The sequence below is a fragment of the Chiloscyllium plagiosum genome, unplaced genomic scaffold (genome assembly GCF_037043375.1).
Source record: "Chiloscyllium plagiosum isolate Xiang-an unplaced genomic scaffold, Cpla_swu_hap1 HiC_scaffold_27, whole genome shotgun sequence".
Taxonomy (NCBI): domain Eukaryota; kingdom Metazoa; phylum Chordata; class Chondrichthyes; order Orectolobiformes; family Hemiscylliidae; genus Chiloscyllium; species Chiloscyllium plagiosum.
The window spans coordinates 43403045-43475133 of NW_028270165.1; the positions used below are offsets into that span (position 1 = coordinate 43403045).

General features: G+C 46.0%; 1 protein-coding gene across 1 annotated transcript; it reads left to right on the forward strand.

Moving 5' to 3' along the window:
- The first annotated feature begins 7125 nt into the window (after positions 1–7125).
- Positions 7126–26040, forward strand: LOC148143808 (uncharacterized). The gene is made up of 3 exons (XM_087975268.1): positions 7126–8184; positions 13338–13437; positions 25906–26040. Exons 1-3 carry the CDS (start codon positions 7460–7462, stop codon positions 26038–26040), a joined length of 960 nt encoding a protein of 319 aa, XP_087831394.1. The 5' UTR covers positions 7126–7459.
- Positions 26041–72089: the final 46049 nt, after the last annotated feature.

Consider the following 72089-nt stretch of genomic DNA (forward strand, 5'->3'; position numbering starts at 1 on the left):
TGCCAGACGATATGGCACAGAGCCCAACACAGCAGACCACTCAGACCACCGCCATCTTGGATCTCCAAGAAAATGGTTTTCAGACCAGTAGAGAACAGCTACAGGATCATACAGCACAGAAACAGACTCTTCAGTCCAACTAGTCCATGCTATGTTCTCAAATTAAACTGGTCCATTTGCCAGTGACTGGCCCATATCCCTCCGAACCTTTCCTATTCATGTACTTATCCAAATGTCTTCTAAACATTGTTACTGCACCTGCATCCCCCACTTCCTCTGGACATTGATTCCACACACAAACCACTTTCTTTAAAAAAAAGGTTCTCCTCATATCTTTTTAAAATCTTTCTCCTCTCCCCTTCAAAATTTGCTCCCTCATCTTGAAACCCCCACCCTAGGGAAAGGACATCTGCTGGTCACCTCATCTATACCCCTCATGATCTTATAATCCTCTCTATAATGTCACCTCTCAACCTCCTACAGTCCAGTGAAAAACATCTCAACCTATCCACCCAGATGTCAGTATATTCATATCCAGTTATGATCTGTTCAGTGCTGGCGCAAGCTCGAAAAACCAAATGGTCTACCCCTGCTCATACTGTGTGAGACCATAAGACATGAGAACAGAAATTAGGCCATTCAACCCATCGAGTCTGCTCCGCCATTCAATCATGGCTGATAAATTTCTCAACCTCATTCTCCTGCTTTCTCCACATTACCTTCGATTCCCTTGATACTTAAGAAGCTATCTATCTCAGTCCTAAATATACTCGGTGACCTGGCCTCCTGTGGCAATGAATTTTATAGATTCAGCACTCTCTGGCTGAAGACATTTCTTCTTATCTCCATTCAGAAAAGTCTTCCCCTTATTCGAAGGCTGTGCCCTCTCTTACCAATGGAAACATCTTGTCAATGTCCACTCTGTCCTGGCTGTTCAGCATTCTGTCTGTTTCATTTAGATCCCCCCTGAGTGTGGGCCTGTTAATCAGCATGAACCACACCCTTCAGGATGAGGGACAGAGGAATTAGGTTCAGCAAAGTGAGAATGGGGGAGAGTCTGAGGGATGGGGATTTTCAGCTTTCTGGGAATGAGAGAGGAAAGAAAGTTTGATATAAATTAGAATTGATTACATAGGCTGATTGGCCAAGGAGTGGCAGATGGAGTTTAATTTAGATGAGTATGAGATTTTGCATTTTGGTAAGGCAAATCAGGGCAGGACTTATACACCTAATGCTAAGGTCCTGGGGAATGTAGCAGAACAAAAAGACCTTGGAGAGCAGGTTCATAGTTCCTTGAAAGTGGAGTCGCAAGTAGATCAGATAATGAAGGAGCTGTTTGATATGCTTTCCTTCATTGGTCAGTACATTGAGTTAGACCATGTTTTGGAATACCACACTCAGTTCTGATCTCCCTGCTGTAGGAAAGATGTTGTGATACTTGAAAGAGTTCAGAAAGGATTTAGAAGGCTGTTGCCAGAGTTGGAAGGTTTGAGCTCCAGGGAAGAGCTGAATAGACTGGGTCTATTTTCCCTGGAGTGGAGGCTGAGGGGTGACCTTATAGAAGTTCATAAGGGGCATGGATAGGATGCATAGCCAAGATCTTTTCCCCAGGATATGGGAGTCCAAAAGTATAGGGCATAGTTTTGAGATGAGAGGGGTAACCTGAGGGGAAACTTCCTCACAAAGATGGTGATGTCTCTGTGGAATGAGCCGCCAAAGGAAGCGGTGGAGGCTGGTACAATTACAACATATTAAAAGGCATCTGGATGGGTACATGAATAGGAAAGGTTTTGATGAATTTGGGCCAAATGCTGGCAAATGGGACTGGATGAATTTAGGATATCTGGTCGGCACCAGCAAGTTGGGCCGAAGGGTCTGTTTCCGTGCTGTATGACTCTAATCGTCCTCAGTGAAAGTAGAAGTGTGGTTGTGAAGAAGAGACTTTCAGAGCAGTTTTCAAAGATGTTTTGCCCTGACTGGGAGCAGAAGTTACAACAAAATCTTTCAGTTGTGAGACAGTAACTGAGTGAGGGAGCACATCTGGAATTCTAGTGGAAAGTGGGAATTCATTGCACTGTGGGGAAAAGTGCTTTCAGGTTTACTGGCAGTAAGTACAGTGTGCTGAGTGGAGAACCTAGTGAAGGGTTAGGTGAGTTTTTGTTTTAAACTGCTCATTTCATTCAGCCTCCAACATTATATTTCCAACGCTGTCAATCAGAAGGAGCGGTGAATCAGTAACTGGTATCGTTAGAAGCCTTACGGTTTTCAGTACAGCAGATATTGCATTGTTTCATCAGCATTGTAAAAGTTACTGGCAGCAGTGGGAGGTGTGGGCTGCATTCACTAGAAATGATTAAGCAGTTACAGAACACACATACGAGAGGGCAAGGTGGGACTTGTCTTTCGATTTGCAGAAAGTGGGAGGTTCTGTGAGCTGTCATCCTGAGTGCACACAATCATTGAAGCCCTACAGTGTGGAATCAGGCCATTCAGCCCATAAAGGCAACGCTGACCCCTCTGAAGAGCATGCCACACAGACCCACCCCCACCCCACCTATCCTGTCCTGTCGTTTCTGCTGGTGAATTAGACTAGGACTAGGGGACATGGCCTCAAGATTAGGGAGAGTAGATTTAGGACAGAGATGAGGAAGAACTGCTTTTCCTGGAATGTGGTGAATCTATGGAATTGTCTGCCCAAGGAAGCAGTAGCAGCAGCTTTATTAAGTATATTCAGGATACAGTTGGCTGGGTTATTGCATTGTAGGGAATTAAAGGGTAGTTGGAACAATGCAGATAGGAGGAGCTGAGATGATGATCTTAATGAATGGCAGAGCAGGCTGGATGGGCCAAATGGCCTACTCCTGCTCCTATTACTGTGAAACTATAACTGTGCATTTCCCATGGCTAACCCACCTAACCTGCACATCCCTGGATACAATGGGCAATTTAGCATGACCAATCCAAATCAAGGCCGGTGAGCAGTGTGGTGATGTGGAAAATGAACGTTGGAGAACGATAAAAAGGGACAAGGAGGATAAACGTACCAGCAATAAAAGCTCGATTCAAAAGATCACAAAAAAATAAAAGTAAAAGCTGAATGTGTGCTGCATTGTAACAAAAGTGAATGAATTGGCTGCACACATTGAAGAGAATAATTATGATCTGAGACTCCTTATAAAGAAGTTTAATGTGAAGCTCGGTAAAGGTAGAGGGTTGGCCCTGCTAATCAAAGCACTGATCACAGGGTAGCCTGGTGTCAGCTCGGGTTTCAGGTCCTGATCTCTCTGTCCTCTGTTGATCTCCCTGTTCCCACAGAGTAAGGTGTCATATGTCCTCAGCTCTGCTGGGTTTTTGCTGAAGCTTTGACCCCCTTTTCCACCTTCCAGAACAATAAAACAATCAGCCACTCAAGGCCCAACCCACATTGCCCCAGCCTGTCAACCATCCAGAGAGACTCATCGTAGCAGGGAATAAACAAGAAAAATGAAACAAAATTAGAAATAAATAGGTGAGCTTGTTTAATGTTTGTTCATTAGGAAGTAAGCCAGAAATCAGGGTCTCCCAGGATTCTTATGGTACCCAACTTGAGGAATTCTTTCTCCCTTCCATCGAACTATTAGTACCCAACTCTGATTTATAACAACATTTACAGAAATAAAGCATTTGTTATCAAATAGGCATAGAGATAAACAGCATAGACATATGCTTTCTCTCATGCATGCACACATGGATATAAGTGTATAGGGTGAATTTGTATTTGCAGAATTATATTTATAGATACATAGAACATTACAGCGCAGTGCAGACCCTTCGGCCCTCAATGTTGCACCGACCTGTGGAACCAATCTGAAGCTCACCTAACCGACACTCTTCCATTCTCGTTCATAAGTCTATCCAATGACAATTTAAATGCCCTTAAAGTTGGTGAGTCTACTACTATTGCAGGCAGTACGTTCCACACCTCGACTACTCTGAGTCAAGAAACTACCTCTGACCATCTGTCCTATATCTATCACCCCTCAATTTAAAGTTATATCCCCTCGTGCTAGCCATTGCCATCCAAGGAAAAAGGCATTCACTGTCCAACCTATCGAACTCTCCGATTATCTTATGTCTCAGTTAAGTCATCTTTCAACCTCCTTCTCCCGAACGAAAACAGCCGCAAGCCCCTCAGCCTTTCCTCCTAAGACCTTCCCTCCATACCAGGTAACATCCTAGTAAATCTCCTCTGGACCTTTCCCAAAGCTTCCACATCCTTTCTATAATGCGGTGACCAGAACTGTACGCATTACTCCAAATCTGGCTGCACCATAGTTTTGTACAGCTGCAGCATGATCTCATGGTTCTGAAACTCAATCCCTCTACCAACAAAAGTTAACACACCGTATGCCTTCTTAACAGCCCTATCAACCTGGGTAACTTTCAAGGATCTACGTACTTGGACACCAAGATCTCTCTGCTCATCTACACTACCAAGAATCTTACCATTAGCCCAGTACTCTGCATTCCTGTTGCTCTTTCCAAAGTGAATCACCTCACACTTTTCCGCATTAAACTCCATTTTCCACCTCTCAGCCCAGCCCTGCAGCTTATCTATGTCCCTCTGTAACTGACAACATCCTTCGTCAGTATCCACAACTCTACCGACTTTAGTGTCATCCGCGAATTTACGAACCCACCTTCTATGCCCTCATCCAGGTCATTTATAAAATGACGAAGAGCAGTGGACCCAAAACAGATCCTTATGGTAACTCACTAGTATCTGAACTCCAGGATGAATATTTCCCATTAACCACTACCCTCTGTCTTCTTTCAGCTAGCCAATTTCTGATCCAAAAATTTGATTTTGTTCAAAAAATGCGCAGTCTGCTGGCAGTCAATGCAGGCAGTGCATGCATGTAATATTTTGTAAATTTCACTTTGGAAACAGAACCTGTCAGATTCAAAATTGGGATACACAGACTGACTGTGACCTTATACCTTTAATGCATTGTCTGAGCTGAGATGTCACCTTTTGTTACAAACCATAAGTTATCTCGAGAAGGTGATTTATAAGAAGTTCTGAGATTTACATATTAATGATACCTACAACCCATTCTAAAAGATTAAAGACTGATGGTTTGCCACATCTGTATGTTTAGTTTCTCACTGGTGTTGGTGTCAATGCCTTGACCCTGTGTCTGGTTGTTTCTAAAGATGCTGTATTGCAGGTTTATCCTGAATTTATACAGTTTTCCTTTGCTTCCCAAAAACAGATCTGCTCACACTGAGCAGTATCCCAATGTCGTGAAAGTTGTTAACTTTCAGGTAGAGTTATTCAAAAGAGATGTTTTTACTTTTTTGGCCCTGTAAGATCCTGAATTAGCATCCTTCAGGAGAATTAGAGTGGAGTGAGAATGGATGGGGGGAGAGAGATTGGGATGGTGCTTTCAATTTTGTGGAATAACAAAAGAAAAGATTGTTCTGCAGAAAAAGAATTGCTTGTTCTGAATTTCTACCCTGGACTGATGTTAAAATGGAGATTTGAGACGGCCCAGGGAATCCCTTGTGGACTCAGACCTGTAAAGCCTCTCTCTTGGTTCGTCCTGGAAATTGTATTGTGTGGAAGTCTGGAATAAAAACCTGTTATGGACAGTTTAGTATAATTTTAGTTATCCCCTTTATTCACTAATAGCATCACTGTGACAACATAACATTGATACCTATCAGCTAAACTAACTAGGTTCTAATAATCTAGGAGAGTAGGTTACCAGCTGTTCAAATGCCCAGCAGGCTACTCCAATGTATTGATACAAAGTGGCTTCCTTTGTACAAAAGTTTGAAAAAGAAATTGCATGTTCTTAATTAGACAGATAACAGTAAAAGACAATAATTCATAAGGAAGAAAAGCTAATTGACAGATCTGTGAAGCTTGACTAATCACTCCTACAGGCCCTAAGCCATTCGTCAGGTGGGAAAAACAGCTGAATTAGGCGCCTGCCCGCGAGATAAACTCCTCTCATAAAGAGGTACCAGTCCCAGCTAATTGGAGAGTTCACAAGATAACCTTGCACAGCTCACATGTCAGATACAGTTGTTTTATAAAATGGCTTCTTAGTAAGGAGGGCAAACGTTCAATCATAAAATGGCTTCCCGACACATTGTGCAAGAATCTCTTCAATATTTGACCTAGAATAATTTCTAAGCTAGGAGCAGACTCCTGCTTTTTAAGCACTAAATCATTCTGTACCTGAGGCTGAGATGTTACTGTAAGGTTGCTTTAAACTTATTCATTCATCTTCGAATGAAACATGCCTTCTTTTCAAGTTTGTGATTGAAATTCAAATAAGACATAAGATCTGATTAGTTAGAATTGACAGTGGGGCAGTCTGTAAAGTCTGTAAAAACAGCAAGTAAGTTAAAGCTTTATCAGTATTTCCTTTTATAGAGTTTGCATTTCATAACCAGAATTGGCTACTCAAAAGCATCAAAATGTCTCAAAATGCAATTAAATTCAATCCATAGCAGCTAAGCACTAAGAGTTAATTTTCTACTGGATTCAACAGCTTCAGCACTAAAGTGGTGTCTCTCTCTAGTGTCCTTTTGAACTCTCAAGTCAGGGTTTTGTAACAGCAAAGATTTATTTTCTCTGTGACTGCCCTGCTTGCAAAGGATATAAGAATCCGTTATAATTGACAGCAACTGACCGTTAATTACAAAGTTTTTGATAGTACCGAGTTTTGTTTCAGGGTCAGAATCAAACACTGTCATTAATTTCACAAGGGAACGGCTGTGAATGTTATCACTTGGTGTCCTGTTCACGCAGATTCACCGATGCTAAGGCAAACGTTCTTAATTGTCTTACAGCATCCTGTTATCACTTGGTAAGTCCAGGTGTCCTTATCTTTTGCATTCTTTAAGATCCCTCCCCTTTTCTGAGCCTTGCTGTCTGTCTATTTTCTAATGCAATAAATGTGTTCGATAATTCAGCATTACATTTAGTCTAAATGTTTAAAGACAAGTTTTAAGGCTACAGACCTTCTCAGTGACAATGATGACTTTTGTAATCTCTTTTTACAGAGTATTTGATCTGAAAACTGAAGTTTAAGAATCAACAGATGAAGGGCTTATGCCCAAAACGCCGACTCTCCTGCTGTTCAGATGCTGCCCGACCTGCTGTACTTTTCCGCACTTTTCGACTCTGACTCTCCAGCGTCTGCTGTCCTCAATTTGAAGTCAATGTCTGACAGTCATTCAGTCCATTGGGACGGTAACGAGTTTTGACTAAGATTCTGTGAGAAGGAGCAAAGTTTTTTGGTCCCTGTTTCAGTAAGTTTTCAGCATCAGTGGGACTGAATGAGAGACCCTACTGTTACAGTGCACTGAGTGTGGAACCTAAAACAGATATCCAGCCTGGAAAGAGGAATTCACGGGCGGGGAGGGACTGTACACGTGTTTGTGTGCTGTTGAAGCTTCAGCCATGGAGAAACCCGAGGAATCCCGCCCTGTGGAGAAACCTTGGAAGTGTGGCGACTGTGGGAAAGGCTTCCATGTGCCGTCTGTCCTGGAGGCTCATCAGCGCAGTCACACTGGGGTCAGGCCATTCTCCTGCCCTGAGTGCGGGAAGGGGTTCAGCAGTTCCTCCACCCTGCTGAGGCACAGACGGGTCCATACAGGGGAGAGGCCCTTCAGCTGCCCGGAGTGCGGGAAGGCCTTCAGCAATTCCTCTGACCTACTGAAGCACCAGCGGGTTCACACCGGGGAGAGGCCATTCTCCTGCCCAGAGAGCGGGAAGGGGTTCAGCAGTTCCTCTGCCTTACTGACCCACCAGCGGGTTCACACAGGGGAGAAGCCCTTCAGCTGCCCCAAGTGTGGGAAGGCTTTCACCCAGGCCTTTTCCCTGCTGAGGCACCAGAGTGTCCACACAGGGGAGAGGCCATTCACTTGCCCAGAGTGCGGGAAGGGGTTCAGCGATTCCTCCGCCCTGCTGACCCACCGGCGGGTCCACACTGGGGAGAGGCCTTTCAGCTGCCCTGAATGTGGGAAAGCCTTCACCCATGCCTCCAACCTGCTGACCCACCAGTGGGTCCACACCAGGGAGAGGCCCTTCAGTTGCCCCGAGTGTGGGAAGGCCTTCAGCAATTTCTCCCACTTGCTGATCCACCGGCGGGTCCACACCGGGGAGAGGCCATTCGCTTGTCCTGAGTGCGGAAAGGCCTTCAGCAATTCCTCTGACTTAATGAAGCACCAGCGGGTTCACACCGGCGAGCGGCCCTTCAGCTGCCCTGAGTGCGGGAAGGCCTTTACCCAGGCCTGCAACATGCAGAGGCACCAGCAGGGGCACCAGCGGTCCCAACAATCGGATTCTGCCGGTGAGGCTACTGTAGGTCACCCCCAGGACTGAACCTCCTGTCCAGTCTGACAGTGGGAGAGTTGGTGGGCTTGTTTTGCTTTCTGCTGGATTGCAGCCACTCCCACGGTGGCTCAGTGGTGAGTAGCATTGCCTCACAGTGCCAGGGGCCCGGCATTGGGGCAACTATCTGTGTGGAGTTTGCACATTCTCCTCCTGTGCCGGCGTGGGTTTTCTCTGGGTGTTCCGGTTTCCTCCCACAGCCCAAAAATGTGCAGGTAGGGTGGATTGGCCAAGCTTAATTGTCCCAGTGTTCAGGGATGTGCAGGTGTGGTGCATTAGTCAGGGAAAATGTCGAGTAATAGGGTAGGGAAATGGGTCTGGGTGGGTTACTCTTCAGAGGGTCAGTTTGAACTTGTTGGGCTGAAGGACCTGTTTCCACACTGTAGGGATTCTGTGATTCCATGAACTTTGATCCATTGGGCGCTACTGCACGTTCCCACTGAAACAATCTGCACAAACCTAAGCCTGTGAGACCATCAAAGCAGAGGTTAGGCCATTCAGCCCATCGAGTCTGATCTGCCATTCGTTAGAGACAAAAACAAACTGCAGATGCTGGAATCCAAAGTAGGCAAGCAGGAGGCTGGAAAAACGCAGCAAGCCAGGCAGCAACAGCAGTGAAGTCAGTGTTTCAGGTATTAACCCAAATCATTGACTTCTCTACCAGAAATGATTTACCAGGATGTTGCCGAGAGTTTGGGCTACAGGGAGAGGTTGAATAGACTGGGCCTGTTTTCCCTGGAGTGTCAGAGGTTGAGGGGTGACCTTATATGGGTTTATAAAATCATGAGGGGTATGGATAGGGCAAATAACAAGGTCATTTCCCTGCAGGTTGGGCAGTCCAGAAACAGAGGGTTTATGGTGAGAGGGGAAAGATTTAAATGGGACCTAAAGGGCAACCTTTTCATACAGAGGGTGACGCATGTATGGAATGAGCTGCCAGAAGAAGTGGTGGAGGCTGGTACAATGACAGCTTTTAAATGGCATCTGGATGGGGACATGAATAGGAATGGTTGAGAGGGATATAGGCCAAGCGCTGGAAAGCGACCTTTTCATCCAACTCATTCATGCTGACCAGATATCCTAAATTAATCTAGTCCCATTTGCCAGCACTTGGCTTGTATCCCTCTAAACTCTTCCTGTTCATACACCCATCCAGGTGCCTTTTGATTAGATTCCCTCCAGCGTGGAAACAGGCCCTTCGGCCCAACAAGTCCTCACCGACCCTCCGAAGAGTAACCCACCCTAACACTACAGGCAACTTAGCATGGACCTCAAGGGACAAGTTTTCACACTGAGGGTGGTGCATGTACAGAATGAGCTGCCAGAGGAAGTGGTGGAGGTTGGTACAATTACAACATTTAAAAAGCATCTGGATGGGTATATGAGCTAAATGCTGACAAATGGGAGTAGATTAAATTTTGGATGTCTGGTCAGCATGGACGAGTTGTAGCGAAGGGTCTGTTTCAGTGCTGGACATCTCTGCGACTAGGCCTCTTGGGTTCACACACAAAGCATCTGTCGGTAACGTTGGTTTCAGAGTTCGGTTGAAGCAATGTGGTATCTTTTAGAGACTTCGAATCAAAAGAGATGCACAGCAGGGAAACAGACCCTTCAGTCCAACTCGTCCATGCTGACTGCATATCCCAAATTAATCTCATCCCATTTGCCAGCACTTGTCCATATCCCTCTAAACTCTTCCTATTCATGTTCTAATCCAGATGCCTTTTAAATGTTGAAATTGTACCAGCTTCCACCACTTCCTCTGGCAGCTCTTTCAAACATACACCACTCTCTCCGTGAAAAGGTCACCCCTCAGGTCCCTTTTAAATCTTTTCCCCCTCATCCTAAACCTCTAGTTTTGGATTCCCCACCCTGGGGAAAAGATTTTGACTATTTACCCTATCTGTGCCCCTCATAATTTGATAAATATCTACCAGGTCACTCCTCAGCCTCTGATGTTCCAGGGAAAATACCTGCAACTTATTCAATCTCTCCCTAGAACTCAAACCCTCCAACCTCAGAACCATCCATTTAAATCTTTTCTGAACCCTTTCAAGTTTCACTACATCCTTCCTGGAGACACAATTTGCAGGTGTTCAGTGTTATGGACCAGGCCAGATCCCCTCAAAACATTCTAGGAAGGTAGCCCAGACCATAACTTTTTTTAGTTGTTTTAGGCAGAGGTATCTCAGGAGTGATGTAGCTGGTCAAATCACTTGGCTTCCAGGAAAACAATTTATTTACACACCGCCAAATGAAACACAAGTAAAAGAAAACAGATTTTAGAATAGCAGCCATTCATAAACCCGACCGTCACGACCTCCCCGCAACTTAAGAAAGCAGCTGTTCAGATTTCCTGCAACATTCTCATAAACACACCCCTATGGCAAAAAAGAACGGTCAGTTCAAACGCAGGTTCTTACAGGAGAGATGTTAATGAGAGAGAGTCAGCCAGAAACATTTGTTGAATCAGGGAACCTTTCTTCCCCCAGTAGCTTCAGACAGACTGCTTGCTAAAACTCAAACCAAATCAGGGTTAACAAAAAGGAGAACTGTCGTTTCATTGTACAAGCGTTTTAGAAAAAAACATCTCAAACCCTTTTCCCTGATTATGCCTTAGCCAGTATCTGTTAGCCATTAGCAAAGTCCCTAACCCCAGATGAATCAGAACCTCTGCCTTTTACAACCTCTCTTCAAAAAAAAAACCAAGAACAACATCTTCTTAAAAAGAGCAGCATTGTCACAACAGAGAGCACCTGAACTGAAGCATTCGTATTGAAAGGCCATACAGTTAGCAGGCTAAGACAACAGTTTTTCAATTTAGCCAATCAATTTAAACCAGGCCCTTTGGCTTCCAAAAACCTGTTAAATTTCAATCTGATGGTTTTGAAAACAGAGGAACAATCCTATCATAAAAAAGAAAGATATGTCATCAAGGGTACAAAAGAAGGGGCAGTTGGACAGAAGCCCAGAGCTAAACAAGGAACAAAGAAAGCTACAGCACCGGAACAGGTTCTTTGGCCCTCCAAGCCTGCACCAATCCAGACCCTCTAAGCCTGCACCAATCCAGACCCTCTATCTAAACCTGTTGCCTATTTTCTAAGGATCTGTATCCCTCTGCTCCCTGCCCTTTCATGTATCTGTCTAGGTACATCTTAAATGACACTATCATGTCCGCCTCTACCACCTCCGGTGGCAATGCACTCCAGGAGCCCACCACCGTCTGCATAAGGAACTTGCCATGCATATCTCCCTTAAACATTTCCCCTCTCACCTTGAACGTGTGAGAATTGAGTCTCCCATTCTGGGAATATAAGTTTCTTGTTCTTTCCTTAAATTACATACACTATACTATGGAAACAGGCTCTTCGGCCGTACAAGTTCACACCAACCCTCTGAAGAGTAACCCACCCAGACACATTCTCCTACCCTTTATTTACCCCTGACCTGGCAATTTAGCATCACCAATTCTCTTGACCCACACATCTTTGGATTGTGGGAAGAAACTAAAGCACCTGGAGGACAATCTAGAGATGGGGAGAATATGCAAACTCCACACACTTGCCCAAGGGGGAATTAAACCCAGAGCCCGCCCTGGTGCTGTGAGGAAGAAGTGTTAACCACTGAGCCACCATGCCACCCAATGGTTTGTAGATCTCATTCAAGTCCCCCCCCCCCCCCCCAATCCGCATCTTTCTAATGAAAATAATCCTAGTCTACTCAACCTCTCCTCATAGCAAGCGCCCTGTTTACCAGGCAACATCCTGGTGAACCTCCTCTGCACCCTCTACCAAAACGATGTGGATGCTTTGGAATGTGGCAACCAGAACTGTATGAAGTATTCCAAATGTGGCCAAACCAAAGTCCTATATAACTGTAACATAACCTGCCAACCATTGTATTCAATCCCGGGGAAGGAAACCCTCCAACCTCAGAACCATCCATTTAAATCTTTTCTGAACCCTTTCAAGTTTCACTACATCCTTCCTGGAGACACAATTTGCAGGTGTACAGTGTTATGGACCAGGCCAGATCCCCTCAAAACATTCTAGGAAGGTAGCCCAGACCCTAACTTTTTTTAGTTATTTTAGGCAGAGGTATCTCAGGAGTCATGTAGCTGGTCAAATCACTGGGCTTCCAGAAAAACCACAAAATGGCATTTCAATTTTAAATAATATTTTAAAATAAATGTAACAAAATAGCTTCAGGTTATGATTTGACATTGAACTTGAATTGTTGCTTTGCTGAGTTGGTTGGATTTAGAAATAAAAGAGAACAATGGAGTTTGCATAATATGAATCATAATTAATTTGGTATTCGAACTAACCTTGAACTGGCAAGCATGGGATGATTTTGTGGTAAAACAATCTGTTTCCCAAGAAATATCATTGGACTAACCTGCTGTCAATCATGTCACCTTATTACATTTTATTGGTCTTTTCTTGTAATTCAGGCTGTGCTGTCGCAAAAATAAATAATGCGTAATTTTCGAATGTAATTGTGTAATTTTGCCACGGAACACAGAAGCTTTTAACCTGTGTTGCTGGACAAATCTGTGCTAGGCTGCCTTATGTCATTAAGCTGATAACGTTGCTTTAAATAGACCGGACTCCTAGTGATTCTTTTGACCGATCTCGGACCGAGACACCCAATTGAGGGGGTCCAGACCTTCACCCCAACCTGCAGAAACCCGAACACTATGGATACACTTACCTCGGCCAATCCACTCTAACCTGCACATCTCTGGACACTAGGGGTAAATTAGCTTGGTCAACATACACTAACCAGACCATCCTTGGGGATTATCAGTTATTTAGCATGGCTGAACCCCCCCTAACCTGCACATCGCTGGACAGTGTGGGGAATGAAGCTCGGCCAAGGCCGAGGTTACCACGAGGTTGGAATTCTCTCCCAGAAATGACAGTTGATGGTTGCCCTCACCAAGATGGCCGCCCGCGCTCCCCGCCCCAAGACAACATGCGCCTGACCCTCACAAAGATGGCGGCCGGTTGTCCGGGCAACCCGAGAGCGCCTTCGCCGGTGAAGTAAACACTGGGCCTGTGGGGCTTCTGCTGGAGGCCTGAGGCCTCCCCCTAGGAGTTTATAAACTGCCCAGTTTCCCTCCTCCCGCGGTTCCCCGGGATGTTCCTGAAACCTGGTCCTGTTCTGAAGGAGGATCCCCGGACCCGAAACACCTCCTCACATTCCTCCCGACTCGAGCTGCCGGACCTGCTCAGCTTTTCCAGCGGCTCTTATGACTTCAGCCACCGGCTCCATTCTGCTCCCACACTCAGGAACACTGCCTCAGTCCTGCTGCAGGACCTGCACTGCACATGCGCCAGCTCACAAGGGGCGGGGTCCAGGTGTGTGACGTCTCCCGGGTTGAGGGGGCGTGGTTGGGGAGGCCACCAACCAATCGGTGACAATGGGGGCGGGGCGATTGTTTTGCCTGCCCCCAGCCTCCAGAAAGGTTAAAAATCACACAACACCAGGTTATAGTCCAACAGGTTTAATTGGAAGCACTAGCTTTCGGAGCGCTGCTCCTTCATCAGGTGGTAGTGGAGGGCTCGATCGTAACACAGAATTTACAGCAAAAATTTGCAGTGTGATGTAACTGAAATTATTCATTGAAAAATTGATTGTCTGTTAAGCCTTTCATCTGTCAGAATACAGTGATAGTTTCACTTCTTTCATGTGTAAATCACAAAACCCTTTTTTTTTAAAGTTGCATTCTCGGGTTAGCTGTTAACAATGGTGATAGCGAGACCATGTGTTGAAGGTCTTAGCCCCCTGTGTTCTCTGTCTGTGACCTGATGTTTAGATTGTTATCTCACTTTTTAGAATCAGAGTTTTACATAAATTCATGCAGTTTTTGAGCTCAGAGTTCTACAGGAATGTATGCAGTTTTTGAGCAAAGTGCAATGTAACTCTGCAAGTACAAATTCACCCCACAAAATATGTGTGTATGTGGGTCTTTGTCTGTCTGTGTGTCAACATGGACCCCACAGGAGGGCCGCTGCCCTGGGCTTGACATGTATGCTCAAACTGTCAGGAAATATATAAATGCCAGATTCATCAGCCATACCCATAAGGTAGAGCAAAACATCACCCGTTCCCAACACAATGCCATCCAGGCTCTCAAAACCAATCATCAAACCAGCAGATAAAGGAGGAGCCGTTGTCATTCAGAATAGAACAGATTACTGCAAGGAAGTGTACCGATAACTGAACAACTAGGAACACTACAGGCAACTACCAGCTGATCCGACCAAAGAACACACCCGAGAATCAAACACACTGATCAGAATTTTGGATCCAATCCTTCTCAGTTCCCTACGTGCCCTCATCCCACGTACTTCTCGTGTAGGCGACTTCTACTGCCTTCCAAAGGTACACAAAGCCAACACACCGGGACGTCCCATCGTGTCGGGAAATGGGACCCTATGTGAGAATCTCTCTGGCTATGTGGAAGGCATCTTGAAACCTATTGTACAGGGGATCCCCAGCTTCTGTCGCGACACTACGGAATTCTTACAGAAACTCAGCACCCATGGACCAGTCGAACCGGGAACATTCCTCCGCACAATGGACGTTTCTGCACTCTACACCAGCATCCCCCACAATGATGGCATCGCAGCAACAGCCTCAGTACTCAACACCAACAACTGCCAGTCTCCAAACACCATCCTACAACTCATCCGTTTTATCCTCGATCATTATGTCTTCACCTTTGACAACCAATTCTTCATCCAGAGACACGGAACAGCCATGGGGACCAAGTGTGCACCCCAATATGCCAACATTTTTATGCACAGGTTCGAACAAGATTTCTTCTCTATGCAGGATCTCCAACCGACATTGTACACCAGGTACATTGATGACATTTTCTTCCTCTGGACCCATGGCGAGGAGTCACTGATAAAACTACACAGTGACATCAACAAGTTTCATCCCACCATCAAACTCACCATGGACTACTCTCGACTGTCTGTCTCATTCTTGGACACGTGCGTCTCCATCAAGGACGGACACCTCAGCACCACACTCTATCGCAAACCCACATACAACCTCACAATGCTACACTTCCCCAGCTTCCACCCAAAACATTGAAACAGCCATTCTCCATGGACAAGCCCTACGCATACATCGGATCTGCTCAGATGAGGAGGAACGTGACGGACACCTGGAAGTACTCAAGGATGCCCTCACAAGAATGGGGTACGATGTTCAACTCATCGACCGCCAGTTCCGACGTGCCACAGCAAGGAACTGTAATAATCTCCTCAGGAGACAGACACGGGCTGCAACTGACAGGGTACCCTTCGTTGTTCAGTATTTCCCAGGAGCTGAAAAATTACGCCATGTTCTTCGTGACCTGCAACACATTATCAATGAGGATGAGCACCTCACCAAGACCTTCCCCACACCTCCACTACTTGCCTTTAAACAACCACCAAACCTCAAACAGATCATTGTTTGTAGCAAACTGCCCGGCTCTCAGGACAACTCCATACAACCCTGTCACGGTGGACGCTGCAAAACGTGTCAGATTACGGACATAGATACCACTATTACGCGTGGGAACACCTCCCACCGTGTACATGGCAGGTACTCATGTGACTCAGCCAACATTGTCTATCTTATACATTGCAGGCAGGGATGCCCGGAGGCATGGTACATTGGGGAAACCGAGCAAACGGATGAATGGGCACCGCACAACAATCAACAGACAGGAGGGTTCCCTCCCACTTGGGGAACACTTCAGTGGTCCAGGACATTCAGCCTCGGACCTTCGGGTGACCATCCTCCCAGGTGGACTTCGGGACAGGCAGCAGAGGAAAGTGGCCGAGCAGAGGCTGATAGCTAAGTTCGGTACCCATAGGGAGGGCCTCAACCGGGACCTTGGGTTCATGTCACATTACAGGTGATCACCATTGCACTACACACACACACATATTCCTACACACACACACACACACTCTCACATACACACAGACACAGACACCCACACACACCATTATAGACACACAGACTCCCACACTTGCACCCCCTCACAGACTTAAGACACTCTGCACTCACCACACACACACACTCACAACCCCCATCCCAGACAGACACACACACAGACAGACAAAGACCCACATGCACACATATATTTTGTGTGGTGAATTTTTTTGGTACTTTCAGAGTTACATTGCACTTTGCTCAAAAACCACATACATTCCTGTCGAACTCTGAGCTCAAAAACTGCACGAATTTATGTAAAACCCTGATTCTAATCTAAAAAGTGAGATTTTTAACTTTATCCACCCTAGTGGACACAGCTCACACCTCCCAGCGCTGCCAGGAAACTGTACAATGCCGATGACGTGATGTAGTACCTGCACTCCTGAAAAATTTACAATTTCTAACAATACTGGCTACTCATTCACTGCTGCAACCGATACACAACATTGGAAACATAGTATAGGAGGTTATAAGAAATGAGCACAGCAGGTCAGGCAGCAACCGAGGAGCAGGAACATCAACGTTGCCCGAAATGTCGATTTTCCTGTTCCTTGGATGCTGCCTGACCTGCTGTGCTTTGCCAGCACCACTCTAATCTCCAGCATCTGCAGTTCTCACTTTCACTTGTAAGAAATGAGCAGTTTTAAAACAAAAACCTGTCGCAGTTCAAAGCTCTCAATGAGAGTCTGAGCTCGGTGGGAAGTTCAGGTAATCTTTATTGCGACCCAACTTTGTTACAGCTTCAGAAGCTCCCAGCAGAAAGGCGTAGAAAAAGTAGCAATTTTTAAACAACAGCTCAAGGTCAAAGTGCACACACCCCCTCTAACCCCTCACTTTCTTCATTATTGGTCAGCACCAAGTTGTCCCTTTGTAATTGGATCCTTGGTACAGCCTTAACCCGGAGGAAGTATTGCCTCACTCAGCAATTTCAACCCAGACCCTGTCTCCAAGTAAGTTGGACGGGCAGGTGTAGAGTCAACCACAATGCTGTGGGTCTGGAGTTACGTGTAGGCCAGACTGGGTAAAGGATGCAGCTGGGACGACTGAGTGAATCCTCTCCCACAATGACAGTTTCCTTCCCTAAAAAGGAACTGAGTGAATCAGATGGGGGTTTTCTTCCACCCCAGCCCACCGTCAATGGTTTAATCGTTAAATTCCAACCTCCAGATTTCAGACCAAATTCCAATTCCACCATCTGTCGCGGTGGGAATCGAACCGGGATCCCTGGAATTGGGTTGATAGTTCAGTCGGTAATGATGGCCGTTAGTCCTTCAATCCCCCTGCAATGGCACGTGAACTCACAGGTGGGAGGAGCGGGTGAAAGCCTTCCCACAGTCGGGACAGCTGAAGGGGCCTCTTCCCCCCTGTAGACCCGCTGGTGGGTCAGCAGGTTGAAGGAATTGCTGAAGGCCTTCCTACACTCAGGGCAGCTGAAGGGCCTGTCCCCCGTGTGGACCCGCTGGTGGGTCAGCAGAGCAGAGGAATGGCTGAAGGCCTTCCCGCACTGGGGGCAGATGAAGGGCCTGTCCCCCGTGTGGACCCGTCGGTGGGTCAGCAGGTTGGAAGCCTTGGTAAAGGCCTTCCCGCACTCAGGGCAGCTGAAGGGCCTCTCCCCTGTGTGGACCCGCTGGTGGGTCAGCAGGTTGGAGGAATTGATGAAGGCTTTCCCACACTTGGGACAGAAGAACGGCCTCTCCCCCGTGTGGATCCGCCGGTGGGTTAGCAAATTGGAGGCCTGGGTAAAGGCCTTCCCACACTCAGGGCAGCTGAAGGGCCTCTCCCCTGTGTGGACCCGCTGGTGGGTCAGCAGAGCAGAGGAATGGCTGAAGGCCTTCTCGCACTTTGGGCAGCTGAAGGGCCTCTCTCCCGTGTGGATCCGCCGGTGGGTCAGTAGGTTGGAGGCCTGGGTAAAGGCCTTCCCACACTCAGGGCAGCTGAAGGGCCTCTCCCCTGTGTGGACACGCTGGTGGGTCAGCAGGGTGGCGGCCTGGGTAAAGGCCTTTCCACACTCTGGGCAGCTGAAGGGCGACACCCCTGTGTGGACCCGCTGGTGGGTCAGCAGATTGGAGGTCTTGGTAAAGGCCTTTCCACACTCTGGGCAGCTGAAGGGCCTCTCCCCTGTGTGAACCCGCTGGTGGGTCAGCAGGTTGGAGGAATTGATAAAGGCCTTCCCACACACAGGACAGGAGAACGGCCTCTCCCCCGTGTGGATCCGCTGGTGGGTCAGCAGGTCGGAGGAACTGATAAAGGCCTTCCCACACTCGGGGCAGGAGAACGGTCTCTCCCCGGTGTGACTACGCCAATGAATCTCCAGGGCAGATGGGACACAGAAGCCTTTCCCACAGTCGTCACATTTCCACCGTTTCTCCACGGGACGGGATTCCTCAGGTTTCTCCATGGCCAAAGCTTCAGCCGCACATAAATGTGTGTACAGCCCCTCCTCGGTGTGAATTGCTCTTTCTGGGCTGTACAACTGTTTCAGGCTCCACTCTCCATGTACTGCAACGGTAGGGTCTCTCAGCCAGTCCCACTGATGCTGAAAACGTACTCAACCAGGAACCAAAAAGCTTTGCTCCTTCTCACAGAATCATAGTTGAAAACAGTTGCGGTCCCGATGGATTGAGTGACTGTCAGACATTGACGTCAAAGTGAGGACTGCAGACGCTGGAGAGTCAGAGTCAAAAAGTGCAGCGCTGGTAAAGCACGGCAGCATCCGAGGAGCAGGAGAGTCAACTTTTCGGGTAGAAGGCCTTCATCTGTTAATTTTGAAACTTCCGCCATCAGATCTTCAAATACTCTGTAAAAATAGATTACAAAAGTCATCACTGTCAGTGCAGGGTAGAAATTCTGAACAAGCAATTCTACTTTCTGTGGAATATTCTTTTCTTTTGTTATTCCACAAAATTGAAAGCACCATCCCACTCTCTCTCCCTCTCTGTTCTCACTTCGCTCTAACTAATTCCCCTGAAGGTGCTGATTCAGGATCTTACAGGGGCAGAAAAGCAAAAACATCAAGACTGATATCACTGAATTTTGGATAACTCCACCTGAAAGTTAATATCTTTCACAACACTGGGATCCTGCTGAGAGTGAGCAGGTCTGATTTTGGGAAGCAAAAAAAAAGTTTGTGACAATCCCTTCTCTTCAGAGAATCCCCACAGTGTGGAAGCAGGCCACTCAGCCCAAATATTCCACACTGTCCCTCCGAAGGGTAACCCAGCCACACCCATTCCCTTACCCCTATTTCTCAGCATTTACCCCCTGATTAATGTGCCTAACCTGCATGTCCCTGGGCACTATGTAATTTAGCACAGTCAATCCATTCTAACCTGGACAAAGTTAAAAATCACACAACATCGGGTTATAGTTCAACAGGTTTATTTGGAAGCACTCGCTTTCAGAGTGCTGATCCTTCATCAGGTGATTGTGGATGAATAAGGTCATAAGGCTGGCATGGTGACACAGTGGTTAGCACTGCTACCTCACAGTGCCAGAGACCCGGGTTCAATTCCAGCCTCGGGCAACTGTCTGTGTGGAGTTTGCATTCTCCCCATGTCTGTGTGGGCACCCTCTGGGTGTTCCGGTTTCCTTCCATAGTCCAAAGATGTGCAGGTTATGTGAATTGGCCATGCTAAATTGCCTGTAGTGTTAGGTGAAGGGGTAAATGTAGGGGAATGGGTCTGGGTGGGTTGCTCTTCGGAGGGTCGGTGTGGACTTGTTGGGCTGAAGGGCCTGTTTCCATACGAAGTAATATAATCTGAGACACAGAATTTATTGGAAAACATTATAGTGAAATGATGTATTGAACAAAACTGGATTATTAAGTCTTTCATCTTTTAGAATGGGTTGCAGTTATTATTACCATGTAAATCCCAGAAATTCTTGTAGGTCACTTTCTCAAGATAACTTGATTTTATAGCAAAATGTGACATCTCAGCTCAGACAATGCATTAAAGGTGCAAGGTCAGAGTCTGTCTATGTCCCAATCTTGAGTCAGACTGGTTCTATTTCCAAAGCAGAATTTACAAACTATTATATGGATTGACTGTCTGCAGATTGTGCATTTTTTGAGCAAAATAGAATGTATCTGCATTTATCATTCTCCAAGTTCAAATTCCCCCCCATGGACTTATAAGTGCGTATGTGCATGAGAGAAAAAAAAAGTCTGTTTCTGTGCTGCATATTTCTGTGCCTGTTTGATAACAGTCATGATTCGGAGATGCCGGTGTTGTACTGGGGTGTACAAAGTTAAAAATCACAACACCAGGTTATAGTCCAACAGGTATAATTGGAAGCACACTAGCTTTCGGAGCGACGCTCCTTCATCAGGTGGTAGTGGAGGGCTCAATCCTAACACACAGAATTTATAGCAACAATTTACAGTGTGATGTAACTGAAATTATACATTGAAAAAATGATTGTCTGTTAAGCCTTTTATCTGTTAGAATACAGTGATAGTTTCACTTCTTTCATGTGTAAATCACAAAACCTTTTTTTGTTTAAAGTTGCATTCTCGGGTTAGCATTCTCAGGACAGGCAGCAGAGAAAAGTGGCCGAGCAGAGGCTGATAGTTAAGTTCAGGACCCATAGGGAGGGCCTCAACCGGGACCTTGGGTTCATGTCACATTACAGATGACCACCATTGCACTACACACACACACAGATACACACATACACATGGACACACATACGCGCACACAGACACCCCCACACACCCTTACAGACACACACACTCCCACATTCACCCCCTCACAGACTTAAGACACTCTGCACTCACCACACACACACACACACTCAACCCAGACAGACAAAGACCCACATGCACACATACGTCTATTTTACTGCTCCTCGGATGCTGCCTGAACTGCTGTGCTCTTCCACCACCACTAATCCAGAATCTGCCATAGTGACATGTTACAGTGACTTTCCATCTGTTTTTACTGGGGCTTGTGCTTTTTACCCTCACTGTTTTTTAATTCCCGTGCTGTTTCCCCTGGCTGTTTTTTTAATCCTTGTGCTGTTTCCCCCTCACTGTGTGTTTAATCCTTGTGCTGTTTGCCCCTCACTGTTTGTTTAATCCTTGTGCTGTTTACCCTCACTGTTTGTTTAATCCTTGTGCTGTTTACCCTCACTGTTCGTTTAATCCTTGTGCTGTTTGCCCCTCACTGTGTGTTTAATCCTTGTGCTGTTTACCCTCACTGTTTGTTTAATCCTTGTGCTGTTTACCCTCACTGTTCGTTTAATCCTTGTGCTGTTTACCCTCACTGTGTGTTTAATCCTTGTGCTGTTTACCCTCACTGTTACTTGTGCAATTGCTGAGGGTAGTGTGTAAATACTAGTGAAGGAGATTATGCACTAACATGTATATGTTACCCAGTCACTGAAGGGGCAGGACCTGTTGAGAATGGTTAGTAAAGCATGTGATGTACCAAGCCTTGTAAACATGGATATAGTTTGTTATTTGTCAAAGTATCCTATTTGTTATTAAGTCATAGAGTTGTACAGCTCGGAAACAGATCCTTTGGTCCAACCCGTTCATGCCGACCAGGTATCCTAACTCAGTGTCGAGAGTGTAGTGCTGGAAAAGCACAGCAGGTCAGGCAGCATCCGAGCAGCAGGAGAACCAACATTTCGGGCATAAGCCTTTCATCACAAGGGTTGGTGGCAGGGAGGAGTGGAAGGGAGGGGGAAGGACTGGGAAGGGAGTTGGGGATGGGAAGGGAGGTTATTTGAATTGGAGAACTCAATGTTGAGTGCTCTGGGCTGTGGACTGCTCAGGAGGAAGGTGAGGTGTTGTTCCTCCAATTTGCAGCTTGGTGTGTTGTGGCAATGGATGAGGTTAAAGATGGTCATGTCAGAAAGGGAGTGGGAACGGGAATGAAAATGGGTGGTGACTGGGAAGTCCGTACGACCTCTGCAGACCCGGCTGCAATGCCTGGCGAACCATTCCCCAAGTTTACGCTTGGTCTTCCCAATGTAGAGAAGACCACAGTTGGCAAACACAACGTAAATGCGGTACCACAATGTGAAGTCATAGCTTTTGTTTAAATGGAGATGTATTTGGATTTGGAGGAAGTGAGAACTGCAGATGCTAGAGATCAGAGTCAAAAAGTGTGGTGCAGGAAAAGCACAGCAGGTCAAGCAGCATCCAAGGAGGAGACTCGACATTTCGGGCACAGGCCCTTCATCAGGAATGACGTGTGGGTGTACAAAGTGGCCTCAGCGTCCTCCTACACCAGTCAATGCCAGTCATCAGACAGATGCTGCAAGCAATCAGCAAGAGGAATTGAGTTCAGAATTGGGGATATCTCCCTGCAGTTAGGGGGTCCTTGAATATATTCAAGGCTGAGTTCATCTGATTTTGGAACAGCAAAGAAGTGGATGTTTATGGGGGAAGGCAAGAAAATTGTTTTAAGACCAGTACAGAACAGTTACAGAGTCAGACAGCATACAAACAGACCCTCCAGTCCAACTAGTCCATGCGGATTGTGTTCTCAAACCAAACTAGTCCCAGCTGCCTGTGTTTGGCTCATATCCCTCCAAACCTTTCCTATTCACTTACTTAATCAAAACATTGTAACTGTACCTGCATCCACCACTTCCTCTGGACATTCATCCCACACATGAACCACTCTGAAAAAACATGGCGCCCCTGAAGACTTTTTAAAATCTTTCTCCACTCACGTTCAAAATTTGCTTTCTCATCTTGAAACCACCACCCGAACCTGCCATTCAGCTCATCTATCCCCCCCCCCATGATTTTATAAACTTCGATAAGGTCACCTCTCAACCGTCTATGCTCCAGTGCAAAAGTCCCAGTCTATCCACCTCGATGCAGGTAGATCCATATCCAGTTATAATGTGTTCAATACTGGTGCAGGGTCAAAAGACCAAATGGCCATCTCCTGCTCCCATTCTCTCTCTCTATGTCCTGGATAGCAAGAGACCATAGGATATAGAAGCAGAAATGAGGCCATTCAGCCCATCAGGTCTGCTCATACCATTTAATTGTAGCCAATACGTTTCTCAACCCTATTCTCCCACTTTTAGAAAAGTGAAAACTGAGGGAGTGTGTGGGATGGAGATATTTAGCTTCTAGGGAATAAGAGAGGAAAGAGAGTTCACTATAAATTAGAATTGATTGGATTGGCCGAGCAGTGGCAGATGCAATTTAATTTAGAGAAATGTCAGGCTTGAATTTTGGTCAAGCAATCCAGGCAGGACTGACACAGTCAAGGGGATGTTGCAGAATAAAGAGACCTTGGAGTGCAGGTTCATAGTTCCTTGAAAGTGGAGTCACAGGTCGATAGGATAGTGAAGGCGGCATTTGGTATGCTTTCCTTTATTGGTCAGAGCATTGAATATAGGCGTTGGGACATCACGTTGTGGCTATACATTATTTTGGCCTATTTTGGAATACTGCGTTCAGTTCTGGTCTCCCGGATATAGGAAAGAACTTGTGAAACTTTGAAAGGGGTTGGAAAGATTTACAAGACTGTTACCGGAGTTGGAGAGGCTGAGTAAGCCAGGGAAATTTTCCCTGAAGCATCGGAGGCCGAGGGGTAAACTTGTCGACGTTTATAAGGGGCATGGATAGGGTGAATACCCAAGGTCTTCTCCCCAGGGCAGGGGAGTCCAAACTCGAGGGCATATGTTAGAGGTGAGAGGGGAAAGATTTAAAAGGGACCTAAGGGACAACGTTTTCATGCAGAGGGTGGTGCATGTATAGAATGAGCTGCCAGGGGAAGTGGTGGAGGCTGGTACAATTATAACATTTAAAAAGCATCTGAGTGCGTACATAAATTGAAAGTGTTGAAAAGGACATGGGCCACATGCTGGCAAATGGGAATTGATTGATTTCAGATATCTGGTTGGCATGGACGAGTTGGGTCGAAATGTCTGTTTCCATGGTGGAGGACTCTAATCACTTTTGGTGAAAGCAGAAGTATGGTGTGAAGACTGGACTTTCAGAGCAGCTTTCATAGATGGTTTGCCCTTACTGGGACCGGAAGAAGTTACAATGAAATCTTTCATTTCTGAGACAGCAAGCAACTAAATTAGTACATCCAGGATTTTGGTGGAAAGTGGGAATTCGTTGCGCTGTGGGGATGAAGCCATACCCTATCCAGTTATTTCTGCTGGTGGATTAGACTAGGCCAAAAGATTTGGAGGACGGGATTTAGAACACAGATGAGGAGGAACTACTTTTCCCAGAGAATAGTGAATCTATGGAATTCTCTGCCCAAGGAAGCAGTAGAGGCAGCTTCATTAAAAATATTCAAGACACAGTTGGATGGGTTATTGCATGGTAGGGGAATAAAGGGTAGTTGGGACAATGCAGGGAGGAGAAGCTGAGATGATGTAAAGATCAGCCATGATCTTAACGATGGTGGAACAAGCTGGACGGGCCAAATGGCCTACTCCTGCTTCTCTTACTATGAAACTATAACCCTGCATTTCCCATGGCTAACCCACCTAACCTGCACATCCCTGGACACTCTGGGCAATTTAGCGTGGCCAATCCAAATCAAGGCTGGTGAGTGATGTGGAAAACGATCAGAGAACTAAAGAAAGGGACAAAGAGAGAAAATATATCAGCAATCAAAACTGTATTCTAAGGATCACAAAAACTGAAACTAAAAACGGTGTGTCTGAAAGTGTGCTGCATTGTAACAAAAGTGAATGAATTGACTGCACACATTCAAGAGAATGATTATGATCAGAGACTCCTTACAGAGACCCGCCTTCAGGATGGCAGAAATTAGATCCTGAATATACAGGGTTTGGTCAAATGGGAAGCTAGGTCAAGGTAGAGGGTTGGCCCTGCTAATCAAAGCACTGATGACAGGGTAGTCTGGTGTCAGCTCGGATTTCAGGTCCGGATTTCTCTGTCCCCTGTTGATCTCCCTGTTCCCACAGAGTAAGATGTTGGTCTGTTCCCAGCTCTGCTGGATTTCTGCTGACCCCCTGCTACACCTTCCGGAAAAATAAAACATTCAGTCCATTGAGACCCAACCCACAATTGACCAGCCTGTCAACCATCCAGACGTGGAGTGTAGTCATAGCAGGGTTAACAAGCAAATAAAATGAAACAAAATTAGAAATAAATTTAATGTTTGTTCATTGGGAAGTGTATTGGAAAATTAACATTTATTGTGAAATCTATAAAAGCATAGGGGAACAAAGAAGTAAGGGCCTGACTTTGCAGAGGGCAAGCATTGCAGACAGACAGAAAAATGTAAAGTTAAACCGACCTAACAGTAGACTTTCAAGGCCAGTAAACTACTATATCAACAGTCAAGTAATGAGAAAAACAATTCCATATATGGAAAGGAAGTCTAATGTTCCAGGCTCCTGGCCTTGAGGTGTTGATAAGGAAAAGTGAATTATATTATAAAGGGAATATGGGAAAGCTATCAGGCACCCCTTACATGAGGCGTGTTGCCAATGTATCGTGTCCCTTTGCAGAGGTTAAAAATAAACTTTTTCTTTGCTCTTGCTAATAGTCGAGTCGATTTAATTTGCATGATAGTAAACTTGGGGGCTCGCCCAGGACCCCGCAACTGGGGAAGATTCTGAAGATTCCCAGGAGGTGTAGGCGCCAGCGCATTGAAAGACTTTCACTTCATCTCGAGCGCTAAATTGGCCCCTTTCTCCGAGAGGGTTGGGAATCTGTGGATCATCCTGGCGCCGGGATCCGAATCGAATAGGTTCCGGGTAAGAGTCGTGGCTTAAGTAATCCTACATAGAGATTCGTTCTAAGAGAATAAATAAATCAGGAGGAGGGTCCGTTGAACTCTCGCGTGGTATTAGAGTAAAACTCAAGGGAAAGGATTGCTGACTCTAGAATGTTGAAGAGAGAGCAGGTTTAAGGGTGGTTTTAGTCCTGGAACCACCACTGGCTGAGTTGGACTTGCCCGGATGCGCCCAATGAGAGGGAACCTCTGTAGATAAAAGTCATATTAGCACAAAAAAAAGATAGAGACAGACAGAGAGAGAGAGACACACACACAGACAGACAGACACAGAAAGAGAGAGAGACAGACAGACAGAGACATTCCCAGTATGAATGGACATGACCAAAATTGCAATGTGTAAACAACACGAAGGTGAGACAGTGTCCCAGTACCTTCCGCGCCTCACTCTAATCCATAATGCCTGGAGTGGACCGACACCACCCGAGGACATAACGACGGCAGAAATCACACCGTATGAGGCACACCTGAGCAACAGCTTCATCAATGGAATGAAGGACAAAATAGCAAAAAAAGTAAAAGACACATTTATTACCTGGGACACGGGAAAGCTCAATTTGACAGAACAAGACGCGATACATGCTGAAAAATTGCCTGCTCAAGAGAAGGATAAGCTCAGCTTGCTATGATGCAAACGGTCGCCCAGCCGTTGGAGGGAGATGCTGTGGGAAAAGGGAGAGGCAGAGGTGGAGGTCGCGGAAGAGGAAGAGGGGCTGGCAGAGGTAGATCTGGCAGGTACTTTGTTTGCGGAGCAATGGACCACCGGGCAAGGCAGTGCCCACACAGACAGCCTCAGTCAGCCCTGGAGGCTGGACAGCAGGGTGACTGACGGGGGAAGGCGAAGGTGGAGGTGGGCAGCGCACAAGGGACAGGTAAGCCTCTTTCCTTTATGCTTGGCAATGAAGACTCGCTTATGCTAATCTCTTCTACTAACCTTACAGGCACTGAGACATGTCCCACCTCCATAGTGAGTCCTGAGATTGCGGAGCGTGGACCATACGTTCACTATAACATTGATGCGTATAAGTTGATGCCTACCTCTATGTCATACGTGGAACGTACACCAGTTACCTTTTTGGTAGGTACAGGGGCAACATATTCAGTCCTTAAAATCAGGTCAGTTCAGAGAGTCAACGAAAATAACGATGAGTGGAAGGTTCCTGAACTCAATGGGTGCATCAGGAGTTGTGATAAGAGAGGGGTGTACCACACCCCTGTTGTGCAAAACCAGTAAATGGGGAAACATTCCAATTCTCAGTTTTGTTATCGGAATTCTGTCCTTTAAATCTGATGGCTCAGGATCTCATTGAGACTGGGGTTGGATTTGCTCAGTACCCAGACAGGCTTGCAGGTAATACGAAAAGATGATTTACCAGTGCAGGCTGTAAAATACAACTCACGACCCCTGATGTATGTCTATGAATGGCGATTAAGCCAGACAGCGATAAGTTCAGTGAGCGATTCACTCGCCATGGAAGCAAGTAACCATGTTCATCCTATTAACACTGATTTTCTCGCTGGGGATATGCTGCACTGCACAGCACACATACACCACGATAGCCCTGACAAATCATATTGGAAGGATTGGTTCAGGAGACAGGTTAAACCAGATCAATTGTCATTGTGCGAATTTTATTGGAATGACGACAGATGTGCAGTCAGTGTGAACTTATCCAAGGTCTCTGTGACGGCAAGGAGAACCTATCTTTTTGACGTGGAAGGCTCTTTTTCTCACGTGTCATTGGCGAAGGTGTCCGGCAACAGGTGGCAGGATTTGGGACCATGGGTACTAAAGGCACAAAAAACAAAAAGATTGGGTCTTGAGGGACGATGTGGGTATCTGGTTCAGTGAAGATATGCGGACATAGAGGAAGAAACTAAATTGGCTAACTCAGGCAGATAGGGCAGTCCAGGTAACCCCGGCTAGCCTTGGAGAGCCTAGGAAGGTCGCCTTATACTATATTGGCATTTTCCTAAAGTAGAAGTCTCAGACCCAAGATTGAGAGAAAGGTCCCTACTGAGCTGTGGGCAAAAGGCAAACATGACGTGGGGCTCATATGAGGCTGTGAACCCACACAAATAACCCCCAAGTCTGAGTATCGGCCTTGCAGAGCACAACACCCGTTAAAACCTGAGGCTATCGAAGGAATTACTCCAGTCTTTGAATCCCTCCTAAAGGCTGGAGTGATAATCCCCTGTGAAAACTCACTGGCGAGAACCCCCATTTTTCCGGTCAAAAACGCAAATATTCCGGGTGAACCAGAGGAATGGAGGTTTGTTCAAGACCTGCAGGCAGTCAATAACGCTGTTGTTCCACACGCCCCAAATGTTCCCAACCCCTATACTATGTTGGCTCACATTCCACCGGACAGTAAATGGTTCTCTGTTGTGGATTTAGCAAAAGCCTTCTTTAGTGTAACCGGTAAACCCAGATAGTCAATCTGGTTCACTTTTTCATTCAAAGGAAAATCGTATACCTTCACATGACTTTGTCAAGGTTACTGTGAGTCCCCCCACCATATATAATGAGGCTCCACGCAGGAGTCTGGAGACTCTTGTTTTAACCCCAGGGTCAGCGCTTCTGCTGTATGTAGATGATTGCTTAATAGCAGCACCAACAGAGGAACAATGTGAGAAAGATACCCTTGTGTTGCTCTGCCATCCAGCAAGGGAAGGGCACAAAGCTAGTCTCGCAAAGCTACAATTTGTGCAACAACTGGTGAAGTTCTTAGGTCACTTAATATCTGAACAAGGGAAGGCCATTGGCCAAGACAGAGTTCAAGCAATCCAGCAAATATCAAAGCCTCACACGAAGAAACAATTGCTGTCCTTTTTGGGGCATGTGCTCCGACTGTAGAATGTTTATCCACATTACACAACCCTTGAGGCATCCCTAAGTGACATAGCCCATGGCAAAGGGTTGCTGAGCCAGAATCCGTTGCAGTGGACCCCAGAGGCCAAGAGTGCCTTTGCTGAATTGAAAAAGGCCCTCCAAGCTACACAGACACCGGGGATTCCGAATCCAAACAAGCCTTTTGTACAAACGGTAGATGTGAAGCGTGGCTGCATGACATCTCTGCTGTTGCAGGACATGGGGCAAAATTGAGGCCGGTAGCTTATTTTTCGGCAAAACTAAACCCCATCGTGGAGGATTGCCTAAATGCCTGCGAGCTGTGGTTGCAGCTGAAAAGGGTGTTGTAGCATCCAGGGACATAGTCGGCTATAGTGTATTAACCCTACTGGCCCCACATGCAGTATCCTTACTGCTACCCACGAGGTAGTCAAAGCGGGATCACTCCCTTCTCATCTGTCAGCGCAAGTAGCAGAGCTGATCACCAAATTACATGCCTCAGTCAAGGCAAAGGGAAGGACAGTGAATATTTACACAGACAGCAGATATGCATTTGGGGTTGTACATAATTTTGGAACCCTATGGAAACACAGGGGCTTCTTGACCTCCTCTGGAAAGCCCATCACACACCCTGGCCTGATATCTGACCCCCTGGAAGCGGTCCTATTGCCCAAATTACTCGCTGTGTGTAAGTGTGAAGCCCACACAAAAAATAACGATTCAATTTCTCAAGGCAATGCGAAGGCAGACTCAGCGGCAAGGACGGCAGCCCAGCAGCCGCCAAGTGATCAGTTTGACGTGTGTAGACAAAAATTTGTTTCTCAACAGCAGACATATGGGAGTTACAGTCACAGGCCACACCGGAGGAGAAGCGTGAGTGGATAAGGGCAGGATGCAGCATGAAGGAAGGGGTGTGGTGTGGCCCCAATGGTAAACCCTGTCTACCGCGATCATTATTCCCATTCTATGCCATTCTACGGTAATGACCATGTGTCAAAAAGGGGGGGTAGGGGCGGAGATGTACAACAGGATTGCGGCACACTGGTACACTAAGGGATTTACTCACTACTCCTAGAAATATTGTGAATGATGTGTTATCTGTGCCACTATTAGTGTGGGGAGGGGAATACAGATGAGTCAGGCAGCACACCCCCAACCCAAAGACCCTTGGAACTTTTACGGTTGGATTTTATTGAACTAACACACAACTGAGGGAAAAGGTATTGCCTGGTAATAGTTGGTATGTTTTCCAAATGGGTGGAAGCATTCCCCACGTCTAAACAGGATGCCAGTGCCGTAGCCAAGGCTTTGCTAACTGAAATAATTCCAAAATGGGGCACCCCTGAAAGGCTTAGTAGCGACAATGGGACACCATTTGTCAATAATGCCTTACAGCAGATCAGTGATTACTTGTGAATAAACATGAGACAATACTGTGCCTACCACCCAGCGAGCAGTGGGGCACTGGAACGAGAGAATGCTACCCTAAAAAATAAATTGAAAAAATGCTGTGAGGAGCTCGGGGTGACATGGACAAAGGCACTTCCAATTGTGCTAGGCTATAGGAGATCTAGGAGGAGAGGAAGACCCAATCTTAGCCCGTTTAGATTTTGTTTGGTAGACCACCCAACACAGGAATTGGCCCAAGACCTAAAGCAAGACAAATAACAGACACAGTGAGGATGAGATGTTGTGTTACTGTATAAAACTCTAGACTTTTGTCTCAAATACAGAATCAAGTGAGAGCAGTACTACCCCAACCAGCAGAAGGGAAGCTGCACGATCTAGAACCTGGAGACTGGATAGTGATGAAAGACTTCAGGAGGAAAAGCTGGAAACCAGAGAGGTGGCTGGGGCCATTTCAAGTGCTCCTTACAACACAGACAGCTGTTCAGATCACTGAAAAAACCACGTGGATACATGCCAGCCATTGCAAATGTGTAGCTGGACCTGAGGAGACATCAGACAGCACCGGAACCAAATAAGTGCAAGCTGTGAAACTCCGATAACCAGATTGGACTTATATACATGGGGATTGTAAGGTTGCTGGATGCCTCATATAAATTTGGGGCTGCCCCAGCTCACACTGTCAGTAAGCGCCCTGGCAGGACTATTCCCAAGGGCACGGGTGTCTGAGATACAGCCGCAGACAGTAATCATAACCGAGGGTGCTAAGGGGACTTTTAAATGCGACCCATGGCTGTTTAGTAACCAGGACGACTATAAATGGGATGATAAGTATTTATGCAGGAATCCTTGTGTCCCAGTGACTGGCACTTAATAGTGGCCACCACGGCTACAGGGACACCTGACACGGGAAATAGGTATTCTATTATCAAGGAAGGAGGCCCCAAGACACGGGTAATAATACCAAGACTCAGAAGAATGATGAGGGTGTCTGGTGGTGTGGAATAGATAGACCCTTCTCCAACATTTATGGAAAGGTGAATATAGTGGTACAGCTTCCCCCCCCCCCCCCCAACTCGGCAGAAGGTCCGACAGAAGATAGTAGCACCAGGGCACGGCAACTAAACAAACCAAATCATGGACATAACCCCAAGCAGGGCAAAGGGCATTAATGTCACACCAGAACCTAGAGGGAGTCAGCCGGGGCTCAGGAGCGAGTCTAACTCGGTAGTGGAATTGGCCCTGCATGAGATATATGGTGTAAATGCGACACCAGTAGGTTGAGAGGTGCGAAGGGCCATCGCGAGATGTGAAGGAAACAGAGCTCGTGCCTTGGCCCAAATACAACACCGGAGATTAGAGGTTGGCTACCCTTGTTGGATATATTGCACACAGCCCAATGGTGGGCTGCCAAACCAATCACAGAACCCGGCAAGAAATGCTAGCTGCCTGCTTCTGCGGGCAGCGACTACCCTGACACTGATAGGGGGAGCAATAAGGGCAAAACTCGCGCCAGCAACCCGAACGCAAGGCTAACTGCAGTCCCAAGGCTCCCGACCACAGCCTTCCATATAGTGGAAGGCAGGGGAGAAATGTGTATTTGCACAAATCAGGGGAGATTCCATTTGGGGATCTCCCAATGTATGACGACATTGTACTTGAACAACGATTCTTGCTCAGCAACTTACGCAAATGGTACGATCATCATTAATTGTTCCTTTAATCAGTAATCAGACCATGATGGCGGGTATAATATGGGCCTGTGGAGAGAGAGAGTACCACCACCTCCCTCCAGGATGGAAAGGGTGCTGTTACCCCATGGTACAGTGTTCGTCCCAAAAGCTAGTAATGGGCAAACCCGAAGGGACATGCCACTGCATTGGAAGGGGAACACACTCGCAGACCCCTGGACTACGCCAGGACCAAACGTTGGGTGGTCCATTCTGTTGGGAGCTGGGACAACATTGGCAATAAACAAGATTAATGGCCTGGCATATAGTATATTACTGTTAGCAAATGAGACGGAGCAAGGTCTAGCACTCACCATTCCTGAATTTACAGCAGTAAGGGAAGCAGCGATACAAAATCGATTAGTACTAATCATACTGATGGCAGAGAGGGGGGCGTCTGCAAATTGTTATGTACCTCCTGCTGTTTTAATATTCCCGATGAGTCCCAGAATATCACTAGTGTGATAAATCATATGAAGGCGGCAGTAAGACCGCCTCCCCCAGCATATGATTCTTGGTTCCAACGGCTTATCGCCCTTTGGGGAGCTTGGGGTTATTGGATCCTACACGCTCTACTAGTTGTAAGGCTGGTCATACTGATAGTGCTTTGTATAAGGACCCTGCTTGTGTACCTGCCTATGGCGTTTGCTTAGGAGTGCAGCGGGATACCAAGTGGTAAAACGACCAGAGGTTCCACCGCAGGAAGACCTGATTGCGTGGATCCCACCAGACAGTAACGTTGAAGTGTGTGATCTGTGAAAATGGGCGATGTACAGGGCAGCAGGTCAGGCAGCATCCAAGGAGCAGGAGAATCGACGTTTCGGCATGAGCCCTTCTCCAGCATCGGCAGTCCTCACTTTCTCCTATGTACAGGGCACACCAGAGCAAGTGACGATAACACCAGAAAGCTGTGTTACAGGTAGATGATGTTGGAGGAAAGGCTTGGTGCTCCCTAAGCAGTCTGATATATAGCTATCTGGCTCGATATATTTTCATGTCATTGTTGTCATGAAATGGAAAATTAACATCCATTGTGAAATCTATAAAGGCATAGGGGAACAGAGAAGTAAGGGTCTGACTGGAACTAAGGGTATTGCAAACAAACAAAAATGTAAAGGCAAACCGACCTAACAGCAGACTTACAAGGCCAGTTAAACTACCATATCAGCAGCCAAGAAATGAGAAAATCAACTCCATATATGGAAAGGAACTTGAATGTTCCAGGCTTCTAGCCATGCAGGAGCTGATAAGGAAAAGCGAATTATAGTATAAAGGGGGTATGTGAAAGCTATCAGTGCCCCTTACATGAGGCGTCTTGCCAATGTATTGGGTCCTTTTGCAAAGGTCTGAAATAAACACTTGAATCAAGTTGATTTAATTCCCATGACAGTTGTTACTATGTCATCATGCTCATGTCTGACTATAAACAATGTATATAAGCTCTATACAAACTCTGGTAAAGTCGGCGGATTATTTTGGTGGTCTCTGAGTACTCATCCTTCTGGGCTGATCAGAGTCTACCGACCCGGCCATACCAAAGAATAAACAATTGCTTGTGTGATTAACAAAGCGTCATTTCCAGGTGCATTTATTGACCAATCCCAGAAACCCGAAGACCCAGACAGCAGTCCAGATCATCAGAACAACCAGACAGGAAATGGTTAATGTCCCCAGGATGTGGGGAGCAAAATGAGACATCAAGGCATTAACACCAACACCAGAGAGAAACTGAACAAACAGACATGGCAAACGTTAGAGAGTTACAGCAGAGAACAGTCCCTTCCGTCCAACTCATCTATGCCGACCAGATATCCTAAATCTATCTCGTCCCATTTGCCAGCGTTTGGCCCTTGTCCCTCTCATCCCTTCCCATTCATATACCCATCCAGATACCTTTTAAATGCTGTAATTGTACCAGCTGCCACTTCCTCTGGCAGCTCATTCCTTACACGCACTACCCTCTGAATATAGGAGTTGCCCCTTAGGTTCCTTTTAAATTTCACCCTCACCCTGAAGCTATGATCCATCCAGGGAAAAGACCTTGTCTATTTACCCTATCCATGCCCCTCCTGATTTTATAAAAGTTTGTAGGGTCACCCTCAGCCTCTGGCGCTCGAGAGAAAACAGCCCCAGCCTGTTCAGCTCAAATCCTGACAACATCTTTGTCAATCTTTTCAGAACCCTTTCAAGTTTCACAACATCCTTCCTCTAGCAGAGAGGCCAGAACTGCACACAACATTCCAAAAGTGGCCTAACCAATGTCTGGTGCAGCTACAACATAAATTCAACTCCTATAATCAGAGGATTGGGAAAGTTTTCAAAACCCACAAAAGAAAACTGGGAAAGAACGGAGGGGCAAACCAAATTTTTGCGGGTCAGCTTGGCCATCAGGGCGGGGGATGGGAATGAGGGAAGGAAGCTGAATGTGCTGGAGCCAAGGCGCAGGAAGAAGAGGATACAAAACCGGCGTGAAGCTGCAATGAGGAATATTGCATGTGCTGTAATTGTACCTGTTGCAGTTAGTTGTGGGAATCGGGTGCATTTTAAAAATAAAAACAGAAAAGCCATCTGCCCTCCGCTTTCCCAACGTCGATCCTGAGTTTGCGGAGGCTGCTCCCTCCCTGGATGAACTCCAATTGCGACAAGTGACCAATTTCCCCTCCTGCCATCTCTGTCTCCCTCCCAGGATGAAGAGCTGCCCAGAGGGAGGGGGATTCATTATGAAACTGACAGGGCGACTTCCGCGTTGTGACGTCAATAATGGAACGAGGGGCGGGGCGAAAAGCGGAGCAAAATGACGGTGAAGGCGGCGGGACGAGACCGAGAGCGACCCACGCACTGCGCATGCGGTGCCCGGCAGCACAAAGGGGAGGGGAACACCCCAAAGACATAGGAGCCGAAGTAAGGCCATTCGGCCCATCGAGTCCACTCCGCCATTTAATCATGGCTAATGGGCATTTCAACTCCACTTACCCGCATTCTCCCCGTAGCCCTTAATTCCTTGTGACATCAAGAATTTATCAATTTCTGTCTTGAAGACATATAGCGTCCCAGCCTCCACTGCACTCTGCGGCAATGAATTCCACAGGCCCACCACACTCTGGCTGAAGAAATGTCTCCGCATTTCTGTTCTGAATATACCCCCTCTAATTCTAAGGGTGTGTCCACGGATCCTAGTCTCCTCGCCTAACGGGAACAATTTCTTAGCGTCCACCCTTTCCAAGCCATGTATTATCTTGTAAGTTTCTATTAGATCTCCCCTTAATCTTCTAAACTTCAATGAATACAATCCCAGGATCCTCAGCCGTTCCTCATATGTTAGACCTGCCATTCCAGGGATCATCCGTGTGAATCTCGGCTGGACACGCTCCAGTGCCAGTATGTCCTTCCTGAGGTGTGGGGACCAAAACTGGACACAGTACTCCAAATGGGGCCTAACCAGAGCTTTATAAAGGCTCAGTAGCACATCGCTGCTTTTATATTGCAACCCTCTTGAGATAAAGAAACTTCAAAGAATCCTCACAGTGTGGGAAGCAGGCCACTCTGTCCAACGTGTCCACACCGACCCTCCCAAGGGTAACGCATCCACATCCATTCCCCTACCCCCACTGCTCTACATTTAACCCTGAGTAACGCACCTTAGCTGCATATCGCTGGACATTATGCATGATTTAGCATGGCCAACTCACCCTAACCTGCACTCCCTGGGCACAATGGGTAATTTAGCATGGCCAATCCACTTTAATCTGGACAAGGTTTAAATCTGAACTCCAGGTTGTAGTCCAACAGGCTTCTTTGGAAGCAGTAACGTTTGGAGTGCTGCTTCTTCATCAGGTGGTTGTGGAGAATAAGATCATAAAACACAGAATTTATAGCAAAACATTAAGGCATCCTGCCACTGAAATGGTATATTGAACAAACCTGGATTTCACCTTTTTAGAATGGGTTGCAGGTATTATTCCAATGTAAACCCCAGAATTTCTTGTTGTCACCTTCTCGAGATAACAAGGTTTTATAGCAAAAGGTGACATCTCAGCTCAGACAATGCATTAAAGGCGTGAGGTCAGAATCTGCCTGTATCCCAATCTTGAGTCAGACTAGTTCTATTTCCAAAGTGGAATTTCCAAACTATTATATGTATTGGACTGCCTGCAGATTGTGCATTTTTTAAACAAAATGGAATGTATCTGCAAATATACCTCCCCACACACGCACAGGTTTGTTGGGTGAATTTGTACTTGCAGAATTACATCTTTACTCAAAACTGCATGAATCCATGTAAGATTCTGTAAATCAGTTTAACCATTGTGGCACAGACAGTCTCACACAGGGGAGCTCACACCTTCAATACATTATCTGGGCTGACACGACACCAATTGCTAAAGTTCACATGAGAATTTAACTTTTAAAAAACATTGTGATTTACATATGAAAGAACTGAAACCAACATGGTCATTCTAACAGATGAGAGACTTAACAAATCCAGGTCTTATTCAATATATAATTTCAGTTACATCACACTGTAAACTGTTGCTATAAACTCTGTGTCTTACAATCTTATACTCCATAAACACCTGATGAAGGAGCTGAACTCCGAAAGCTAGTGCTTCCAATTAAACCTGTTGGACTATAACCTGGTGTGTGTGATTTTTAACTCTGCAAATATAATTCTGCAAATACACATTTATTCCCATGGACTTATGTGTGCGCGTAAGTGCATGAGAGAGAGAAAAGTCTACATCAGTGTTGGATGCCTTTATGTGTATTTGATAACAGACGCTTTATTTCTATTGATGTAAATATTGTAGTAAATCTTAGCTGGGTACTAATAGTCAGATGTAAGTGAGAGAGAATTCTTCAAGTAGAGCATGATAAGAATCCTGGGAGACCCCTATTTCTTGTTTACTTCCTAATGAACAAACATTACGCTCGATCGTCTATTTATTTCTAACTTTGTTGCATTTTCATAGTTTTATTCCTTGCGATGATGTGGGAGAATTGAGAGATTTGGGTCAGCTATTTTGTCACATATTAAAGCCTGGAAACCATTTTGAATCTCATTTTAGTGCTTGCTTGCTAAAGCTTATGTTTCCCAGGCTCAGCGGAGACGGTTGGCCTTGCAGCTGTACTGCTCCCTGATAAACAAATTCGTTCTTTGCATGGGGTTTTATTTCCATCCCCCACAGTTGGCGAGTCAGCCAGGAGATACCCTGGTCCTGCCAGGTCACTGGCTGATACCCTTTGAGAGATGAAATATAGAGGGTGGTTGCTGCTTTGTTGTGTCCAAATAAAAAGGAAAGCTGGCCAGGGACAAAAATGATGATACAATTCTCGCTACTCAGCTACAAGATACTAATGAGAGTGTCCTGATGTAATGCTGCTAAGAGCAGCTTATGCTTTAAAAAATTAGTAATAAAGAATTTGCTTGCCCCAGGGTTATGGCCGGTGAAAACTTTTTTGATAAGACCTGGACCCACACTGAGGTCTGCGGCAGGTTTCAAAATGCCGCCGATCCATTCAAGTGCCCAACATTAGTTTTAATTGGCTTGTAAAATTCTGCAATTAGTATGATTGCTTGCTTCAGGACGTTCAGACTTGAATAAATTTGGCATACAGGATGCAGTGGGCAACTATTAAAGACTCTGTTATATTTCCCCTGGGTTGTGGACTAATGCAGAGACACTAACAGCTTGCCTTGAAAACAGTGTTCGATTTGCAAATGGAACAGCTGACAGGTATTTAGAGTTTGAACACTTGGTGTGTCACAGCCAGGATTTATGAGGCTCAACTCCCGAACTTGGACTGTTCTGGAATGTGAGTGCTTCATTACCCTTGGAAGGAAGGAATAAACAAAAACTGACAAACTGAAATTCAAAGAAAGTTGGAAAATATTGCAGAGAGAGACATGTAGGCAGAGAGAGAGGAACAGGCAGGCAGAGAGAGAGAGATGCGCTGGCAGGGAGAGAAAGAGGGGCGCAGGCAGAGAGAGAGAGAGAGAGACAGAGAGACGCAGACAAGCACAAAAAGAGAGAGGCGCATCGGCAGGCATAGAGAGAGACAGACAGGGAGAGACTGACTCAGTGCCGACACCGAGGAGAAAGCGAGGACTGCAGATGCTGGAGACCAGAGTTGAAAAATGTGGTGCTGGAAAAACACAGCAGGCCAGGCAGCATCCCAAGAGCAGGAGAATCGACGTTTCGGGCCTGAAGAAGGGCTTATGCCCAAAACGTCAATTCTCCTGCTTCTCGGATGCTGCCTGGCTTGCTGTGTTTTTCCAGCACCACATTTTTCAACTCCGTGCCGACACCCTCCAGGTTGCATAAAGATTAACACTTTGTAATCTGGTTTGAATGCACATTTGCCTGGGTATGGTGCTGAAATCACGGGGGACGCCCCTGAAGAAGAGCACAAACTATGGCCTGAAATAGAGTACTCACTCCACACCCAAACCAAAATGTGGGTGACCCCTGCTGGACTGCTTTGTGTTCCTTCTTTGCTGCTGCCTATTTCATTTGACGAGACGCAATATTGTACACACTTGGGCAGGGAGGGAATGGTTAATACTCTGTTACAAACTTGGTGGCACCTGGATTTTCAGAAAGCAGCGAGGAAAAGAGCTGAAGAGTGTTTAATTTGTAAATAAACAATATGCATGCTGTAAGAGGGCTGCCCTGAATTTGTTTACCACTTCCTTGCCTAGTGTGCCTTTTTACCTGTCTACAACTTGCTCTTATAGAATTACGTTGCATATGTTGTTATGAATATTGTCTAAAAAGAGTAGATGTATTTAGTAGATGAATCAAAACCATCCCAATGATTGAAACACCTGCCACTCTCGTGTTGGACAAATGCGAAATATTTGCATCAGTTAACCAAATCTCTTCAAAGTTTGCATTCACAGCTACACCAAGCCTAAGAATTAGTACTGGGCATATTGGAGCCGAGATGGAAGGGCCAATTCCTAGTCCTGTTGGTCACCCGGTCAGCAGTCAAGGTCAAGGGAGGCCGCATGGACACACACAACACAATGCAAAAGAGCGCCACCTCCTGGAGGAACACAGAAGACCGCATCAGAGACACATCTTCAGCCTTCATCCGTGAATGGCTCAGCCTGATCATTCTGCCTTTCACTGCACTCTTTCTTACCTTTCTTTCATGAACTATGTTTGACTGGACCTGATAACCTCCAGTAAACGGGAATTACAGTTTAATATTTTTCTTTCTACACAGAAGGTCAACCACTCTAGCTGGGTATGTGCCCATATCCCCATCTATCCCAAACTCGCACCAAGCGAGCCCTTATAGAATTTGACCGACTTGCAGCTTTCTTTTCCCCTGCCTTTGGAATTGCTCAACTGAAAATAAACGTCACCCCACAGCCAATCCTGTGCTCGGCTCAGTTCACTGTTGTGGCCCTCCTCTCCAGCGATCTCTCAGATGTCGAGATTTCCCCCTTCCTGATAATGATTCCCAACCCCTGGAGCCTTCTGCCCCTGTCCTTACTGAACCCGAGGACTATCTGTCTGATCTCCAACCACCACCCCCTGACAATCCCCCTGGCTCTGGGTATCATTCCCCTATTGCTGACACCCCCAATCTCTTCTTTTTAATAAAAAAAAAGAGGGATTGTGGGAGAATTTGATCAAAATTGACAAAACTGCATGGAAGCCATTTTGTCACAAAGCAATGTTTGCAGTAAAATGTAGCCTGTTAATATAATGCTGTCTGAGCCCTGGCGAAGGAATTCTGTTTTGATAGCCTGACCTTGCAGCTGCAGACTGTCTCTGCTCCTCAGGCCATTAGACTGCGCTGCTTCATAGAATGATGGATTGTTTCTCTCTGTCCCTTATCGGTAATTCGAGCCGAGCTAAACCTGCAGTAGAAGATAACTTCTGACTACTTTGCTTTAAATGATTTGGCACACGAGTTACTTTGCCCCAACAGTACTAACAGTTACATCTGAGGGAGACAGAATTCCTCATGTAGTAGACATCAGAATCCTGGGAGACCCCTATTTCTGGTTTACTTCCTAATGAACAAACATTAAGCATTTATTTTATTCTAATTTTGTTTCATTTTTCTTGTTCGATTCCCTGCTATGGCTACACTATGTGTCTGGATGGTTGACAGGCTGGGAGATTGTGGGTAGGCTGTCGATTGACAGAACGTTTTATTGTTCTGGAAGCTGGAAAGAGGCGTAAAAGCTTCAGCAGAAATCCAGCAGAGCTGAGAACAGACCGACATCATACTCTGTGGGAACAGGGAGATCAGAGGACAGAGAAATCCGGACCTGAAATCCGAGCTGACACCAGACTACCCTGTGATCAGTGCTTTGATTAGCAGTGCCAACCCTCTGCCTTTACCTATTTGACTACTCCCTTGATATTCAGGATCCTAACCTTGTCATTCTGAAGCCATGTCTCTGTAAGGAGTCTCAGATCATAATTATTCTCTTCAATGTGTGCAGTCAATTCATTCGCTTTTGTTACAATGCAGCACACATTCAGACACGCTGTTTTTAGTTTCAATTTTTGTGATCCTTAGAATCCAGTTTTGATTGCTGGTACATTTACTCTCCTTGTCCCTTTCTATTGTCCTCTGATGTTAATTTCCCACATGACTACATTGCTCACCGGCCTTGATTTGGATTGGCCATGCTAAATTGCCCACAGTGCCCAGGGATATGCAGGTTAAGTGGGTTAGCCATGGGAAATGCAGGGTTATAGTTACATAGTAATAGAAGCAGAAGTAGGTCATTTGACCCGTCCAGTTTGCTCCACCATTCGTTATTATCATGGCTGATCGATTCATTGTCTCAGCTCCTCCTCCCTGCATGTCACAAGTAATCCCTTAATTCCCCGACCATGCAAAAACCCATCCAACTATGTCTTGATTATACTTAATGAAGCTGCCTCTACTGCTTTCTTCGGCAAAGAATTCCATAGATTCACTACTCAACGGGAAAAGGAGCTCCTCTTCATCTTCATACCGAACACCGCCTTCACTAACCTGTCCACCTGAGACTTCACTTTCAAGGAATTATGAACCTGCACTCCAAGGTCTCTTTGTTCTGCAACACTCCCCTTAACTGTGTCAGCCCTGCCTGGATTGCTTGACCAAAATGCAAAACCTCACATTTCTCTAAATTAAACTCCGTCTGCCAGTCCTCAGCCCATCAGGTAAATTCTAATTTACAGCGAACTGTTTTCTTCTCTTATTCCCTTGAAGCTGAGAATCTCAATCCCACACACTATCCCTCCATTCTCACTTTGCTGAACCTAATCCCTGCTGTACCACATCCTGAAGGGTCTGGTTCATGCTGATTAACAGACCCACACTCAGGGGGAATCTAATTGAAACATACAGAATACTGAATGACCTGGACAGAGTAGACATTAGGAAGATGTTTCCATTGGGAGGAGAGACGAGGACCCGAGGACCCAGCCTTAAAGTGAAGGGAAAACCTTTAAGAACAGAGATAAGGAGAAACCTGTTCAGGCAGAGAGTGGTGAATCTATGAAACTCACTGCCACAGAAGGCTGTGCAGGCCAGGTCACTGAGGATATTTAGGACTGAGCTAGATAGGTTTGAGTTTAAAGGGGGAATCAAGAGTTACGGAAAGAAAGCAGGAGAATGGAGTTGAGAAACCAAGCAGCCATGATTAAATGGTGGAGCACACCTGATATGCTGAATGGCCTCATTTCTGCTCCTACGTCTGATGATCTCTTGCTGTCCTGGACACAGAGTGAGAGAATTGGGAGCAGGAGTAGGCCATTTAGTCTTCCAAGCTTGCATTTGCATTGAACACATCATAACTGGATATTAATCTACCAATATCTCAGTGGATAGGCTGGGACATTTTTCACTGGAGCACAGGAGGTTGAGAAGTGACCTTATAGAGGTTTATAAAATCATGAGGGGCATAATGAGGTGACCGCCAGGGTATCCTTTCCGTCGGGTGTGGGTTTCAAGATTAGGCAGCAAATTTGATGGCGAGAGGAGAAAGATTTTAAACAGGCAGGAGGGACACAGAGAGTGGTTTGTGTGTGGCATGAATGTCCAGAGGAAATAGTGGATGTAGGTACAGTAACAACATTTAAAAGACATTTGGATAAGTACATGAACAGGCACGGTTGAGAGGAACATGGGCCAAGCACTGGCAGGCAGGACTTGTTAGGTTCGTGAATATAGTCAGCATGGACCAGTTGAACTGAAGGGTCTGTTTCTGTGCTGTATGATTCTGTAAGTGTTCTATACTGGTTTTAAAAAATCATGCCTTCCCCCATAAACATCCATTTCTTTGTTGTTCAAAAATCAGATGAACTCAGCCTTGAATATATTCAATGAGCCCCTAACTACAGGAAGACAGCCGCATTTCTGAACTCATTTTCTCATTCGTGATGAAGGACCCGTACCTGAAACATCGACTCTCCTGCTCCTTGGATGCTGCTTGACCTACTGAGAGTTTCCAGGGCCACACTTTTTGATGCTGATCTCCAGCATCTGCAATTCTCAATTTCTCCACATCCCAATGTATCACTATTTAAACAATACACCTCCTTTCTGCTTTTTCTTTCCACAGCAAAAGCTATAACTTCACATTGTGGTAGCGCATTTGCCACATGTTTGCCAATTGTGGTCTTGTCTACATTGGGTAGACCGAGCAGAAACTTTGGGAACAGCTCACCGAGCATCGCAGCTAGGTCCACAGTGGCTGACCGAACCTCCCAGTCACCACCTATTTTAATTCCCCTTCCCACTCCCTTTCTGACGTGACCATCTTTGCCACCTCCATTGTCACAACGAACCAAACCACAAATTAGAGGAACACCACCTCACATTCTGTCTGGACAGCCTACAGCCCAGAGGACTCAATAATGAGTTACCCAGTTTCAAATAAACTCCCTTCTCAGCACCAACCCTTCATTTCCACCGCTCCCTGCCACCAACCAGATTCCTTCTTCCTATTGACCAACCAGATCGTACCCTCAGCCTGTCTTCACCTATCCCCACTTCACCCCCCTGCCCTTTGCACCCCCTTTATCTGCATCTCCCACTACACCCGTCCCCAGTCCCGAAGAAGGGTTACACCTGAAACGTCAACTTCATCATCCACTGAAGCTGCCTGGTTCGCTGTGTTCTTCCAGCCTCCTGCCTGTCTATTTTGCCAATTGAGACACATCTGCACCAACGTTTCCAGAGTCTGTCCCTCCCGGATTCACTCCCTTTCCTTTCGATTGCTGCAAGCCAACAATTGCACGACACAATGAAAAAGAAATGGCAAATGTGGTGAGAAAACAGAGTGCCGTACTCACAGAAGTTGGACAGAGGAAAGAATTTACAATCTGGGTGAAGCTTAATCTCCATTCACAGACAGGAGCAGGAGTAGCAACTTCAGAAGCTCATGGTCCAACGCCCGCATTCAGACGATGGGGTGGCTATGATTGGCAGGAGGACCAGACTCCTTCCGGTCCTCCAGGGCTCTCTATTGGTCCATCAAGAAAAGGTCGCGCTCCTTTTTCTGTGGACAGCAATGAGCATGCTCAGTGGTTTGCTGACACTGGTGGACATGCGCACTGCTTTGCTGACACCGGCAAACATGCGCGGTATGCTCTACGCGGGTGCTGGTGTTACTGACAGATTTTAAGTATCCAAACGCCAAAAGGAAAAAAAAGGCAGAGACACAATTATTTTCGCCATGTGGTTCGACATTTTATTGCTTTTGCATTTTGTCTCGTTGCTCAACTTTGAGATGTTTTTTCCTCTTGTTGAGAGAGAGTGTGCCCCAGTGAGCTGACTGTGGGAAGGAGCTATAACCAGTTACACAAACGAAAGAAACATTACACTATTCGCAGCAGCGGGGTGACTGTACACGTTTCCTGAGTGTGATCCCAGTTTCAATTGTTTATCGGAAACAGAGAGCCAAAAGGACACCAGAACTGCGGAGAAGTCGTGGAAATGTGGGGAATGAGGGAAGGGATTCCATTCCCTGTGGGCACTGGAGATTCATCAGCTCAGTCGCAGTGGGGAGAGGCCGTTCTTCAAAACATTATCACCATCAGTATTTACTGTGGAAAAGGACATGGAAGATATAGACTGTAGGGAAATAGATGGTGACAACTTGCAAAATGTCCAGGTTACAGAGGAGGAAGTGCTGGATGCCTTGAAACGGTTAAAGGTGGATAAATCCCCAGGACCTGATCAGGTGTACCCGAGAACTTTGTGGGAAGCTACAGAAGTGATTGCTGGGCCTCTTGCTGAGATATTCGTATCATCGATAGTCACAGGTGAGGTGCCAGAAGACTGGAGGTTGGCAAACGTGGTGCCACTATTTAAGAAGGGTGGTAAGGACAAGCCAGGGAACTATAGACCAGTGAGCCTGACCTCGGTGGTGGGCAAGTTGTTGGAGGGAATCCTGAGGGACAGAATGTACATATATTTGGAAAGGCAAGGACTGATTCGGGATAGTCAACATGGCTTTGTGCGTGGGAAATCATGTCTCACAAACTTGTTTGAGTTTTTTGATGAAGTAACAAAGAAGATTTATGAGGGCAGAGCAGGAGATGTGATCTACATGGACTTCAGTAAGGCGTTCGACAAGGTTGCCCATGGGCGACTGATTAGCAAGGTTAGATCTCATGGAATACAGGGAGAACTAGCCATTTGGATACAGAACTGGCTCAAAGGTAGAAGACAGAGGGTGGTGGTGGAGGGTTGTTTTTCAGACTGGAGGCCTGTGGCTAGTGGAGTGCCACAAGGATCGGTGCTGGGCCCTCTACTTTTTGTCATTTACATAAATGATTTGGATGTGAGCATGAGAGGTACAGTTAGTAAGTTTGCAAATGACACCAAAATTGGAGGTGTAGTGAACAGCAAAGAGGGTTACCTCAGATTACAACAGGATCTGGACCAGATGGGCCAATGGGCTGAGAAGTGGCAGATGGAGTTTAATTCAGATGAATGCGAGGTGCTGCATTTTGGGAAAGCAAATCTTACTTAATGGTAAGGTCCTAGTGAGTGTTGCTGAACAAAGAGACCTTGGAGTGCAGGTTCATAGCTCCTTGGAAGTGGAGTCGCAGGTAGATAGGATGGTGAACAAGGCGCTTGGTATGCTTTCCTTTATTGGTCAGAGTATTGAGTACGGAGTTGGGAGGTCATGTTGCAGCTGTACAGGACATTGGTTAGGCCACTGTTGGAATATTACGTGCAATTCTGGTCTCCTTCCTATCAGAAAGATGTTGTGAAACGTGAAAGGGTTCAGAAAAGATTTACAAGGATGTTGCCAGGGTTGGAGGATCTGAGCTACTGGGAGAGGCTGAACAGGCTGGGGCTGTTTTCCCTGGAGCGTCGGAGGCTGAGGGGTGACCTTATTAGAGGTTTACAAAATTATGAGGACATAGTTAGAACAAATAGGCAAAGTCTTTTCCCTGGGGTGGGGGAGTCCAGAAGTAGAGGGCATAGGTTTAGGGTGAGAGGGGAAAGATATAAAAGAGACCTAAGGGGCAACTTTTTCACGCAGAGGGTGGTACTGAGCTGCCAGAGGATGTGGTGGAGGCTGGTACAATTGCAACATTTAAGAGGCATTTGGATGGGTATATGAATAGGAAGGGTTTGGATGGATATGGGCCAGGTACTGGCAGGAGGGACTAGATTGGGTTGGGATATCTGGCCGGCATGGACAGGTTGGACCGAAAGGTCTGTTTCCATGCTGTACATCTCTATGCCTCTATAACATTATTTCCCATTGACAAAAACACATTCACGCTGCCTGATTACCTTGAACTTATACAAGTGCCCTGTCATAACATCTTTAATAATAGCTTTGAATATTTTCTCTATGACATATGTTAAGGTAAACGGTCCACAGTTTCCTTTTCTCTGTCTCCCTTTTTGAAGAAAAGAGCTTACCAATCTTAAGAAACCTTCTCTGAGACTAATGAGGTTTGGACAATTAAAACCAATGCATTAACTATCTCACCAGTTAGTTTTTCTTTAAGAGTCTTGGATGAAATCCTTCAGATACCCAGGACTTGTCAACTCATAGTTCCACAGTTTACTCAGTAATACTTCCCTGGTAATTGTAATTTTCTTCAGGTCCTCCTTCCCTTTCAATTCCTGATTTACAGCTAGTTCTAGCGTGTTACTTGTCTGTCTCTCCTGAAGACAGATTCAAGCTCTCTTCAATTCATCTGCCATCTCTTTAGCCTCTTTTATTGAATCCCCAGACTCATTTTCTGCAAAACTAACACAATTTGTTAACTTTTGTTAAGAAAAGCTGATGAAACTTTCCTACCTGTTTTTATATTTTTTGCTAACTTTCTTACCCTAATTACTATGCTCCAGCCTGTATTATTTCTGATGTTTTGCCCCAGCTCTCAACTCTAGAATCAACCTGTCTGCTTATTCTATTGAACTGACCTTGGTTAAGTGATGCAAAACATACAAGGGCAAATCTTTCCTCTCCAGAAAGTCTTCATACTTAACACGATAACATTCACGTTGAAGTATTGTTCATTAAAACTTTACCATGCACACACTACAGATTCAAAATCCCACAATGGCACCCAGTTTTGGAATGACCTTTAATTTTGAAGAGAAATCTGAATATCCAGTGATTAACTGGAAGAACTGTTTGCGAAATTTTCACATTTTTAAACAAAAAAAAACTGGAGTAACTGAGGAGAATAGCATGTATGGTCTTAAATTGTAAATCTAGTTTTCTTTCGAGTGATGGAGTAGGTCCACACCAGATGAGGATCTAAAATATGGATTTAGGCTGTTGTCAGGAGCAACAAGTGTGAGTAAGCTTTTATGAACCACAAAATGGCATCTCAATATAAATTAAAATGACAAAATGGCTTCAGACTGCAAATTAACACTGTGTTTAAAATGGCTAAAAACTGCATTCCTGAGCTAACTGAATTACAGATTAACCACACAATGCCTTCTTCATCGTATGGATCTAATTAAGCTCGAAAGGATATTACTGACATCCTAGCTAACCTTGAAGCACAAATATGAGGAGATAATGCATGTGAAACAACATTGTTTCTAAGGAAACATCATTGGCCTGTGGTCCATTATGTAATTTTATTATATTTTATTGGATTTATTCTGTAATTAAGGCTGTACTGTCTCTGAAGAAACATTTGAAATTGTTTTTTGTTCCAAGTTAATCACGCATTTTCTCCAAGGAACACAAAAACTTTCAACGTCGGTGTTGCTGGACAAATCTTTGCCCGACCGTTACCACTTAAAGTATGAAACCTTGCTGAAGCAGACCATACTCCTCATGTTCATTTGACCGATTGCAGAGCTGAGAGAGCCCTCCCAGGGGTTGAGATCTTCAACTCTCACTGTGCTTTTGGTATGACCCATGATTACGGATCCTTGTGGGAACTTTTAAGTCCCCCATGGGCAGACTAATGGCAAAACCCCCATTTTGTCCAAGCAATCTGGCAGCTGTCAAGATGTTCGGCTCATGCTGAGGCAATGGATACAGTCTCCAAAGGAACGAGCAGATAGATGCTGCTGCCAAGCAGGCAGCCTTACACCCCAAACTTCTGATCCCATTGGGTCCCCAGCAAAACCCGGATAGAGACAATATGGGGACAGGTACGCCAGGCCTGGCTATGGTACTGAAATCACAGGGGAGGCCCCCTGCTGAACAGCACAAACTATGGCCTCAAATAGGGTTCTCCCTCAATAGTCAAACCGAAATGTGGGTGGCCCCTGCTGGACTGCTTTGTGTTCATTCTTTGCTGCTGCCTATTTCAGTTAATTATGAGCATAATTGTACACACTTGGGCAGGGAGGGAATGGTTAATACTCTGCTACAACATTGGAGGCACCTGGATTTTCAGAAAGCAGCAAGGAAAAGAGCTGAAGCGTGTTTAATTTGTAAACAAACAAGATGCATGCTCTAAGAGGGATGCCCTGTGTTTGTTTGTTAACCACCTCCTTACCTGGTCGGCCTTTTTACTTGTCTACAACTTGCTTTTATAGAATCACCTCACGTATTGTTATGAATTTTATCTAGTCAGAGTAGATGTATTTAGGAGATTAATCAAAACCATCCCAATGACTGAAACAGCTGACACTGTAGTGGTGGACAAGTGGGAAATATTTGCATCAGTTAACCAAAACTCTTCAAAGTTTACAGTCACGGGTACGCCAAGCCTAAGAGTTAGGGCCGGGGGATATTGGAGCCAAGATGGAAAGACCCATTCCTAGTCCTGCTGATAACCCATACAGCAGTCACGGTCAAGGGGAGGCCGCATGGATGCACAGGACGCAATGGAAAAGAGCGTCACCCCCTGCAGAAACACCAGAAGTCTCCGTCAGAGAGACATCTTCAGCCTTCATCCATGAATGGCTCAGCCTGATCGTTCTGCCTTTCACTACACTCTTCCTTATCTTTTTTTCACTAACTATGTTTGATTGGGACACAACGGATAGCCTGATAACCTGTAGTAAATGGGAATTACAGTTTAATACTTTTCTTTACAGGACATAACTTTATGCAGAAAAGGACAATCGCTCCAGCTGCTGGGTTTGTGCCCATATTCCCATCCATTCCAAGGGATGGATCCTCCTGAGATCCATACCTTTTAATGAATCTGACACTGCTGAATGGGGGCTGCATCAGGGTCGTTCTGCTGCTGTCACAACTTTTCACACCCCCTGGTTTCCTGAAGTTGGTGGGCGTCCAAACACTTCCAGAGATAACCCTGGTGATCAGCGGATATAAAATGGACACATTTAAATGTTGGATCCCGCCACAATACAATCATCCCGTACAACCTCCCTCCCTGTTCCTCACCAATCTCTCGGCCACGACTCCACCTCTAGGAATATTTGCATCAAGAGCAAGCATCCCTCAGGATGGCAGGCTGGTTTCAGTAAGTGTCTGCACCCATGCTCATTACTTCAACTTCCACTGTGGACAGGAGCATATCTAACCTCAGGGTTGCCAACAAGACCGCCATCAATTCCTCGTTTCCCACCTTTTGGACTGAAGCCCAATGCAATAATCTGTTGCCCTTCAAGGGCACTGATTTCATTTGTGGCCATATGGCCTACTCCTGGCTGCCTACCTCCTGGACTGGCAGCTGGTATTTAGGTTATGATGTCCATTACCTTTACCACTCCCACACTTTGCCTTTTGAGAATTTCAAACCACACATCAAGAGAGCGCTCACAACTTTTCAGCACCTTTTCTCTACCTTCTCCCCTCCCTATGCTACCCCCCACCTTGAGTCATAGAGTTGTACAGCATGGAAACAGACCCTTCGGTCCAACCACGTCCATGCCGACCAGATATCCCAACCCAATCTAGTCCGACCTGCCAGCACCCGGCCCATATCCCTCCAAACCCTTCCTATTCAAATACCCATCCAAATGCCTCTTAAATGTTGTAATTGTACCAGCCTCCACCACATCCTCTGGTAGCTCATTCCATACACGTATCACGCTCTGTGTGAGAAGGTTGCCCCTTCGGTCTCTTTTATATCTTTCCCCTCTCATCCTAAACCTATGCCCTCTAGTTCTGGACTCCCTGACCCCAGGGAAAAGACTTTGTCTATTTATCCTATCCCTGCCCCTCATAATTTTGTAAACCTCTATAAGGTGGTTGAGGTTTGGCGAATTGCTACCACTCTGGAAGAGATTGCCAATGCCACATCTTCAGCCTTTGACCTGCTCAATTCAGGGATGGTCACTGTCTGCACCATTACTCTCCAAAATCACATTGCCCTCGACTACCTGTTAGCCGAGAAAGGAGGCACTTGTACCCTTATCAGCTCTGACTGCTGTGCCTGCATCCCTGACTCCAGTGAGAACATTACTATCATGGCCGCCCACATTCACAAGGCAGCCTCCTCCCTCCATGACACTACTCCCCGTTGGGACCTTTGAACATGGGTGGGTGGCTGCTTGGCTCTTGGGCTTCTGCCCTCCTCCAGGGTCTTGTGCTTCTCATTGCAGGTTTTGTTCTGCGAGCACTTAGCATTATTTCCCTGAAACAGTGCTGTGCCCATTTCGGCTGCCTTCTGATGCCAAATATCCCAGCATCTTCCCAACTTGTGCTGCTTCCCTTTTCTGACATTCCCCCACCAATGGATGGTTTCACTGATTCGGACTCTCTCGATCCTGGTGACCCTGACTATGACAGTTACCGAGGCGACTCTAAACCCCCACCACCAACACACACCACTGGGTCCGCTACGTCCCTCCTTTTGCTGGTTCCTATGAACTTCCTTCCTGATTTGGTGAAAAGAAAAAAACAATTTTGGGAGAATTATTACATTCTGGTCATCCATTTTGTCACATATTAAAAACCTAGAAACCATTTTCAATCTCAGCTTAGTGCCTGCTTGCTCAAGCTTGTTTCCAGGCTAAGATTGTCTTTTCCAGGCTCATCAGAGACAGTCGGCCTTGCAGCTGTACTGCTACCTGTTAAACACATTCTTTCCTTGCATGGGAATATTCTTCTCTTTGCAAGAACCTATTATTTACTTATCAGCTACTAACCAACACTGTCTAGACACTAAGTCACTTGCTAAAGTGACTTAGTTTGCTAATTATCCTGCTATTAACAGTTTGCTAATTATTAAATTATTGTAACCTATATAATCACACAACTCTCTCTTTCTCGTCGGAGTGACTTGTGACCATTAAGTTGACTTGGCTCTCCCTGTGAGCTCCTGAATAAACAGTCAATAACCCAAGGTTTGTGTGTCATGATTACATATCTAAACTGGACTACTACGAGCAAGTCACCCACAGCATAATCTACTTCCATCCCCAGCATGGATCAAGGGGCCACCCTTTTTTGCCAGACAAGTAAATGTGTCAAGCTCAGGAAACAAAGCCTGTCAAACATTAATAGACACAGATCGAGACCAACCTTTTCCAGAGTCTGTCCCTTCACCTCGATTGACTTTCATTTTCCCTCAGCTCCTACAGACCAACAGCTGAACCCAAGGATGAGAAAAGAAGAGTGCCGTTCTCACAAATGTTAAACAGAAGGAAGTTGCAGTCTGGGGTGAAGTTCAATCTTCTTTCAGAGAGAGAGGAGCAACAGCAACTTCAGCCGCTCGTGGTCCAACTTCCGCATTCAGACAATAGGGGATCTTTGATTGGCAGGAGGACCAGTCTCCTTCCGGTCATCCAGGGATTCCCAAAGGTTGGTGTCCCCGTCCATCAGAACGTTGAGGGGTGGGGCCCCACACATGCGCACCATGATCACTGCTCACGGCCGATAGAGCGGTTTCTGGATCGCCTGGGATTGTTGGGCCTACAGCCGCCATTACAGAGATGAAATCAAGAGTCCCACATGCCTTCTTAATCGTCCTTTTCCATGTGTTGGTAACGTACACGTCGTGAACCAATCTTTAATCGATTTTAAATTGATACACTGAGTGAAACGCTCTAAACTCTATTTCCAAGTCAGTGTCAGCACATCGCCCTTTATCTGTCCCCAAATAAGGACTGAATCAAAGCCTGACATCTGACCCACCTGAACGTCGATTTTTTTTAAACTTGCGGGTTCCGACCCTCTGTTTCAACCATTTATTAAAAGTTATTCGTGGTACATGGGCATCTCTGGCTGGCCAGCATTTATTTCCCCTTGAGAAGGTGATGGTGACCTGCCTTCTTTAACTGCTGTGGTCCACATGCTATACGGTGACCTGCAATTCCCTTATGGAGGGAATGCCAGGATTTAGCTCCAGCGACACTAAAGGAACAGCAAGTTGCTTCCAAGTCAAGATGGTGAGTGGCTTGGAGGGGTACTTGCAAGAGGTTCTGTTCCCAAGTATCTGTTGTCCTAGTCCTTCTAAATGGAAGTGGTTTGTGGTGTGGAAGGTATTTTCTAAGTATCTTTGGTGAATTTCTGTGGTGCATCTTGTAGATTGGACACACTACTGCTTCTCAACAGTGGGGCAGAGGGAGTGGATGTATGTGGAGATGGTTCCAATCAAGCGGGCGACTTTGTACTGGATGGTATCAAGCTGTTTGAATGCTGTTGAAGCTGCACGCATCCAAGCTGGTGGGAGAGTATTCCATTACACTGCTGACTTGTGCCTTGTAGAAGGTGGACAGGTTTTGGGGAATCAGGAGGTGAGTTACTTGCCGCAGTATTCCTGACCTGATTACATTACCTACATTATGAAAACAGGCCCTTCAGCTCAGCAAACCCACACCAACCCTCCAAAGAGCAACCCACCATACACATTCCCCTACCCTGTATTTACCCCTGACGAATACATCCAAAACTATGGGCAATTTAGCATGGCCAACTCACCTAACCTGCACATCTTTGGACTGTGGGAGGAAACCGAAGCACCCGGAGGAAACCGACACAAACCCAGGGAGAATGTGCAAACTCCACACAGACAGTTACCCGAGGCAGCAATTGAACCTGGGCCCCTGGTGCTATGAGGCAGCAGCGCTAACCACTGAGCCACCTGTAACCTGTTCTTGTTGCCATTGTGGCTGTGGTTAGTCTAGTTGAGTTTCTGGTCAATGGTAAACCCCAAGGATATTGATAGTGGGGTGTTTAGTGACAGTAACACTATTGAATATCACGGGACAGTGGTCAGATTATCTCTTTTGGGGATGAGTCATTGTTTGGCATTGGCATGGCATAAATGTTACTTCCCACTCGTCAGCCCATTGGAAATTGTTAAGATCTTGTTGCATTTCAAACTGAAGTTTGTGAGGAGATGTGAATAGTGCTGAACATTGTGCAATTATTGGCGAATATTTCCACCTCTGACCTTATGATGGATGAAGGTCATTGATGAAGATGGTTGAGCCTAGGACACTACCCTATGAATTCCTGCGGAGACGTCCTGGAGCTGAGATGACTGACCTCCAACAACCATAGCCATTTTGCTATGTGCCTGGTATGGCTTAACAATTAAGACACACAAACAATATTTCAAAACTAATTGAAGGAATACATACAAGACACCCCTCTTTTGGGAGTCTCCAGTGCAAGCTTTTCTGTTCGAGAAACAATCTGATAAGTGTTGACTTTCATCAACCTTTTTGATCTTTGCCACTCACTGCGCCCCCTGTCCATTCCCCCCCACCACTCACAGCTCCCCTTGTGCATTCTCTCTCCATCCCCAGCATCTTGTCCATTCTCCCACTGTATTCCGACCACTCTGTTCATTATCTCTCCCGCAACCCTCTGCACCCCTGTTGTTTTTCTCCCCACCCTCTGCTCCTTTCCAATCCTCCTACCGACCCTGTGCCCCCATCTATTCTTTCTCATCACACCCTCTATCCCATGTCCATTCTTCCAGCCCCCCACCAACCATTCTCTCTTTCTCCCTCCCACCCCACCCCCACCATCTGCCACCCCCGCCCATTCTCTCTCCCCTGTTGTGGGAAAAACACTAGGCTCAGAGTCAGAATTGGGGTTCAATGACAGAGTTTATTGCATAATGAAATACCGGAGCGCCGGGGAGAAAAAGACACCAACAATACAGTGTCAGCTGCGGGTCTTCTCTCGACCTGGAGCACATGTCAAGAAACTTTTATGCATCTTGTGATACAATTGGTCAGTGATGAGATTATTGTCTTTGTAACAGAGTCATAGAGATGTACAGCATGGAAACAGACCCTTCGGTCCAACCGTCCATGCCGACCAGATATCCCAACCCAATCTCGTCCCACCTGCCAGCACCCGGCCCATATTCCTCCAAACCCTTCCTATTCATATACCCATCCAAATGCCTCTTAAATGTTGTAATTGTACCAGCCTCTACCACCAGCTCATTCCATACACGCACCACCCACTGCGTGAAAACGTTGCCCGTTAGGTCTCTTTTGTATCTTTCCCCTCTCACCCTAAAACTATGTCATCTCGCTCTGGACTCCCCGACCCCAGGGAAAAGACTTTGTCTATTTATCCTATCCATGCCCCTCATATGATTTGCTTATGGTAATCATTGCAGAATCGTTTATAGTTTCGATACAGTCTTTGTCAGTTCCAGCACAGCCTTTGTTAATTTCCGCACAGTCTTTTCAATTTCAGTGCAGACATTGTCAATTTCAATGTCTGCATTGAAATCCATTGTTGTAGTAATGGGCGCTAATTGCTCTTCCTGAGAAGGAGGCTTACTGCAGCCCTGGCTATTAGCTTTTCGTATTGAGTCTGTATCAAGCTGTTGGCTGGACTCAGACACTTCGGCGGGCAGTGTTCATTACTCATGTGTATTTTCTACCCCACCCACCTTAAACTAATCAACTGGGTTGCGATTCCTTTGTGGTGGGCCCAGGCAGTATCTGCATCTGCTCTGCTGTTTCCCTCCCTATTGTGATCCGGGGGCCTTTTTGTGTGTCAAGTTGGCCAACGGATGGCTCAACGGCCATCTTGTGTATCCTAGTGTCATCCTGCCCCGTGCCAGCTCCCACTTCTATCCCTGGCCATTCTCTCTATCAAGCTCACTCATTCTCTCTGTCTCTCTGTACCACCCTCTGTACCCCCCAGTCTCTCTCTACCCCCACCCTCTGCCCCCGATGAAGGGCTTTTGCCTGAAAAGTCAATTTTGCTGCTCCTCGGATGCTGCCTGAACTGCTGTGCTCTTCCAGCACCACTAATCCAAAATCTGGTTTCCAGCATCTGCAGTCATTGTTTTTACCTAATGAAGGGCTCTTGCCTGAAACATCGATTTTCCTGCACCTCGGTTACTGCCTGGCCTGCTTTGCATTTCCAGGTGAACTCTAATTTTGACTGTAAAGGGGTGAATGGCCTAGTCCTAGTCTTGTGAAGTAGATTCCGACTATCTAGAAATAGAGTCACAGAGCACAGAAACACACCCTTCGGTCTATGCCGACCAGATATCCTAAATTAATCCAGTGACCCATTTACTAGCATTTGGCCCCTTATCCCTCTGAATCTTTCCTATTCATGTTCCCATGCAGGTGCATATTAAACATTATCATTGTACTAGCCTCCACCACTTCCTCTGGCAGCTCATTCCATACACGCACCGCCTTCTGTGCAAAAAGGTTGCCCATCAGAAATCTTTTCCCTCTCACCCTAAACCTCTGCCGTCCAGTTCTGGACTCGCGCCCCTACCCTGGGGAAAAGACGCATACAGGTTGAGCAGCCAGGCTGATTGCAAAAGCATTAAAATGTCGGATCACAGGGAAAAACAGATTGTGGCTCTACCCCTTTTTTCCCTCTTGACCTTTGAACTCTGAAAACACGAGCACCCGCAGTGAGCGGACTACGCATGTTTTCCGGTGTCAGCAAAACTGTGGGCATGCTCATCGCTTCCCGAAAACAAGCGCACGAACTTCCTCTGATGGCCCAATAGGGAACCACGGAGGACCGGAAGGAGACTGGTCCTCCTGCCAATCAGAGCCAGCCCATTGTCTGAATGCGGAAGATCGACCATGAGTTTCTGAAGCTGCTACTCCTGCTCCTCTCTTTCTGAACCAACATTGAGCTTCACCCAGACTGCAAATTCCTTCCTCTGTCCAAGATCTGTGAGTACGGCACTCTCTTTTCTCGCCCCTTTTTCAATTTCTTTTTGATTCTGGAGTTCATTTGTTGACTTGCAGCAACTGAAAGGAAAGGGAGTGAATCCGGGAGGTGACAGACTCTGGAAACGTGGTCCAGGTCTGTGTCTCAATTGGCAAAATAGACAGGCAGGAGGCTGGAAGAACGCAGCAAACCAGGCAGCATCAGGAGGTGGAGAAGTCGATGTTTCAGATGTTATCCTTCTTCAGGATTGGGGATGGGTGCTGGGGCCGGCGACTTAAGTGGGGATAGATGAAGATTTTTCAATGGGAGGAAGAAATCGGGTTGGTGGCAGGAAGGAGTGGAAATGAGGGATAAGGGGCTGAGAAGGGAGTCAGGGGATGGAAAGGGAGGTTATTTGAAATTGGAGAACTCAATGTTGAGTTCTGCAGGCCATAGGCTGCCCAGGCGGAAGATGAGGTGTTGTTCACCCAATTTGTGGTTTGGTTCATTGTGGCAATAAAGGAAGCCTAAAATGTTCTTGTCAGAAAGGGAGTGGGAAGGGGAATTAAAATGAGTGGCAACTGGGAGGTCTGGTTGGCCTCTGTGGACCTGGCTGCGATGATCGGCGAACTATTCCGCAAGTTTACGTTCTGTATCCCCGATGTAGAGAAGACCACAATTGACAAACACACAGCAAATGCAGTACCACATTGTGAAGTAATAGCCATTGCTGTGAAAAAAGCAGAAAGGAGGTGTATTGTTTAAATGGTGATGTATTGGGATGTGGAGAAAGTGAGGACTGCAGACGCTGGAGGTCAGAGTCAAAGTGTGGCACTGGAAAACACAGTAGGTCAGGCAGCATCCAAGGAGCAGGAGAGTTGACGTTTCGGTCACGATCCCTTCATCAAGAATGATGTATGGATGTACAAATGATCAATGTCCTCCTACACCAGTCACTACCAGTTGTCAGATAGGAGCCGCAAGCAATCAGCAAGGCAAGTGGTATATCAGCAACAGGAATAGAGTTCAGAAGTGGGGATGTCTTCCTGCAGTTAGGGGGTCATTGAATATTATTCAAGGCTGAGTTCATCTGATTTTGGAACAATAAAAAAGTGGATGTTAATGGGGGAAGGCAAGAAAATGATTTTAAGACCAACATAGAACAGTTACAGAGCCATACAGCACAAAAACTGGGTACTGGGTACTGAGGGATAGGATTTAAGAGTATCTGGAAAGGCACTGCTTGATTAGGGACAGCCAGCACGGATTTGTGAAGGGTAGGTCTTGCCTTACAAGTCTGATTGAATTCTTTGAGGAGGTGACCAAGCATGTGGATGAGGGTAGAGCAGTGGATGTAGTATACATGGATTTTTGTAAGGCATTTGATAAGGTTCCCCATGGTAGGCTTATGCGGAAAGTCAGGAGGCATGGGATAGAGGGAAATTTGGCCAATTGGATAGAAAACTGGCTAACCGGTCGAAGTCAGAGAGTGGTGGTAGATGGTAAATATTCAGCCTGGAGCCCAGTTACAAGTGGAGTTCCGCAGGGATCAGTTCTGGGTCCTCTGCTGTTCGTAATTTTTATTAATGACTTGGATGAAGAAGTCGAAGGGTGGGTCAGTAAATTTGCAGATGATACGAAGATTGGTGGAGTTGTGGATAGTGAGGAGGGCTCTTGTCGGCTGCAAAGGGACTTGGATATGATGCAGAGCTGGGCTGAGGAGTGGCAGATGGAGTTCAACCCTGCCAAGTGTGAGGTGGTCCATTTTGGAAAGACAAATAAGAATGCAGAATACAGGGTTAACGGTAGGGCTCTTAGTGAGGTGGGGGAACAGAAGGACCTTGGGGTCTATGTTAATAGGTCTTTGAAAGTTGCCACTCAGGTGGATAGAGCTTGTAAGAAGGCCTATGGTGTATTAGCGTTCATTAGCAGAGGGATTGAATTCAAGAGTCGTGAAGTGATGTTGCAACTGTACAGGACTTTGGTTAGGCCACATTTGGAGTACTGTGTGCAGTTCTGGTCGCCTCACTTTAGGAAAGATGTGGGAGCTTTGGAGAGGGTGCAGAGAAGATTTACCAGGATGTTGCCTGGAATGGAGAATCGGTCGTACGAGGATAGGTTGAGAGTGCTAGGCCTTTTCTCATTGGAACGGCGAAGGATGAGGGGTGACTTGATAGAGGTTTATAAGATGATCAGAGGAATAGATAGAGTAGACAGTCAGAAACTTTTTCCCCGGGTGCAACAGAGTGTTACAAGGGGACATTAATTTAAGTTGAAGTGTGGAAGGTATAGGGGAGATGTCAGGGGTGGGTTCTTTACCCAGAGAGTGGTGGGGGCATGGAATGCGCTGCCTGTGGGAGTGGTAGAGTCAGAATATTTGGTGACCTTGAAGCGGCAATTGGATAGGTACATGGATGGGTGCTTAAGCTAGGACAAATGTTTGGCACAACATCATGGGCCGAAGGGCCTGTTCTGTGCTGTATTGTTCTATGTTCTATGTTCTAGAAACAGACCCTTCAGTCCAAATAGTCCATGCCAACTATATTCACAAACTAAACTAGTCCCACCTGCCTATGTTTGACCCATATCCATCCGAACCTTCCTTATTCATGTACTTATTCAAATAGTTTTTAAATGTTGTTACTGGACCTGCATTCACCACTTCCTCCAGACATTCATTCCACACACAAACCACTCTGTAAAAGAAAAGGTGCCCCTCCTACCTTTTTAAAATCTTTCTCCTCTCACCTTCAAATTTACTGCCTAATCTTGAAACCCCCACCCTAGGGAAAGGATACCCAGCGGTCACCTCATCTATTCCCCTCATGATTTTATAAACCTCTGTTATCTCAACCTCATGTGGTCCAGTGAGCAAGTCCCAGCCTATTCAGCTTGAAGTCGGCAGATTCACAACCAATCTGTTGAATGTTGGTGCAGGTTTGAAAGACCAAATGGCCTACTGCTGCTTCCAATTCTCTCACGCTGTGTCCAGGACAGCAAGAGAACATAAGTCATCGGAGCAGAAATTAGGCTATCCAAAGTCTGCTCTGCTATTCAATAATGGCTGATAGGTTTCTCAACCACATTCTCCCACTTTGTCTCTATAACTCTCCATCATCTTGATACTCAAGAACGTCTCTATCAGTCTTAAATATCCTCAGTGACCTGGCCTCCACAGCCTTCTGTGGCAGTGAATTCCACAGATTCACCACTCTCTGGCTGAAGAAGTTTCTCCTTAACTCCATTCTAAAAGATCTTCCCTTTACTGTCAGGCTGTACCCACTGGTTCTAGTCCCTCCAACCAATGGAAACATCTTCCCAACTTCCACTCTGTCCAGGCCATTCAGTATTCTTTATGTTTCAATTAGAACCCCACTTAGTGTGGGCCTGTTAATCAGCATGAACGAGACCCTTCAGGATAACGTAAGGCAGGGATTAGGTGAGCAAACTGAGAATACAGGGAGAGCGTATGGGATGGATATTTTGAACTTCGAGGGAATAAGAGAGGGAAGAGAGTTCACTATGAATTAGAATTGATCGGATGGGCTGATGGGCCAAGGAGTGACAGTTTACTTTAGAGAAATGGGTGGTTTGCATCTTGGACAAGTAATCCAGGCAGGACTGACACAGTTAAGGGGAGTGTTGCAGAACAAAGAGACCATGGAGTGCAGGTTCATAGTTCCTTGAAAGTGGAGTCACCAGTAGACAGGACAGTGAAGAAGGTGTTTGGTATGCTTTCCTGTATTAGTCAGAGTAGAGAGTACAGGAATTGAGAGGTCATGTTGTGGCTGTATAGGCCATTGGTTAGTCCACGTTTGCAAGACTGCATTCATTTCTGGTCTCCCTGTTATAAGAAAGATTAGATTAGATTAAATCAGATCACTTACAGTGTGGAAACAGGCCCTTCGGCCCAACAAGTCTACACCGACCTGCCGAAGCGCAACCCATCCAGACCCATTCCCCTACATTCACACCTTCACCTAACACTACGGGCAACTTAGCACGGCCAATTCACTGAACCTGCACATTTTTGGACTGTGGGAGGAAACCGGAGCACCCGGTTGTGAAAGTTTGAAAGGGGTCAGAAAAGATTTACGAGGCTGCTGTCAGAGTTGGAGGGTTCAGGCTACAGGGAGAGGCTCAATAGGCTGGGGATACTTTGCCTAGAGCTTTGGAGGCTGAGGAGTGACCTTATAGACATTCATCAGAGGCATGGATAGGGTGAATACCCAAGGTAGGAGAGTCCATAACTAGAAGGCATATGTTTGAGGTGAAGGGAAATTTTAAAAGGCATCTGGATTGGTACATGAATAGGAAGGGTTCAGTGGGATATGGGCCACATGTAGGCAAATTGGATTAGATTAATTTAGGATATCTGTTTGGCCGGGCAAATTGGACCAAAGGGTCTGTTTCCGTGCTGTATGACTCTAATCTCCTTCGGTGAAAGCAGAAGTGTGATTGTGAAGGCTGGAGTTTCAGAGCAGCTTTCAAAGATGTTTTGCCCTTAATGGGAGTAGAAGAAGTTGCAGTGAAGTCTTGCATTTGTGAGACAGCAACTGAGTGAGTGAGTACATCCGAGGTTTTGGTGGAAAGTGGGATTTCATTGCACTGTAGGATGAAGCCCTACTCTATCCAGTCATTTCTGCTGGTGAATGAAACCAGGCCTCAATATTAGGAGGAGTAGATTTCGGACAGAGATGAGAAGGAATTGCGTTTCCTGGAGAGTAGTGAATCTATGGAATTTTCTGCCGAAGGAAGCAGTAGAGGCAGCTTCATTAAGTATATTTAAGACACAGTTGGATGGGGTTTTGCAATGGTAGGGGAATGAAGGGTAGTTGGGACAATGCAGGGAGGAGGAACTGAGACAATGGATAGATCAGCCATGATCTTAATGAATGGCTGAGCAGGCTGGACGGGACAAATGGGCCTATCCCTGCTTCTATTACTATTTCCCATGGCTAACCCACCTAACCTGCACATCCCTGGACACTATGGACAATTTAGCATGGCCAATCCAAATCAAGGCCGGTGAGCAATGTAGTCGTGTGGGAAATTAACATCAGAGGACAATAGAAAGGGACAAGGAGAGTAAATATACAGCAGTCAAAACTGGATTCTAAAGATCACAAAAATTGAAACTAAAAACAGTGTCTGAATGTGTGCTGCACTGTAACAAAAGTGAATGAATCGACTGCACACATTGAAGAGAATAATTATGGTCTGAGACTCCTTACAGAGACATGGCTTCAGGATGACAAGGATTGGATCCTGAATATCAAGGGGGTAGTCAAATGGGAAGCTAGGTAAAGGTAGAGGGTTGGTGCTGCTAATCAAAGCACTGATCACAGGGTCAGCTAGTGTCAGATCAGATTTCAGGTTCTGATTTCTATGTCCTGTGTTGATCTCCCTGTTCCCACAGAGTAAGATGTCGGACTGTTCTCAGCTCTGCGGGATTTCTGCTGAAGCTTTGACCACCCCCCCCCCCTCCCCCGCCCTTTATACCTTCTGGAACAATTATGCATTCAGTCAATTAAGTCCCAACCCACAATCTCCCAGCCTGTCAACCATCCAGGCACAGTGTAATCATAGCAGGGAATCAAACAAGAAAAATGAAACCAAATTTGAAAGAAATAGGTGCTCATGCTTAATGTTTGTTAACCCGAAATGGGGGTCTCCCAGGATTCTTATAGTGCCAAACCTGAGAACAACCCTCTCCCTTACATCTAACTATTAGTACCCAGCTATGATTTACAACAATATTTACACCAACAGAAGTGAGGCATCTCTTCTTGAATAGATATAAAGACATTCAGGATGGAAATAGACATTTTCTCTCTCTCATGCACACACAAACATAAGTCCATGGGAGTGAATGTATATTTTTGCACAGCTAAGCTGAAGTGTCACTTTTTGTTATAAAGCCTTAAGTTATCTCAAGAAGGTGCCTTACAGGAAGTTCAAGATTTACATATTAATGATGCCTGCAACCCATTCGAAAAGATGAAAGACTTAACAATTCAGGTTTGTTCAATATATCATTTCAATAGCAGGTCATTATAATGTTTTTCTATAAATTCTGTGACTTATTCTCCATAACCACCTAATGAAGGAGCAGCGCTCCAAATTCTAGTGCTTCCAAATAAACCCGTTGGACCATAACCTGGTGTTGTGATTTTTAACTTTGTCCAGGTTAGGGGTTGGGGGGGGGGGGGATTTGTTACACTAAATTACCCATAGTGCCCAGAGATGTTCAGGTTAGGGTGGATTAGTCAGTGGCTAAATGTAGAGCACTAGGGGTAGGGGAATGGGTGTGTGTGGGTTACCCTTGGGAGGGTCGGTGTGGCCTTGTTGGGCCGAGTGGCCTGCTTCCACACTGTGGGGATTCTCTGGAGGGAAGGGAATTTCTGGAAACTCTGCAAGGCAGCGCAGGCGCAGTGTTGGGTCCCACTGCTGGCTGAGCACTGGATCTCGCCTCTCCCCTTTCTCTCACCCCTTCTCCCGTACCCTACCCCACCCCAACCCATTGATGGCGTCACAACACAGAAGTGACCCTGTCAGTTTCAGGGTGTAACTCCTTCCCTCTGGGCAACTCTTCCTCCTGTGAGAGAGAGCGGGGAGGGGGGAAATCTATTCACTTGTAGCAACTGAAGTGAATCCAGGGAGGGAGCAGACTCTGTAAACTCAGGTAGGTGTCTTAAATACTCGGGTGAGGAGGGACAGAAGGATGGGGTAGGGCTGTTTTCCCCATCGTGCCAGAGTCTGATAGGTGACATTATGGACTTTTATAAAATCATAAGGGGCATGATAGGGGAAGTAGACAAGGCTTTTTCCTTGGGATGGGAAGTCCAGAATTCAAGGGTAATAGGTTTCAGGTGAGGGCGGAGGATATGTAAAAAAGATCTCAGGGGCAGCTTTTTCACGGAGAGGATGGTGCATGTATGGAATGAGCTGCTGGAGGAAGTGGTGGGGGCTGGTACAATTACAACAGTTAAAAGGCATCTGGATAGGTGCATGAATACAAATGGTTCAGACAGATAGGGGCCAAGTGATAGCAAATGCGACTGGCGTCATAGAGGTGTACAGCATGGAAACGGACTCTTCAATCCAACTCGTCCATGCCGACAAGATAGCCCCACCTGCCAGCACCCGGCCTATATAGGGGCCAAATAATGGCAAATGTGACTTGATTAATTTAGGATATCTGGTCAACTCAAATGAGGTGGGCCAAAGGGTCTGTTTCGGTGCTGTCTGGTGCTAATTGTCTTCAGTGAAAGCAAAAGTGTGGTTGTGAAGACTGGACTTTCAGAGCAACTTTCAAGTATGTTTTGCCCTTACTGGGAGTAGAAGAGTTTGGCTGAAGTGTGTCTGTGTTAATGCCTTGATGTCTCATTTTGCTCCCACCTCCTGGGGATGTTAACCATTTCACGTCTGGTTGTTCCTCAAGAAGCTGCATTGCAGGTTCACCCTGAATTGATGCACTTTTTTTTGCTTCCCAAAATCAGACCTGCTCACTCTCAGCAGTATCCCAGTGTTGTGAAAGATATTAACTTTCAGGTGGAGTTATCCAAAAGTCAGAGAGATGTCAGTCTTGACATTTTTGCCCCTGTAAGATCCTGAATCAGCACCTTCAGGAGAATGAGTTAGCACAGAGGGGGAAGAGAGTAAGTGGCATGGTGTTTGCAAATTTGTGGAGGGGACGGCACTGTAGCTCAGTGATGAGCACTGCTGCCTCCCAGCGCCAGGAACCTGGGTTCGATTCCAGTCTTGGGCGACTGTCTGCGTGGTGTTTGCACATTCTCCCAGTGTCTGCGTGGGTTTTCTCTGGGTGCTCTGGTTTCCTCCCACAGTCCAAAGATGTGCAGGTTAGGTGAATTGGCCATACTAAATTGCCCGTATTGTTAGGTCCATTCGTCAGAGGGAAACGGTTCTTGGTGGGTTACTCTTTGGAGGGTCAGTATGAACTTGTTGGGCTGAAGGGCCTGTTTCCACAATGTAGGGAACCTAATCTAGAAACAAAAGAAAATAACATTCTGCAGAAAGTAGAATTAACTGTTCTGAATTTCTACCCTGGACTGACAGTGATGACTTTTGTAATCTCTTTTTACAGAGTATTTGAGATCTGAAGTTTCAAAATGAACAGCTGAAGGCCTTATGCCCAAAACAGACTCTCCTGCTGCTCTGATGTTGCCTGACCTGCTGTGTTCTTCCAGTGCTGCACTTCTCGACACTCACTGTCTAGCGCCTGCAGTCCTCACTTTGACGTCAATGTCCGACAGTCACTCAATCCATCGGGACAGCAACAATTTTCAACCATGATTCTGTGAGAAGGAGCAAAGCTTTTTGGTTCCTGTTTCAGTACATTTTCAGCATCAGTGAGACTGGATGAGAGACCCTAATGTTGCAGCGCACTGTGTGTGGAGCCTGAAACAGCTACACGGCCTGGAAAGAGGAATTCACACCAGGGAGGAGCTGAACACACGATTGTTTGCAGCTGAAGCTACGGCCATGGAGAAACGTGAGGAATCCCGCCCCATGGAGAAACCCTGGAAGTGTGGCAACTGTGGGAAAGGCTTCCATGCCCCGCCTGCCCTGTAGACTCATTGGCGCACCCATACCGGGGAGAGGCCATTCTCCTGCCCCATCTGTGGGATGGCCTTCAGTGATCCCTCCACCCTGCTGAGACACCGGCTGGTCCACACAGGGGAGAGGCCCTTCAGCTGCCCCGATTGTGGGAAGACCTTCAGCAATTCCTCCTGACCCACCAGCGGGCCACCAGCGGGTCCTCACTGGGGACAGGCCCTTCAGCTGCTCAGAGTGTGGGAAGGGTTTCACCGACTCCTGCCACCTGCGGAGGCACCAGCGAGTTCACGTGCCATTGCAGGGGGATTGAAGGAGTGATGGCCGAGTGCCATTATTGACTGGACTATGAACCCAGTTCCGGGGACTCCCGGGTATAAATTCCGCTGTGGCAGTTGGTGGAATTGGAATTCTGTCAGAGGTCTTGGAGTTCAGAATCTATAAATGAAACCATTTTCATTCACTCACATCCTTTTGAGGAAAGGATTCACTCAGTCACCCTAGCTGTATCCTTTACCTGGTCTCACCGACAGGTGACTCCAGACCCACAGCAATCTTGTTGACTCTCCACTGCCCCAATTCCCCAACCACCTTCCCCCAGCAGATGGGCTGGGAGAATCTTACAGGGAGACAGGGTATTGGTTGAAATTGCTGACTGAGGCAACACTTCCTCTGGATTAAGGTTGTACCAAGGATCCAATTACAAAGGAACAACTTGGTGGTTACCAATAGTAAAGGAAGTGAGGTGGAGTGGTGTTTTCGCGCTTTGACCTACAGTTGTTTAAAAAGCAGCTACGTTTTCCATGCCTTTTAAACTAGGGGGATCTGAAGCTGTAACAAAGTTGTGTTACAATAAAGCTTACCTGAACTTACCGCCGGGCTCAAGCTCTCATTAAAGCTTTGAGCCCCAAGAGGTTTTTGTTTTAAAGCTGCTCATTTCCTTCAGCCTCCTGCACTAAGTTTATGTCGTGTATCAGATGGAGCAGTGAATGAGGAGCTAGTATTGTTAGAAATTGTAAACTTTTCAGGACTGCAGGTACAGTGTTGTTACATCAGCATTGTAAAGTTTACTGGCAGCACTGGGAGATGTGGGCTGTATTCACTAGAAACGATGTGGAGGAGCCGGTGTTGGACTGGGGTGTACAAAGTTAAAATTCACACAACACCAGGTTATAATCCAACAGGTTTATTTGGAAGCACTTGCTTTCGGAACACTGCTCCTTCATCGGTTAGCTGTGAGAGAGGTATGAATAAAAGTGAGTGCTTGCATTTTCCTAAAACAAGGGCGGGCAGGACTTGTACAGTTAAGGGTAGAGCCCTGGATCATGTTGTGAAACAGAGAAATATTGGGGTGGAAGGGCATTCAGATACATAGTTCTTTGAAAGTTGCATCATTAGCGGACAGGGTGATTAAGAAGGTATTTAGCACCATTGCCTTTATTGTTCCCCCCACTGCGTTTCGGAGTTGGGACGTCATGTTGAGGTTGTACAGGATGTTGGTGAGGCCACTTCTAGAGTACTGAGTACAGTTCTGGTCACTGTTACTGGAAGAATACTGTGCTGTACATTTCTATGACTCTATAAAAGAGCCATTACAAATTTGATGGACCAAACAATTGCCTTTTGAGAGAGATAAATGGGAGCATCAATATTTAAGTAAACTTCCAATTTTTGTTCTCCTCCCAAAGTCTCCGTTTTGTCGGGGAGAGTGCAAGCCAGTAGGCCTTGCAACTCAACCTCATCTTGTCCTCGGAGGAGAAAGTGAGGACTGCAGATGCTGGAGATCAGAGCTGAAAATGTGTTGCTGGAAATGCGCAGCGGGTCAGGCAGCATCCAAGGAGCAGGAGCAGAATCATTCCTGAAGAAGGGCTCATGCCTGAAACGTCGATTCTCCTGCCCCTTGGATGCTGCCTGACCTGCTGCACTTTTCCAGCAACACATTTACAGCTCATCTTGTCCCCACCCAATATTCAAGGAAAATAAACAATTACAAAGGGATGATGAAAAATACTGGTTTTGCCAGTGATGCTCACAGTCCATGAACAAATAAAACAGATTATGGTGCAGCCATCACTGCAAGTGTCAGAATTAAGTGATCAGAAAAATTCTGAAATCACACTACACAGTTTGTGCACAATGCCATCATGTCTACTAATTCTGATCATTTCAATTGATATTCAGTCTGTACCAAATTAAGAGCAGCCACGGTTTATGTTTCATTGGCAATTCTACATGTTGACTTTCTATTATCACAATCTCTTTGACGTTGTTATATGTATTTAATCTTTAGATTGGTTGTGTCATTTAATTGTGAAACAGACTGAAAATTCACACCTTCACCAAATGCCAAAACGTTTTTTTTTAGGCTGCTTGGGCACGAGCACTGACAAATAAAATATCAAAGAAATACAAAGTTATCAGGAAAGATACATATCTTGTTTAACCAAATACATTGGTAGTGCAGAGAATTTCAGCAAAGTGCAATAAGTATTCACTTTGTACCCCTTACTCAACTCATTCAAGAATTTCAAATTGAGTTTGAGGTAATTCAAGAGCAAATGGCAACATTCGTTTGTTAATACACTCACCATTAACTCTGATAAAAATAATCTTTCAAAGTCACAATGTTTAATCCCAAATGGAGCAATTAAGTGCAAAGTTACTTTCAACCATTTAATAAAACACTGCAAATTTTATTTCCTATGAAAAACAATTCTATAGTTTTGATAAGATCTTTACAAATATATTAAACAAAATAGGTTTCCTGTGTATCAATATTTACAACAGTTATGCAGTTATTATTTGTCAATTGACCAACTAATTGAAATAACTTCAGAATAAATTAGCTGCTTCATTATCAGCTTCAGACAGTCTATCCATGTAATATGTTATAAATTCTACGATGGAAATAGAACCAGTCTGACTCAAAATTGGGATACAGACAGACTCTGACATGAGTGAATCTGATGGGATATTTTTTCCCCAGAAAATGGTTTCATCATTAGATTCTGAATTCGAATTCTGCCATCTGCCACAGTGTGATTCGAACCCAGGAGTCCCCAAAGCTGGGTTGATAGTCCAGTCGATAATGGCACTCGGCTGTCATTCCTTCAATCACCCTGCAATGGCCTCCACAGGTGGGAGGAGGGGGTAAAGCCCTTCCCATACTGACAGCAGGTGAGCAGGCTGTCTCTGGTGTGGACCCTCTGGTGCGTCTGCAGGCTGGAAGAATCAATGAATTTCTTCCTACATTCGGAGCAGGTGATTGGCTGCTCCCTGTTGTGGACCCGCTGGTGAGCTTCTAAAATCTCAAAACAAATAATCAAGAAAGAACCCACTCTATTCACTACTGCAGACTTACAGCAAGGTTACACATTATCTGTTTCTGTGCTGTGAGCTCTCCCACACAGATTCCACCAAGACCAGTTGTGAATTTTGCTGTTGGTTAATTTTTCCTAGACGCACTCCAATGTTCAGAGATACATGATTTCAAACAACAAAGGCAGTAACTACATAGATTCACTGCTGTGTCACCTAGCAGTGTCGGTTTCTCTCTCTCTCTCTCTCTCTCTCTCTCTCTCTTTCAGACCATGTGCTCGCTGCCTTTAGCTGTCTTCTCTCTTTTAAAAGTGCTGTTGACTTGATTTTTTTACTCCCAAGTTCCAAAACAATGCAACAGCATATAAAACAGTAAGTGCTGCTCCTGGAATTCAAGGAAATCACCTCCAACACTAAAAATATCTTTAAAAAGAGCAGCTCTTACAGCCACAAATTTTCTCGCCTCCATCTTGGATTAGTTCTTGGTGAACATTCCCATCTCCCAGGTTATAGTAATTGAAATAATCTGCTTTTCTATTTTTACTACCAAAGTGGATAACCTCACATTGATCCACACTAAACTGCACCTGCCATACATTTACCCACTCACTCAGCCTGTCCAAATAACATTGCATCCTCCTCACAGCTCACCCTTCCACCCAGCTTTGTGTCATCTGCAATTTGTGATATATTCCAATTAGTTTCTCATCTAAATCACTGACATATACTGTGAATACCTGGGGTCCTAGTCCCAATCCCTGCAGTTCTCCAATCATGAATCATTATACAACAACGATCTGACGGATCCTCCCTGACTGACCGTACAAAATAGCAGATGTTAGGCTTATACATGTAATTAACAGGACTAAGACCATTTATAATGCTGCCTCCCAAGACCTACTTCACCTCAGAATGCAGCCTTTTGCCTGAAAAATGGGCGAGTTCTGAGAAATTTTACAAGGGAATAATCATACCCAGCCTGTAGTCCGGGCACCCGGCAGAAACTATCAGATTGGATTATTACCTGTCTCCACCAAGCAGTGCATCGTGTAGTTGATGTGGGTAAAGTCTTAACATGTAAACCTAGCTCAGGCGAAGAGGCTGAGGAGTTCCTTACCCGTTTTAAGGAATGCTATGGTGCTTCCTCTGGTGACGCTAACTACCTACAAGGGTGATCATCCCAATTTAATGCCCTATGTATGACTCTCTTACCTGATCAGGTATAGAAAGCTATTAAAACACACAATATCCACCGGCAAGATGCTGAGGTTGCACAATTCAGCCGAGAGGTTTGTTACTTCTGAGAATGAAAGGATCCCAAGAGTAAGACAGAACTTGCCCAAACTACAGTGGCTAAACTTCAACCCAGGATTCAAAGTAGACCTTTTTGTCTGCAAGGTCAGTCAAGCAAGCAAATGAAATCTTGGACGATGATGAAATCCTGCAGTGTTTTAATAGTTCCTCTAATAAACATGCATACGCTGTCCCTCTGACAGTGGTGTGGAAAAATTGTGTCACACTCCCTTTTTGCTTTGTTGTTACTAATGGATTACGTATCCCTCTACTTGCTAGAGATCTCCTCTGTCCTCTAAATATTACTATTGAATGTCATGATGATGGTATCCTGATTCAGGATCCACCTCATTTTGTTCAATGCATCAATACCAAACCAAAGCCTCCTCGATGGTGGTCATTTGATTTGGATCCTTCTGCTTTTGATCCTATTTTACATAACGTCCCTCACCCCCACATTACTTTAGCTTATGATCTCAGGCTTGAACACACTATAATCCCTTACTTGGCACTACTCAGCACACTTGGGCGATTGGTGAGATCAGGTCACCAGCTGGTGACATTCTTTTCGTGTCAGTTCCTCTTCATAGCTGGAAAACTGGCCCTCTCATTTTCCCCTGTGTCACCACTCACTTGAACCCAAAACACAAAGCCCAAGAAGTAGGTTTTGATGCTGAGACTCTTTTTGACCATGCTGATCAAACTTGCAGTGAAATTCAGCTGCTCACTCAAGGATCAATCCTATTTTATGCACAGCCTTAGTCAATTCATGGCAGTCTTCATCATCATCATGCACACCCTCACCCGCAGGACGCAGTATACCCTGGAGTCTGGGTGGCCTCTAAAACACAAGTGGGCCTTGCTAAGGTCCCACCCATCTCCATTCTGATCAAACCTAATTCTGTCCTCCTGTCTATATCTGAATACCCCCTGAAACCAGAAGGTGAAGCTGGCATTCAACCTGTCATTGCTTCATTTCTACAGCAAGACCTTCTAGTCCCATGCCATTCTTCTGTCAATACACCTATCTTTCCGATCCCTAAACCGGGACGTCTTGAATGTCGTTCACGACCTTCATGAAGTAAATAAAATCATTGAGGCTCATAATCCTCCAGTTGCTAATCCTGCTACTATCCTCAGCCAAGTTCCAGTTGATGCCAAACTCTTCACTATTGTTGACCTCCAACATGCATTCTTTTGTCTTCCTTTGCATCCAATAGCCCAATACATTTTTGCCTTCTTTTAAGGGCCACCAATATATGTGGACTTGCCTACCTCAAGGGTTTATTCAGTCGCCGACACCCTTTTCAGAGACTCTTCACACCCAGCTTGAATTATTTGAATTTCCTGGAGACGTTACCCTAGTTCAATACATCGATGACCTCCTCGCTAGCCCTGACAAAGTGTCCAATCACACTGACTCCACTACCTTTCTCAACCATCCACATCAACGTGGCTATATTGTACCCCCCAGCAAAGTTAAGACTAATCAGAAAGAAGTTAAGTTCCTAGGTACTCTCATTTCTGAATTCGATCTGTGCTTGACACCTGTACGCATTGATCCTATTCTTTGTATTGTCCCTCCAACCACTCTTAAACAGATACGGTAGTTTCTTGACCTCATCAATTATTGCCGACAATGGATTCCTAATTGTGCCCTTCTGATCAAAAATTATCTTCCCTATCCTCGACTAATGTGCCTTAATGGTATGAACTCACCCCATAACAATTACAAGTCTTTGCAGAGCTTAAAACTACCTTCTCTTCAGCACCCACGCTAGGCAGACGTTTGTATGACTGCCACTTTCATCTTTATGTTGCCATTCTTGATACCTGTGCGACAGCTGTTCTCACCCAGCAACATGGCTCCTCTTGGCGCCCTATTGTCTATTTTTCTACTAAGCTTGCTCAAGGCATGCCTTCCTGCACCCAGATTCTCTCTGCAATCCATACTATGGTAGTGGCTACCTCTAATATAACTTTACATCAAAATGTAGAAGTCTGTACCTCGCATTCTGCAGTATCCTTGCTGATTTCTAAACAGAGGAGAAAATGAGGACTGCAGATGCTGGAGATCAGAGCTGAAAATGTGTTGCTGGAAAAGCACAGCAGGTCAGGCAGCATCCAAGGAGCAGGAGAATCGACGTTTCGGGCATGGGCCCTTCTTCAGGAATGAGGAAAGTGTACCGAGCAGGCTAAGAAAAAAGGTAGGGAGGAGGGACTTGGGGGAGGGGGGTTGGAAATGCGATAGGTGGAAGGAGGTTAAGGTGAGGGTAATAGGCTGGAGTGGGGATGGGGGCGGAGAGGTCAGGAAGAAGATTGCAGGTTAGGAAGGTGGTGCTGAGTTCGAGGGTTGGGACTGAGACAAGGTGGGGGGAGGGGAAATGAGGAAACTGGAGAAATCTGAGTTCATCCCTTGTGGTTGGAGGGTTCCTAGGCGGACGATGAGGCGCTCTTCCTCCAACCGTCGTGTTGCTATGGTCTGGCGATGGAGGAGTCCAAGGACCTGCATGTCCTTGGTGGAATGGGAGTGGGAGTTGAAGTTTTGAGCCACGGGGTGTTTGGGTTGGTTGGTCCGGGTGTCCCAGAGGTGTTCTCTGAAACGCTCCGCAAGTAGGCGGCCTACTGTACATTGGGGAGACTAAACGCCACCTAGCAGAGCGCTTTAGGGAACATCTCTGGGACACCCGCACCAATCAACCACACCGCCCTGTGGCCCAACATTTCAACTCCCCCTCACACTCTGCCGAGGACATGGAGGTCCTGGGCCTCCTTCACCGCTGCTCCCTCACCACCAGACGCCTGGAGGAAGAATGCCTCATCTTCCGCCTCAGAACACTTCAACCCCAGAGCATCAATGTGGACTTCAACAATTTCCTCATTTCCCCTTCCTCCCCCTCACCCCACTTCCAAACTTCCAGATCAGCACTGTCCCCATGACTTGTCCTACCTGCCTATCTTCTTTTCCACCTATCTACTCCACCACCCCCTCCCCCCATATCTATCACCTTCTTCCCACCCCCACTCACCTATTGTACTCTATGCTACTTTCTCCCCACCCCCACCCTGCTCTCATCTATCTCTCCACCCTTCAGGATCTCTGCCTGTATTCCTGATGAAGGGGTTTTGCCCGAAATGTCGATTTTACTGCCCCTCGGATGCTGCCTGAACTGCTGTGCTTTTCCAGCACCATTCTAATCTAGACTCTGGTTTCCAGCATCTGCGGTCATTGTTTTTACCGAGAGGAGACAGTGAGACAGGGGAGGATTGGAAA

What these genes read in the sequence shown, in the direction of transcription:
- LOC148143808 (XM_087975268.1), top strand. Translation starts at nt 7,460, where the DNA reads ATGGAGAAACCCGAGGAATCCCGCCCTGTGGAGAAACCTTGGAAGTGT. An exon ending in AGGCCATTCGCTTGTCCTGA is followed by an intron (nt 8,185 to 13,337) that starts GTGCGGAAAGGC and finishes GCCCTCACCAAG; the next exon opens with ATGGCCGCCCGCGCTCCCCG. An exon ending in AGAGCGCCTTCGCCGGTGAA is followed by an intron (nt 13,438 to 25,905) that starts GTAAACACTGGG and finishes TCTTGCTAATAG; the next exon opens with TCGAGTCGATTTAATTTGCA.